The 72,089-nt window shown below is 41.0% G+C and overlaps 1 protein-coding gene across 1 annotated transcript; it reads left to right on the top strand.

Moving 5' to 3' along the window:
• Nucleotides 1-17,913: 17,913 nt before the first annotated feature.
• Nucleotides 17,914-62,427, top strand: pdzrn3b (PDZ domain containing RING finger 3b). The gene is made up of 7 exons (XM_080183665.1): nucleotides 17,914-18,170; nucleotides 31,493-31,577; nucleotides 35,359-35,457; nucleotides 39,440-39,502; nucleotides 41,965-42,066; nucleotides 55,807-55,923; nucleotides 59,906-62,427. Exons 1-7 carry the CDS (start codon nucleotides 18,064-18,066, stop codon nucleotides 61,487-61,489), a joined length of 2,157 nt encoding a protein of 718 aa, XP_080039791.1. The 5' UTR covers nucleotides 17,914-18,063; the 3' UTR covers nucleotides 61,490-62,427.
• Nucleotides 62,428-72,089: the final 9,662 nt, after the last annotated feature.

Here is a 72,089-nt window from a genome sequence, read left to right as displayed (position 1 = left end):
CCAAGCCTATTCATGTATTTGTCAGGACGCCCCTTAAAGGTCACTATCATATCTGCTTCTACTACCTTCCCCAGCAACAACTTCCAGGCACCCACCATTCCCTGTGTAAAAAACTTGTCTTGTACATCTCCTTTAAACCTTGCCCCTCTCACCTTAAACCTGTGCCGACTAGTACTTGACTCTTCCACCCTTGGAAAAAGCTTCTGACTATCCACTCGGTGCATGCCTGTCATAATCTCGTAGCCTTCCAACAGGTCACCCCTCAACCTCCATCATTCCAGTGAGAACAAGCCAAGTTTCTCCAACCTCTCCTCATAGCTAATGCCCTCCATACCAGGCAACATTCTGGTAAATCTCTTCTGTATCCTCTTCAAAGCCTCCACATCCTTCTGGTAGTGTGGCGACCAGAATTGAACACTATATTCCAAGTATGGCACTAAGGTTCTATAAAGCTGCAACATGACTTGTCAATTTTTAAACTCAGTGCCCCAGCCGATGAAGGCAAGTATGCCGTATGCCTTCTTGACTTCTTTCTCCACCTGCATTGCCACTTTCAGTGACCTGTGTACGTATAGATCCAGGTCCCTTTGCCTGCCAATACTCTTAAAGGTTCTGCCATTTATTGTATATTTCCTATTTGTGTTAGACTTTCCAAAATACTTTCCTCACATTTGTCCAGATTAAACTCCATCCGCCCAAGTCTCCAACTGATCGATACTCTGCTGTATCCGCTGATGGTCCTCACTGCTATCTGCATATCCATCAACCTTTATGTCGTCTGCAAACTTTTTAAATTCATTTTATGGAATGTGTGTGCCACTGTCTAGCCAGCATTTATTATCCATCACTAATTGCCTTTGAGCAGGTGATGGTGAGCTGCCTTCTTGAAATGTTGTTGCCTCTGTGGTACAGGTACACCCACAGTGATGTTAGGAAGGGAATTCCAGGATTCTGACCCGGCAACAGTGTAGGTGCGGTGATATCATTCCAACTCATGATGATGAAGGGAACTTTTGGTTGTTGGTGTTCCCATGTATCTCCTGCCTTTGTCCTTGTACATGGTAGTGATCATAGGTTTGGAAGGTGCTGTTTTAGGAACCTTGGTGAGTCCCTGCAATGCTTCGTGTAAGTGGCATACACTACTGTGACTGGGCATCCATGATGGAGAGAGTGAATGTTTATGCATAGGATGCCAATCAAACAGGCTGCTTTATTCTCAAGTGTCAGGTTATAATTACCATCGTGTCACTGGAGAGTTGATATTAGCTGGGAATGAGCTTTGGGTAGGTAGGAGACAAGTAGTCACACTGGGTGGCTTGGTAGCCATTGAAACCACCCCCCTTCCCCCCCGCCTCCAGTGACCGGTGACATGGCTGAGGTGTGCCTTTCAGGCACAGTGACAATGTGCCAGGGGCAGGACCTTAATGGGGGTGGGCCCTGAGTAGAGGCAATGACAGGAGGTCGTAGAGGGTTGGAGCATGAAGGGGGGCATGTCAGGGGTCATGACTGGGGAGGCCCCAATGCCATTGATCCGTGAGGGGGTGGGGATATATGTCACTGACAGGGTTTTTTGAGAGGGGGGTGGTAATCTCCCAGTGCATTGTGAGATAGGGTGTCCTTCCAAAATGGCATCCAAACGCTTTGCAGCCGGGCTCAGTGCGACTGTGCATGAGAAGATTGCACTCTGGATTCCCCCTGACGGACTGGTGCAGATCGCTCTGGTATTCCTGCTGTTATAATGCTTTCTTTTTACATAAAATTCTATCTGCTTATTTCAGTGGTCTTTCAGATGATGGGACAATGTAACTCAAATAGCCACTGCACTATAATGCAGCGGGCTAAGACACTCGAGCAGAGGCCATTTTGCAGGCTCCCTTTGGGTGCCATGTCTTCAGTGAGTCTCCAAGCACCGGACTTCTGATGTCATCAGCTCTGTACCAGAAATTGGCACAGAGCTGCATACTGTATGCAGATTCTAATTAAATACAACTTAAATCCCATTAGCAGGCCGGGGACTGAAATCTCCAGGCCCATTAGCATCTATTCCCCCCTCCCCAAACAAACATCCCACATGTGGTTCCCTCTAGCGGGGCTTAGTATAGCTCTCCACTTGCGGGGAGCTGGTAGCCTGAGCCCGCTGGAGTGAAGGGCAGCCCCAGAGGGTTAGGTGCCAGACTGGTGGCCCCTGGGCTTTGCCACCTTGACAGTACCAGCATGGGTCCCTGGCACTGCCCAAGGAGCAAAGTGCCAATGCCCAGGGCATAAGGGGCAATGCCAGGAGAGTGAGGCCTAATGGAGTGGGCCTCTGGGGTGAGATTTGTAGGGGTGGGGGTTCCGCTGCCACACTGCATGTGGGCTGAGTGACCGAGGGAAAGAGGGCATTGTTTGGGACTGGTTATCAGTGGGGGGGAGGGGCGGTCAGCTTGCTGGGAGAATCAGGGCTGCGGGGAGGGAGGGGGTGAAATCGGGAAATTAGGGCAGCGGCAATGGTGGAGGGGGTGGAGATGTCGAGGTGGGCTGGGGGCGGGTGGGGGAAGAGTGCCCCGGACATGTTCATAAGGGCCAGCGATCAGGCTGTTGATGCGGGGAGGGCGGGGGGTTTGGTGGCAGGCCAGCGATCGGGAAGCCAGCAATGCTGGGTCACTATGCATGCATCGATCTTCACTATGACAGATCGCCGCATGCTATGTAGTCTGCTCAGCGCTATGCTGCCAACCTCTCCAGCGAGAACAGGCCCTGCCCACTGATATTTGGACTGATTCTTGGATTGATTTACACTAGTGCACTTTGCAGTGCACAGAGTATGGGAGATTCATTTAGAAACTCCCGTTGAAAAAAACCAGCGTGATTTACTCCAGTCTTTATGCAAATTCGACACTTAAGAATTTTTTTGGGGAGAATCGCCCCCAACATCTTTCTTCTTTTGCTCACTTATTTAACTTTGAAATTACACCAGAATTGTTTTTCCTGCTAAATTCTCTTTATTTAGACTATTGGTTAATTATCAGACTGTGCATATGTGTTGATGAGACCTGTTGTGCTTCAATTCAATAGTAGTTATGAAAATATCCACCATTAATCAATGGGAGAATGGTTTCCGTTTTTGCCAATGGTAGGCTCTGCAAATATGAACATTATAAATTGGTAAGAAAAGGTAAATTGAACCCTTCCCTCTATGACTTAATGTCCAAACAAAGGAGGGAGTGAAATTTCTTGCCATTTTACTTTGGAATAATTTACACTCATTTGATGAAACTTTGTTAACTTTCTTTCACAGAAAGCTGCAGCAATTTTCTACTGAGGAAATAAAGACAAACAGATAGGCTGAGCTGAATGAAAGCTGATTCAACAATGGAACGGCTCAACCCTTTGGCAAAGCATCTGTTCAACATGGATTGTGATGAAATTATTGTATTAATCGATTTAGAGATTCTATTGGTAGAAGAAAGTTGCTGTAGAGAACAGACAAAGAAATGGTTTCGGGGCATTCCAAATAGCCACAGTTTAACATCAGTAATGGGTTACGGTTTTATAAACAATGATCAGGAAAAAAATGATCAGACAGTGGAGAGGATTGAGTTAATTAAGAAAAAACAGGCAGGATTTGTAAAAGACAGATCATGTTTAATTCATTAGGTTGATGAAGGAAATGGAGTGGATGGTGTCTGTATAGATTTAAGAAATCATTTGACAAAATACCACTTAAAAGGCTGGATAATAAAACTGAGGTTCATGGTGTAAGAGAATAAAGAGTTGACTTGTATACAGAAAACAGTGGATTGTGGCATATAATTATTTTTCAGATGGGACTTTGGGAGGTTGTGGTGTTCCCAAGGGTCAGTGCTAGAAGCACTGTTTTTATTTGTTGTATAATCTTCTCCATTATCCATCTGCTTCGGGAGACAATAGACAGTGACTGGGATGTACATGACTTCTGAATTAGACATCATCTGTTGTGACTGTAAGAGTTATTCACAAGTGACAGTTGCTTCCACAGCTGGCACAGGTGAATGGAGTTGGCCCTAGGTCAACTGATGTTTTCTACATTCCAGCAGGCTCACATTTCTGTCATCGGCTCCTTTTTTTTGTCCTGTGCTTTTTTCATATCCTTCCTAGTCAGCAGTGAAGACTTTCTGTGCCCAGGTCAACTTGAGGTCTTGCTTACTGGCATCCTTTTATCTAGATGTGGGCAACCAGTTGTACTTGTGCCGATAGCAAGGTCATCGTAGAGCATCATTTGTTTGGCGCATGTGACCCAGCCATCAGAATCGTTGCTGATCTGAGAGCAAGTATGCAGGGGATCTGTGCATGCTGCTGTACTTCTATATTCAGCACTCTGTCCAGCCAGGAAATGCCCAACATGTGTCACAGGCAATGGAGGAATTTCTGCTGCCTCCACATATATGTATTCGCACATGTGTATATGTGTGTGTGTGTGTGTGTGCATGTGTGCAAGCGCATGTGTCAAATGGAATTTTATGCAGTGAAGCAAGAATTACTGTACTTTGGCAGACAATATTTGAAGTCACAATATGGAATAAACACTGCTCTAAAGAGTGTGCAAGGACAGGGAGGCTTGTGCTTTTATACGCAGTTCCTTGAAGGTAGTAGGAAATATTGACAGAGTAATTTGTAAAGCATCTGGATCATGGATTTTGTAAATAGAGGAGGTAATCTTCCCCAAAAAAATTCTGTGCATCATAAAAGTCTGAATTGGGAGTGTTCCACACAAGCTTTTTGGATGGCTTGGGCACTGCAATCTTCCCATAGGTGGAGCCTATGTAAGCCAGTGAAGCCAGCTCCAGACTGCTTGGGGCCCCTTGCACAGATCTGACAGCAAATGCCCCGCCCCCCCCCCCCCCCCCCCCCCACATCAACAAGGGCAGTCAGCAACAAGGACCCACCCGATGAATCCGGTGATGGGCCGCCTACGCCCAAACCCTTCCCCCACACACCCTTGTATGCCCACGCTTTGCAGAGCTCCCCCCTTGCACAAACACTCCCTTTGCATAGCCCCCCTGCCTTTATACATACACACTCCCCCTCCTCACTCAGGTCCCACCCGTTTGGCACTGCTCTGGTGCACACTACCAAGCTGGCACTGTCCAGCCATGCCTCCAACCACCTGAGGCTTCAATGTCCTTTGATGCCCCAGGTGTGGCCATGGCACCTGGTCTCCAGTGGTGGGGACTGGCAGTGATTTTCCCCCTTACTCTAAAGTCACCTAAACCCTTTCTTCAATAGGATGAGCAAAACTGTTTAGGCACAAAATTAGTTCCTGCTCTAATGGGATGTATCTTGTCTGGCCTGTGCTGCTCCATCTTCTGATGTGTGTATGCCGGCGTTGGACTGGCGTAAACACAGTAAAAAGTCTGACAACACCAGGTTTTAGTCCAACCTATTTATTTGATAATATACTCACAAGCTTTCGGGGTTAGCCCCTTCGTCAGGTGAATGGAGCTCTGTCTGAGGCCAGAACTCTCCATTCACCTGACGAAGGGGCTAACCCCGAAAGCTTGTGAGTATATTATCAAATAAATAGGTTGGACTAAAACCTGGTGTTGTCAGACTTTTTACTGCTCCATCTTCCCCAGAGCTGGTGCCAATTTCCCAGGAATCTAAAAAATTTTGGTGTGGGGAAAGATTCTAGGAGGCCGGAAAGGGGTCTAGGTAAGTTATTTGTAAGTCTGATTTCTTGTATGTAAATAAACTTTGTGCCCTTTCTGGATGCGAAGTCGGTTTTTTATCCTCACCTGCAATCTTCCAGGCTTGCCATGCTAATCAACCAGCATGACCAGGGGTGAAGGGTAACAACTTACAAGGTTGTATTGGAATTGGTGATATTTTTACCTTGGAGAAAAGGAGATTGAAGGGAGATTTGATAGAGTGTACAAAATTAATTAGCAGACAAAGAAAAGCTGTTCATATTAGCTGAAAGTACAAGGTCTAGGGGCCACAGATTTAAAGTTTCAGACAGGAGTTCTGAGTGAATGTAAGGAAGAACCTTTCACACAGTAAGTGTTTTCATCTGGAACTCACTGCATACAAGGGAGGTGAAAACAGATTAATGATTTCAGAAGACATTGGCTGGGCACTTGGACAATCTAAACCTGAAGGTGAGTTGTGATAGAGCTGGGAATAGGACTGACTGGATTGCTCTACAGATAAATATCATGGATATAATGGGCTGAATTGTCTCTTTCTTTGCTGTGATAATTTCATGGTCAGTATCTTATGATCCTGGGGATGGTTTGGCAGGTGTTTCTGCAGCAGCAATCATGAATCCAGGATAATATATTGCCTCCCTGATGCCAGTATCAAGGATGTCAGTGAACATATGCAGAACACCCTGAGGGGAGAGGATGAACAGCAGCAGCCATCATCCACATCAGTGCCAATGACATAGGTAGGAAGATGGATGTGGTCCTGCGGTCAGAATTTAGGGATCTAAGTAGGAGATTAGCAAGCAAGACCTCCGAAGTTGTAATCTCTGGGTACCACGTGTAAATGGGGACAGAAGTACAAAGATAAAGCTGATGAATGTGTGAGTAAAAAGATGGTGCAGGAGGGAGGGTTTTAGATTCCTGGGAAATTGACACCAGCTCTGGGGAAGATGGAGCTGCATAGGCCAGACAAGTTACATCCCATTAGAGCAGGAACTAATTTTGTGGCTAAACAGTTTTGCTCATCCTATTGAAGAGAGGGTTTAGGTGAGTTTAGAGTAAGGGGGAAAATAACAACCTAAAATTAATGTTACTTATATAGATATGAATATGTGGAATGTGGTAAATAAGATTGGCAAGTTGCAGGCACAGAGCCACATGTAAATATGATATAGAACATAGAACAATACAGCACAGTACAGGCCCTTCGACCCTTGATTTTGTGCCGAGCTTTGCCCAAAACCAAGATCAAGCTATCCCACTCCTTATCATTCTGGTGTGCTCCATGTGGCAATCCAATAACCGCTTGAAAGTTCCTAAAGTGTCCGACTCCACTATCACAGCAGGCAGTTCATTCCACACCCCAACCACTCTCTGAGTAAAGAACCTATCTCGGACGTCCCTCCTATCTCTCTCACCATGAACCTTATAGTTATGCCCCTTAGTAAAACCTCTATTAAGTCGCCTCCCATTCTCCTCCACTCTAGAGAGAAAAGCCCTAGCTCCCTCAACCTTTCTTCATAAGACCTACCCTTCAAACCAGGCAGCATCCTAGTCAACCTCCTCTGCACTCTCTCCAATGCTTCCACATCCTTCTTACAGTGAGGTGACCAGAACTGCACACAATATTCCAAATGTGGACACACCAAGACCCTGTACAGTCGCAGCATAACCCCATGGCTCTTAAACTCAACTCCCCTGTTAATAAACGCTAACACACTGTAGGCCTTCTTCACAGCTCTATCCACTTGAGTGGCAACTTTTAGAGATCTGTGGGTATGAACCCCAAGATCTCTCTGTTCCTCCACATTCCTCAGAACCCTGCCACTGACCCTGTAATCCGCGTTCAAATTTGTCCTACCAAAATGAATCACCTCGCACTTATCAGGGTTAAACTCCATCTGCCACGTTTCGGTCCAGCTGTGCATCCTATCATGTCTGTTTGCAGCCTACAACGGCCCTCTACCTCATCTGCTACTCCACCAATCTTGGTGTCATCAAGAAATTTACTAAAAATTTTACAACAAATTTTCAGTCCCCTCCTCCAAGTCATTGATAAAAATCACAAATAGCAGAGGACCCAGCACTGATCCCTCTGGTACACCACTGGTAACTGGTCTCCAGTCTGAAAATTTTCCATCTACCATCACCCTCTATTTTCTGTGAGATAGCCAGTTACTTATTCAATTGGCCAAATTTCCCTCTATCCCACACCTCCGTAAAGAAGATCTGGCTCAAAGAATGGAACTTAAGGGTATTAACTATTCCTGGATACAAAGTGTTTAGGAAAGGAAGGAATGGAGCGAAGATGGCTGTATTGATTATGGAGAAAATTGGGACATCCTCTTTCTCCACAATTGCAAAAGCATCAAAAACAGAATTGATTTGGCTAGAATTTTGCGTGGAAGGCGTGGAAAGTCTGCAGAGAGATTTGGATAGGCTGAGTGAGTGGGCGAGGACCTGGCAGATGGAGTATAATGTTAGCAAGTGTGAGGTTATCCACTTTGGTAGAAATAATAGTAGGAGGCATTATTATTTAAAGGGCGAAAAGCTGCAGCATGCTACGGTGCAGAGGGACCTGGGGGTCCTTGTGCACGAATCGCAAAAACCCAATCTGCAGGTGCAGCAGGTGATCAAGAAAGCGAATGGAATGTTGGCCTTTGTAGTGAGGGGGATAGAATATAAAAGTAGGGAGGTCTTGCTGCAACTGGAGTACTGTGTGCAGTTTTGGTCGCCTCATTTGCGGAAGGATATATTGGCCTTGGAGGGAGTGCAGAGAAGGTTCACTGGGCTGATACCGGAGATGAAGGGGTTAGCCTATGAGGAGAGATTGAATAGTCTGGGTTTGTACTCGTTGGAGTTTAGAAGGCTGAGGGGGGATCTTACAGACACATATAAGATAATGAAGGGGATAGATAGGGTAGAGGTAGAGAGATTCTTCTCGCTTAGAAAGGATAGCAGGACTAGAGGGCACAGCCTCAAAATAAGGGGGGGGGTGCAGTTTAGATCAGAGTTGAGGAGGAACTTCTTCACTCAAAGGTGGTGAGTCTGTGGAATTCTCTGCCCATTGAAGTGGTGGAAGCTACCTCACTGAATATATTTAAGTCACGGGTAGATAGATTTCTGATAGACAAGGGAATTAAGGGTTATGGGGAGAAAGCGGGAAAGTGGAACTGATCCACTTCAGATCAGCCATGACCTTATTGAATGGCGGGGCAGGCTCGATGGGCTAGATGGCCTACTCTTCTCCTGTTTCTTATGTTCTTATGTAAAATTATGGAACACAAAATGTGCAGTTACATTGTTTGATGCAGTCGTTTGACCACCAACTAATGGAACAAATGTAGAGCAACAAATATGCAAATAAATTACAGAGGTGGAAGTATTACAGAGCATTTATAATGGGGGACTTTGATTATCAGCCTATAGACTAAGTTGTGGCATAAACGGCAAAGAGGGACAAGAGTTTCTAGAGTGCGTTCAGGAGAACATTCTACAGTAGTATGTTTCCAATCAAATAAGAAATGGGATGTTGTTAGATCCAGTTCTTGAGAATGAGATGGGCCAAGTATCAATACAGGAACAATTAAAGGATGGTGATAAAAGTAATAAAGCATACAGCATCCGAGGCTTTATCAATAAGGACATAGAATACAAAATCAAGGAAGTTGTGTTAAACTTGTCTGAAACACTAGTTCAACCTCAACTGGAGCACTGTGTTTAGTACTGGGACCACACTTCAGGAAGGGTATGAAAGTGTGAGAGAGGATGAAGAAAGGGTTCATGATGATGGTTCCATGGATGAGGAACTTCAGTTATGTAAAAAGATGGAGAAGTTAGAACAGTTTTCCTTAGCAAAGAGAAGGTTGAGAGGGAATCTGGTCGAGGAATCGGAACAGAGTAGACCGGAAGAAGCAGTCCCCGTTGATAGAAGGATTAAAAACTAGACAAAACAGATTGATGATAATTGACAAAAGAAAAGAATTGCAGACATGAGGCAAAACCTCTTCATACAGTGATTGGGTAGGATCTGGAATGTGCTACCTGAGAGGGTGATGTAGACAGGTTCAAGCGAGGCATTCAAAAATCTTTCTGCACATTCTGTAAAATAGGAATTGAAACCATCTGTAAGATTAAAACCTTGTTTAGAGATGACAACTTCTGAATTACAAATGTAATATTTTACTTTTAATATGTTTGCCCAGTAGCCTTATTTTCATGAGTGATTTGATTGGGTAATCATTATTGTTTCCCAATGATTTAAAGCATATTTGCTGCTTTTGAAACATAAATTAGATTGTTATCTGAAAAAGAAGCATGGGCGGGATCATGGGAAGAAAGTACTGGATCAATTGCTCCTTCAAACCAACATAGGTTTGACCTGCCAAATGGCTGTCTCCTGTCTCCATTCTAGGATTCCAACCGTATTGCAATGTTTCTGAAGTCAAATTAATTAAAATGTGCTAAGTTACCTAAGTGGCTCCTCGGAACCTCAATTCTTACTAAGTGCCCTAGAATATTAGCTTGTTACTATTGAATCCTATTCTCCTAGATGAATGATCAGGTGCCAAACAAACAATAGATGCTTTCTCTTTTTAAATAAAAATTGAGAATCAGAAGAATTGCCATTGTGCCAGTCTCTCTCAGTTGCTTTCAGTGAGTCTAAGAGTGGAAGAGGTTACCAGCATGCTTTCATCAGGCATAAGAACTGTGTACTTGTGGAAAGCAACATATTACTATTGGTGAGCATTGGGAATTCAAAGATAACACACCCTCAGAAATTGCAAATAGTAGTCATTCTCTGTCACAATCTCAAATTAATTTCTGGTGCCTCATCATATTCTTGATATAATTAATTACCAATGCTTTAGGCAACATAATTTATTTAAATTTGTTCATTTAAGGACTTGGAGCCTTTAATCAGACATTTCCAGAAAAGGTGATCATTAAATTACATGTACAAATTATCATCAGATTATGAAGTTAAAAGAAATAATTATTATATACGGGTTTCAGATAATAGGTAGTGTAGATTAAAATACATCAGAGTAACTGGAATTTTAATTAAAAACTAAATTAAGATGATTAAATCTTGCTGCACATTCTGTAAAATAGGAATTGGGACCATCTGTAAGACTAAAACCTTGTTTGGAGATGACAACTTCTGAATTACAGATGTAAAATTTTACTGTTAATATAATTTGCCTAGTAGGCTTATTTTCATAAACGATTTGATTGGATAATCTTTATTGTTTCTTAAACCCAATGATTTAAAGCACATTTGCTGCTTTTGAAACATAAATCTAAGTACAGTGAGTTGTTCTGGTGTAAGTATGCTTTGACATTTTAATATAGGAAGGTCGGGTTCCTTGGAAAAGTATTGCTATTTATATTTGAAAGGGCAGAGATTTTTCCCCTCCCCATAATTCCATTCGGAATTTCAGTTATTACACCTGTGAAGAAGAGCATAATTGGTCCCTTCAGTACTTACCACATTCTGAAATATACATTACAATTAGTGAAGACATCTGTTCACTGTGTTCACAAAAACACACTTGTGTTTTCAGTTCAGGTGATGAGTGCATAATTTGATTGTGATGTTCAACAACAAGCATCCTACCAAATTTGAATGAAGTGCTGTTGACATCTAAAAACAAAGCTGTTTTATATTACCTAGTAACTGCTAATCATGTGTTAATGCAAACAATGTTATTAGCATCAATAATCCACCACACACTCCACCTGTGTACTTTTTTGTGTTATCCAGCTTACAGTTTTAGTTTTGTTTCTCAGCAGAACATCTATTTGTGCCTTTACATACACACAAGTAAAGCTGCTTTCATGCAACTAAATCATTTGCCTCTGTAATGTGAACAGTGTCATTTCTCATTCCATTATCATCCAAAGGATGTACATCCTTAGTAGGGTTAAGGGAACTGTTCCACAGAAGAGAGTTGAATCTGAATACAATGATAATATGGTAACAGCATTGAAAGGAGACCATTTAACCCACCTTGTCTATTCCAGTTCTCTTTTACATCTTGGCCCCCTGCCCTGCCTTTTTCCTGTCGCCCTCCCAATTTTTCCTCTTCAGATAAATATGCAATTCCATTTTGATAGCCACAATTGAATCCACCTTCACCAGACTCGGACAGTGCATTCTGGATCTGAATCATTCGCTGTCTTGAAAAAGACTTTTTCCTTATTCCACGTTGGATTTCTTTGCCAATGACTTTAAATAGCTGTCCCAGTAGTCAGAAAAAGTCATGAGAATATTCAATAATAATACAATTTATATTATATTCACCAATAGGAAAGATTGAACATAAGAATTGAGAGAACAAGGAAGTATGAAACAATACCTTTTAATCTATTCAGACGACAGTTGTGTGTGATGTTCTCTATTGTGGATGCTATTTTACTCATTTAATCTTATAAGGGAAAGTTCTGCATAAATACGTGTAGATGTCAGAATGACAGTGCAGCAAAATTATACCCAGCTAATCTATGCATGCATCCATTGTCACCTTGAAGAGGATACAAAGAAGATCAACCAAAGTTGCTAAATAGGATCATTCATCTATACTATCAGAAATGCATATGTCATTGGGCTGTTGCATTGCAAAGGGAGCAGTTGAGAGATGATCTTATTCAAAAAAGATTTTTAAAGGAATAACTTAAGTTTCAGAGTACTGTTCAATATTAACACAAGTAAGGGAGCAAACGTTTAGCTTAGATGGCAGAAAGTAAATACTAAGGTGCAGGAAGTAAAGTTTTTCAAAGCCAGCAGGACTTGAAGAGGAATGAATTGACCATCTTTCTCAATTTTCCTTCAATTGTTGAAAACCCACAGAGTTTCAGCAGGTGAAAAACTATGTACAAGTCCTTTTGGATTGTTGTGAGTGCTTCAGATCCTTGGTTATTAAATAGCATTATATCTCTGTTACATGTATGCATGTAAAGTACATTTGCTTGCAAAGTGCGTGTGAGTTGAAGTTAATTTCTAATCAAGTGGATGGGCGTGGTTAACACCATGTCCCTGTGGCCACACCCATTACATGTAGTTATTTTTATTGGTAAGTACTGATCTATGGTGTCTTTGCTCTTCAGCTAAACATCAACATCATCCAGTATAATACTACTAAACATTTTATCCACTACAGATATTAAACTCACTTACTTCAAATTTGCAGGATCATTTTTCTTCTTAATATCAAATAACATCTATTGCCCTCCAGTGCTTTGATCTGGTTCTAGTGTTTATTGAGCTGATAAAAGTGTAACCTAGAGCCTTACCTAATGCATTCCTCTTTTCCACAGGAAACAGGATATCCTCTCTCAAGAAACCTTGTAAGCATTCAATAAAAGCAAATTACTGCGGGTGCTGGAGAATCTCAGCAGGTCTGGCAGCATCTATAAGGAGAGAAAAGAGCTGACATTGAGTCCAGATGACCTTGACAAAGGATCACCTGAACTCCTCTTCTTACAGATACTGCCAGGCCTGCTGAGATTCTCCAGCATTTTCTCTTTTGGACCCTGTAAGCGTTTTTTCATTGCACAAATTGGTGTGAATGCAAGAAATTTGTCTGAGTATGGCTATATAAGTGAACTGCAAATGTAAATTTGCTAAATGTTTCACCAGTGGTGCAAATTTTCAAAAGAATCTACACTCGTGATTTTTTTCAGCATAAATCAGTCATCGAAAATAAATGATGCAATGCTGCTCCTGTATGGTAATTAAAACAAAATGTTCCGGGAGATCCCAAGCTCTAGAATTCTGGTGCAACGTATTTAGAAGTCATTGCCGGTTACCTCGAGGAAATTGCTTCTCTGTTTATCGCTTATCAGGCCACTTTACCTCAGGGATATTGAAATCCCTTGTGATTATCCTATTATGATTTCTTGCAGCCTGTCTTAGTTGCCTGAACAGCTGGCTATCTACCTGCTCAGCTTGAGTGTGTAGCTGATAGCAGTTCCCAAATGTTATTCGTTCTCCTTATCACTATCAGTTTCTTTCCGGAATGCTTCTGCTGTCTTCTGCTTCTGTTCAGTCCACCTTCTTGACAACTTGTATCATCTCTTGCCAATATAATCCAGCTTCATGTGTCTATCTTTATCAAAAATTCTATCCTGTAACTTCTTCACGTGTGATACTTCACTCATGGCCTTCAATATATGATGTTAATTGCCAAAGGAAATTAAGGTGAAATGTACAGAAATAGAAAAATGAAAATACTGAGATATGCTAATCTTCATCATAAAAGATACATTTTCATAATTGTTCCTTCTATTACTCCAGTCCATGTTATGTAGTAAAATATAGTATCTCAAGGCACTTTACAAATATTATCTAACAAAATCTGAAACTGAGTCACAAAAGGGGGCACTAAGCCAAATGACCAAAAGCTTGGTCAAAGAGGTAATTTTCAGAAGTTCGTAGTATGCAACTAGAGTAGATCCAGAAATCTAAAAAGGCTGTTAAGTTAATTCTGAGTTCTATCCTCTGTTGATGTCTTAGCATAACATCTCAAAACTGATTAATGAATCAGCACTGGAAGTGGTATTGTCACAAATGAACTGACACAACTGCAGCTGGTGGTGGAGCCCATAACTAGGGGTCATAGTTTGAAGATAAGGGATGAACTTTTTAAAATTAGGTGAGAAATTTCTTCACCCAGAGGGTGGTGAATATGTGGAATTCACTACCACAGAATGTAGTTGAGGCCAAGACATTGTCTAATTTTTGAGAAGAAATTATATGTAGTTCTCAAAGCTAAAGAGATCATGGGATATGGAGGGAAGGGGGGAATCAGAATTTGATGAGCAGCCATGATGAAATAGGATGACAGAGCAGGCTCGAAGGGCCAACTGGCCTACTTCTGCTTCTAGTTTCTATGTCTATGTTTCTATATGTCAGTAAATACTTACAAAGTGTGTTTATATTTTTAAAAAAATGAAAGCAATTAAATCAACAGTTCAGATGCTAAATATGACAAAAAAAAATCTGTTGTAAACAGAATTGCTGGGCATTAAATGAAATAGTATTTCATATGTCATCGTGACCCATCATAATGCGCCACAGCTCAGACTAAAAATTTACTTTGTCATCCTCTTGCACTATGAATTTCTTGATACGGTTTTTAAAAGGTTACAATTAAATTTCTAAATAAATATTTTGGGAGATTTCTTGTTAAATGGGCATGTTTGAACCATTTTTACAAATACCTTTCAAAAAAGTAAAACTGAGTTTGAAAATTCGCATATTTCAAAAATCTCAAAAGAGCAATTGCACTCTAATTAATTAACTATGGATTAGATGAAAGGTTGTGTACAATGGTAATATTGTGCATATTCAAATCAAAAAAGCTATTGGGATCAAAAGCTCCACAAAGATCACTCTAGTTTATTAAGAATGATTTAATTTTCTCTGTCTTTTTATTGAATCATCTATCATGAGTGTAGCCAGAGGACTAATGTCTCATAAATTTGTCTCTGAAAAGTGTTACACGTTCAGAAGCACTTGTAGAATTAGTACTGAGATTCTCAATGGGAAGCCAGAGGTTTACCGGAGCCCCATTCAACTGGTGGTTAAGTTGGAAATTGACAAGATCTTTGGATTACAACTATAACAGAAAGACAAATTGAATGGTTATTAATGACGAATTCAGTGTAGATGTCTTAGGAACTACTTTGTTACTTGGAGGGTGACCGATATCTGGAATTGATCATCAAGAAATTTAGTTAAGAAATTTGAAAAGACTAAGAATCAAGACTCATCGAAGGAAATGGCTAAATACTGTAATAAAGTTATATTCTGGAAGGATCCGGTGAGAAGACGGGGGGTGGGGGGGTGGTGGGGCGCAGAGAGGATGTGTGGTGTGTTGTGATGAAAAGCTTTCTTTCAAGCTATCACATGGAAACATTGATTTCAAGTAGCCAGGATAGCATTTGGATGAATTTGTGAGATTGTAGAGAAAGTTTATGGTGTCATTCAGGTATTTATTAAAGACAAATTGTGTTTGATTCACTTGATCAAGTTCTTTGAAAAAATGGGAAGGGTTGACGAGGGTGGTGCAGTTAATATTATGTATATGAACTATCAGCAGCGGTTTCATGGTACTACATAGATTTGTCGGCAAAATTAATGCCAATGGGATTAAAGGAATAGTTGCACCATAGATACAAAATTGTTTGAGGGGCAGAATGCAGAGAATAGTGGTGAACAGTTATTTTTCAGCCTGGAGAAAAATATACATGGGTCAGTATTAACACCACTTCTCTTTTTGATGTTTATTGCTGGCCTGGACTTGGGTATGCAGGGCACAGTTTCAATGCTTGCAGATAATACAAAAATTGGAAATGTAATAAACAATAGGGTGGTAGGGTGGTCCAGTGGTTAGCACTGCTGCCTCACAGCACCAAGGACCCAGGTTCGATTCCCAGCTTGGGTCACTGTCTGTGTGGAGTTTGCACCTTCTCCCCATGTCTGCATGGGTTTCCTCCGGATGCTGTGGTTTCTTCCCACACTCCGAAAGATGTGCTGGATAGGTGCATTGGCCATGCTAAATTCTCCCTCAATGTATCCAAACAAGCACTAGAGTGTGGCGACTAGGGGATTTTCACAGTAACTTCATTGCAGTGTTGATGTAAGCCTACTTGTGCCAATAATAAATAAATGAAGATTTATAGTAAGAAACTTTAGGAGGGCATAAACTGATGGAAAGAGCAGACATGTGGCAAATTAAATGTAACGCAGGGGAGTAGAAATGATACATTTTGGTAGGAAGAGAAGAGACAGTATGACTTAAGTGATACTGTTGTAGAGGGGTACAGGAACAAAAAGACCTGGAGGCATATGTACACAAGTCTGAAGTTAAGATAAGTTGAGAAATCTGTTAAAAACACAAATTGAATTCATGATTTATTAATAGAAGAGTAGAATCCAATAGCAAGAAAGTTAAGTGAAACCGTTATAATCTACTGATTAGGTGTCAACGAAAGTATTCAATTTCCGATGTCACACCTTAGGAAGATTGCCAAGACCTTGAAGTGGTGCTGAAGAGATTTACTGGAATGTTACTAAGATGAGAAACATCAGCTAAGAAAATAGTTAGAGAAGCTGGGATTGTTCTTGTTAGAACACAGAAAGTTAAGAGGAGAACTGGAAGAGTTGTTCAAAATCATAAATGGTTTTGATAGAGTAAATAAGGAGAAATTGTGTCCAGTGGCAGAGGAGTCAATAACCTGAGGGGACAAATTTAAAGTAATTGGCAAATGAGCTAGAACTGATATGAGGAAACTTACTTTACTCTTGAGTTGTTGTGATCTACAAGGCACTGCTTGAGAGGATGGTGGAATCAGATTCCGTTGTAATGTTCAAAAGAGAATTAGATAAATTCTTAAAGGGAAAGAGATTACATCACTACAGGAAAAGAGAAGGGTTTGGGATTAATTGGATAGCTCTACTAAAAAGACAGCATAAGCACAATGAACTGAAAGGCTGTGCCATCCAGTACTGTATCATTCTATGATTACACCGAAGCTTCCGCAATATATCTTTGAGAAATGAAATAGAGCAAGGTTCTGCATGTTTACCCAGTTACATGGTTGATTGTTTCTTTTTTCAAACAAATTTAATTTTACTGTGTGAATTGGCCCTTCAGGTTCATCATTATAATTGTTAATTTGTAGGTCCCCTTATTATTTTACATTTCCTTTCCAAGTTTAAAGTGCAGTTTGCCATGAGTTATCACTTGTATTGAATGTTCTCCATAAAATTATTGATTATAGTGTTTGATTTCTTGATACAGATGGAAGGCACTTCACTATAATGTGTAAAATCAAAAATATTGTTTTTTGTAATTGGTATTGGTGGTGTAGTGGTGTAATTTCTTTCCCTTTAAGGATTTATCTAATTCTCTTTTGAATGTTACAACTGAATCTGATTCCACCATCCTTTCAGGCAGTGCCTTGTAGATCACAAAAATTTGTTTTTGGTAGAAACACGCAACATTATAGTATGTCCCAAATATAAGACAGATTTTTACTATGAATAAATTGTATATTTGCATAATGTATATAAGTAAGATTTTTATCACGAATTAATTATATCTTTGCACAACACATATGAACAGAATATAGAACGTGAGTGCCCCTATTTGTAACAGTATTTGTTTGGCTAACATGTATTGTGTGTTCCTGGCAGTGAAGGGATTTTATTTCATTCTCATGATTTTCAAATTTTATTTTATAGGTTAATGGTAAGGACTTATCCAGAGCCACTCATGAGCAGGCAGTAGAAGCATTTAGAACGGCCAAAGAACCCATTGTGGTACAAGTACTGCGAAGAACTCCACGCACAAAAATTCTTAACGTACCTCATGAATGCCAACTAGTAGATATGGGCACACAGACAGACATCACATTTGAACACATCATGGCACTGGCTAAAATCAGACCACCTACTCCACCTGTTGTGGTACTAGAAGAATATCTTTTGCCTGACGAGTAAGTGCACATTTTTTTTATAATCATCTATAAATGAGGAGCAAACGTTTTTTTAATTTTCACTGATCTGCAAAACTAAGTTAAATTGTGAAGAAAGGCCCTTTTAGTTTATGCATAATTATGTACAAAAGAGCACAAATTAAGATAGTCAGTTTGCTGGTCTGGAGGCATTGCTGTTTTAATTGCTATCTCTAACTCATTTAAATCAGGTAAAACTGCCATCAGCATGGGCTAGTTGAAAAACTATCAATTATTGTTGAGATCCCTGGAGGTATAGTATAATATTAGGTTTTATAGCAATTAGATAATAATTTATGTTGTAATCTTCTCAGTTTATTTTACAGCTATTGGTATATATTTCTCTGAAAGATGAATTTCAATCTTTCAGTGTTTTTTAATCACTGGATACTGGATAGCTTGTATTAAAACACGCAAGTTAATGATTTTAATGGAGAACTAACCTTTAAAAAAAGTCTCAATGTTTAGAAAAAATGAAATATTTAAAACATAAACATACTGAATTGTTAACAGCACATGATCAGGTTTTATTAATTCACATTTTTCCATTGTTCAGTCAAAAAATATATATTGGGTGGGATTTTGTGGCCTCACTCAGGTGAGACTGTAAAATCCCACCCAAGGCCAATGAAGATTTCCATTCTGGGAACCTCACCCACCTTGGAATCAGGGCAAGTGAGGTGGTAGGCTTTCAGCCATTGTGCGCCATACAGTACATGTAACACACCCGTCCTAAAGAATCATTATCATCCATCATGTGTATAGATAGAATGAATGCAAGCAGGCTTTTTCCACTGAGGCTAGGGGAGAAAAAAACCAGAGGGCTAAGGGTGAAAGGAGAAAAGTTTAAAGAGAATATTAGGGGGTCTTCTTCACGCAGAGAGGGGTGGGAGTGTGGAATGAGCTGCCAGATAAGGTGGTAAATGCGGGGTCACTTTTAACATTTAAGAAAAACTTGGATGGGTACATGGATGAGAGGGGTGTGGAGGGATATGGTCCAAGTGCAGGTCAGTGGGACTAGGCAAAAAATGGTTCAGCAGAGACAAGAAGGGCCAAAAGGTCTGTTCCTGAGCTGTAATTTTCTATGGTTTCTTTCTTGTGAATAATGTTATGATATCCCTAATTATAAAATAAAACCAGTAGATAGGAACATAAAAATTAGGAGCATGGTAACACAGTGGTTAGCACTTTTGCCTCACAGTACCAGGGACCCGGGCTCGATTCCCGGCTTAGGTCACTGCCTGTGTGGGGTTTGCATGTTCTTCCTGTGTCTGCGTGGGTTTCCTGTGGGTGCTCAGGTTTCCTCCCACAATCTGAAAGACGTGCTGGTGAGGTGGCATTGACCCAAACTGGACTGTGGTGACTAGGGGAATTTCTCACTAACTTCTTTGCAGTGTGAATGTAAGCCTAACTTGTGATTAGTAAATAAACTGTAAACTTTATGACATATCTGCTGTTGACCCCCTTGGTCATCTCTGTACCTGCTTGGCTGGAGAGGTTGTCCTCTTGATCTCATCTCCTGAGATCCCACAGCAGGAGCTCCTGGTAAAGAGTGAAAGCCAGACAGTGGTTGTTTCAGCTTCAAAAATCCAAATGCTGGGGAGGCCTTGTAAGCCATATCATTGTTCCCTGAATAAGAAACATTTATTTTGAGAGAATGGATGCAACTTTCTGCTAATCCTCCATGATTGAGGCAAGATGCAAATGGAATGGCTCTGGGAAATACATGTGCATCCTCAATGGTAATTTTCCTTTTTGGACTAAAATAGAATAGAATCCTTACAGTGCAGAAGGAGGCCATTCGGCCCATTGAGCCTATACTGACAATAACCCCACCTAAGCCCTATCCCCGTAACCCCATATATTTACACTGCTAATCCCCCTGGCGGTAACAGGCAATTTAACATGGCCAATCCACCTAATCTGCACATCTTTGGAATGTGGGAGGAAACCGGAGCACTCAGAGGAAACCCACAGAGACATGGACAGAACATGCAGACTCCATTCAGACAGTCACCCGAGGCCAGAATTGAACCCAGGTCCCTGGCGCTGTTAGGCAGCAGTGCTAACCACAGTGCCACCATACTGCCCACAATAGAGCAGGCAAGCAGGCAGAAAGGAGTAGCTCCATCCCATGCTCCGTTCTCACTAATTTCCAATTTTAACAATATTGGTTTGGCAGCAGTTGAGGTGCCTGTCAGACTGAGGCAGTTGCTACATGAATAATTGCTAAGCATTGTCCTATAAAGCTAGACTGACCCAGTGGCAGCTTATTCAGAGTCCTTGCAGGGAATCCCAGCAAGTGAAACCAATCAGCAACATGACAAGGAAGAAGGAGCTTTTCAGCTGAGTAAAAACTGTTTCTTTTGTCAGGCAGGATAAGTAGGCTTGCTCCTGCTGACTTCATGGCTGTGATATAGGACAGTGCCATCTCAGGCTTTTCTTCCATCCCTATCGTTAGCCCAGTCAATTTAAGCTCTGAATTGTTGTACTGGTCTGGATCTTGCCAGCTGCATTTGGATGCCCATTAAAAACCCAATTGCACCTTAGTTTTTTGCTGTTAATCTAAGGATTTAAAAAAAGTTGACTAAGTTTACCTCAAATGAAGTGATTTCTAAGATCTTCATCTACAAGAACTTCTTCAACACATGCTATGAAGGAACAAGTAATTATGCAGCAATATCTGGATTTCCATGTTTAATTTTGCAAGTGCAGATGCCAAAACTTAGTTACAGAGTACTAACTGCCAATGCAGACAGTCTGGGTCAGATTTTCACATACAAAATATGGACTACAAAGTTTAGGAGAGTCGAATAGGTTAATTTTTCTACTCTTGCTATCTAATAACTTGTTCAATTACTTTAGCAACCACCACTATGTGAAAACATTTACTGTGTTGCATTATATCCCCAGTTATTCTGAATAATGTGTTATTAAAGTGCGGAAAGAAAGCTGCCTAAGTCGGTTGTTTATTGGTAATGGGCAGTTCTTTTTCTCTGATGTAGTTTGATGGTGAGAATTTTAACCAATTTTGTAGGCAAGAAGTCAACTGTAAAGAAAATCCTGAGGTTGGATAAGTGATTTGCCATGTGTGAACAAATGTTCACTGGCAGTATGTGTGGTTTCTTTCACTTTCAACCTAAGACCTATTCAGAGGACTGTCAATATTTCACTAATTTCAGGGCAGCTTCAGAGAAATGTAATTATATATTTCTGTTTATTTCATAGCTTATCTTTTCAATATTTCAATAATAATGAAGCTTATGTAATTGGCCTAACTATTTCATAGGACTTTACACAGTGAAGTGCACTAGCATCTCATGTAGACATATACTGTATAATGATCCTTGAATGTATCTGTGCAAAGAATAGTTACTTGCTTATCCAGTATCCATTCTTATAAACATTGAAAATTTGATAGAAAAGCATTCATCATAATAACTATTTTAAAGGTTTATATTGCAGCATTATATCATTTGTATTAGATTCCCTCCTGAACATATATTGAAAAGCAATGAAAATTGATTTTTAGCTTTCAGTGATAATAGTACAAATGTTCAAAGATACATGTGTATGTGTTAGCCATTCGTGAACAGTTTTAACTGATGGAATTGTAAAATTTATAAGTATCATTGATCATTTCAGTACAAAAAATATATTGAGTTCTTAAATTGGAACATTTTTATGTGTCGTTAAACACATACAGCATTTTCAATTTCTTCTCATGTAACTGGAGATCCATAATATGAGAAAAGGCTGTATGAGGTTACTAAAAGTTTTATCTGCTGGGACCAACAGGGAGAGAGAATTTTTTTTTAATCTATCCAATTTTTACCTGCAAATTTGGAAATACTTCCAATTATTGAATGGCATTTATTTCACGTGTGTATTTTCTTTCAGCTTCTTGTCAAACTATCTAATACTATGTATCTTTGCATTTTCAACCTTTTGCTGTTGAGAATTTATTGTTTGTTTAATGTTGTGTTAACTTTCAATAAAAAGAAATGGCTGTTAAAATTTGATAACAGCTAACTTTCTCCATCAGTGCCAATGCAAATTACTTAGATTGATGTGACTATTATGCTAAATTTTCTCTCACCCATGAAACAGGGGGATCAAAGCAGAGCAAAAGGCATTGTGCGATCTAGCCATTCCCTTTTTCTAATTTGATTCTATTTACAAAAGAAAAAATGGGCTTTTGAAATCAAAGGAGAGGGGAAAAACCATTGCTCTGCATCCTAAACAATTCACAGACCTGATGATTCAATTAAACATTTACTGAGTTGTGGGAAGACGTAGTCATTTATGTTAAATGACTGTTCACTAAAATTCCTCACATGCACACTTAGTTTGAAGCAAGATTTGGTGATGATTAATACACTTTAATGTTCTCTGTTCACATTTTTGTTCAGTCATAAAGAAGTCAATTTGCTTTTTCCTCATTGAGTTAGTTAGTGTAATGCTGAGAGATGAAAGTTTTAAGTAGACTCACTTATTAACCAAGAATTCCTTTGTGTTCCAGTCATGTTAGTTGTGCATGTTTATTCAAATTCTTTACATTGGTAGGATCAGCAAATCTACCTAGCCAAGTCCTATAATATAGTTAACATAGAAACATAGAAAAACTACAGCACTATACAGGCCTTCCAGCCCACAAAGTTGTGCCGTGCATGTCCCTATCTTAGAGATTACTAGGCTTACCTATAACCCTGTATCTTACTAAGTTCCATGTACTTATCTAAAAGTCTCTTGAAAGACCCTATTGAATCCGCCTCCACCACCGTTGCCAGCACCCATTCCACGCACCCACCACTCTCTGAGTGAAAAACTTACCCCAGACATCTCCTCTGTACCTACTCCCCAGCACCAAAAACCTGTGTCCTCTTGTGGCAACCATTTAAGCCCCGGGAAAAAGCCTCTGACTATCCTCTCGATCAATACCTGTCAACATCTTATACACCTCTATCAGGTCACCCCTCATCCTTCGTCTCTCCAAGGAGAAAAGGCCGAGCCCCTCAACCTATCCTTATAAGGCATGCTCCCCAATCCAGGCAACAGCCTTGTAAATCTCTTCTGCACCCTTTCTATGGCTTCCACATCCTTCCTGTAATGAGGCAACCAGTCCTATGTGGCTGCAACATTATCTCTCGACTCCTAAACTCAGTTCCTCGACTGATGAAGGTCAGTACACCATATGCCTTCTTAACCTGCGCAGCTGCTTTGAGCATCCTATGAATTTGGATCCCAAGATCCTTCTGATCTTCCACACTGCCAAGAGTCCTACCATTAATAATATATTCTGCCATCCTATTTGACCTGCCAGAATGAATCACTTCACACTTATCTGGGTTGAACTCCATCTGCCACTTCTCTGCCCAGTCTTGCATCCTATCAATGTCTTGCTGCAACTTCTGACATCCCTCCACACTATCCACAACACCTCCACCCTTTGTGTTATCAGCAAATTTACCAACCCATCCCTCCACTTCTTCATCCAGATCATTTATAAAAATCACGAAGAGTAAGGGTCCCAGAACAGATCCCTGGGGCACTCCATTGTGACCGACCTCCATGCAGAATATGACCCATTTATAACACTGTTTGCCTTCTGTGGGCAAGCCAGTTCTGGATCCACAAAGCAATGTCCTCTTGGATCCCATGCCCCCTCACTTTCTCAATAAGCCTTGCATGGGGCACCTTAACAAATGCCTTGCTGAAGTCCATATATACTACATCTACTGCTCTTCCTTCATCAATGTGTTTCGTCACATCTTCAAAAAATTCAATCAGGCTCGTAAGGCATGATCTGTCTTTGACAAAGCCATGCTGACTATTCTTAATCATATTTAACCTCTCCAAATGTTCATAAATCCTGCCTCTCAGGATCTTCTCCATCAACTTACCAATCACTGAGGTTAGATTCACTGGTCTATAATTTGCAGGGCTATTCCTACTTCCTTTCTTGAATAAAGGAACAACATCTGCAATCGTCCGGAACCGCTTCCATTTCCATTGATGATGCAAAGATCATCGCCAGAAGCTCAGCAATCTCTTCCCTCGCCTCCCACAGAAGCCTAGGGTACATCTCATCCGGTCCCGGTCAAAAGCTCCAACACATCCTCTTTCTTAATATCTACGCGCTCAAGTTTTTCAGTCCGCTGCAAGTCAGCACTACAACCATCAAGATCCTTTTCCCTAGTGAATACTGATGTAAAGTATTCATTAAGTACCTGGCTATTACTTCCGGTTCTGTACAAACTTTTCCACCGTCACACCTGATAGGTCCTATTCTTTCACGTCTTATCCTCTTGCTCTTCATATACTCGTAGAATGCCTTGGGGTTTTCCTTAACCCTGCCTGCCAAGGCCTTCTCATGACCCCTTCTGGCTCTCCTAATTTCCTTCTTAAGATGCTTCCTATTAGCTGTATACTCTTTTAGATCTCTAACATTACCTAGCTCTCTGAACCTTTTGTCAGCTTTTCTTTTCTTGACTAGATTTATTATAGCCTTTGTACATCACGGTTCCTGTAACCTACCATAAATTCCCTGTCTGACTGGAATGTTGCTATGCAGAACTCCAGACAAATATTCCCTGAAAATTTGCCACATTTCTTCCATACATTTCCCTGAGAAAACCTCTTCCTAATTTAAACCTCCAGTTTCCTGCCTGATAGCCTCATAATTCCCCTTACTCCAATTAAACACTTTTCTAACTTGTCTAATCCTGTCTCTCTCCAATGCTATTGTAAAGGACATAGAATTATGATCACTGTCTCCAAAATGCTCTCCCATTGAGAGATCTGACATTTCCCAATACCAAGTCAAGTTTAGCCTCTCTTGTAGGCTTGTTAACATTCAGAAATTTACAAGACTGAGATAAATAAACCACATTCAAGTTGATCACAATTATGAAAATAATTTAGAAATCATTTCTAATGAGAGCTGTCAAAGGAAGAGTTATGATCATACAATTGTACCCACAAAAATTTAACTTTTGACAAACATGTTAGTACATATCCAGAATCTTTTGTTTAGTTGCATTAGTGTGTCAAATATTTTTGTTTAAACAATCACTGAAGATTCTACTGTGCTACTGATTCGGAAAACATACTGAGCCAGCCAGTTAGCAAGAACTAAACTAATACCACAGTTGATGACAGTATTCCCCTAACATGAGTTCGACACTTTCAAACAGGCAGTCTCATTATAGTTGTTTGATGAATCAGATCCTTAGTATTGTTGAAAAAAAACATTTTGTCGAAGTTTTCAATATTGCACTCATCAGGACAATCTCTTTTAAACAACTTTATATATAGAACATAGAACACTACAGCACAAACAGGCCCTTCGGCCCACGAGTTGCACCGATCACATCAACACCTACCAATCTATAGACCTATCTATAACCCCCAATCCCATAAAACCCCATATACTCATCCAGATGTCTTTTAAAAGACCCCAGCGAGTTCGCCTCCACCACCACTGACGGCAGCCGATTCCATTCACTCACCACCCTCTGAGTGAAAAACTTACCCCAACATCACTTCTGTACTTTCCTCCCCGCACCTTAAATGTTCTATGTTCTATGTTTATACTCTAGGAGAATAAAATGTTGATTGGTAGGCAAGTGATCTCTGATCGAGGTATTACCATGAAAAACACACCAGTTAATGGTGACTGACAAGAGTTAACTGCCAAGCATTGTTGGAAAATTTAAACCAGGTAGTTTATTGCCCTGCGAAACAAAGCAGCAAATGGCTGTCACTCATTTTGTTTAGCTGAAATAGACACAATGTATGCACGTCCATTCTGTCTGCGAAGGATAGGGTCCTGGCTATTTATATATGCAGCTTCCAGTACACACAAATGCACCACACAATCTTAATTGGTTGTCAGTGTAATTTTGAGCACACTAAGGGTTATTCAGCAAATGTTGTCCAATCACAGAATCACATCTAACATTGGACACTGAGCCCTATTTTACCATTTTGATTCTAAGTGCTGGGCAGACTTGAAACTGGGAGTGTTTCAGATCTGACTTTTAGACCCATTCTCAGGTGCCACCATATGCACGCTGCCTGAAAAAATATCAGCAATTCCGAATCACGCTTCAGAAGCCTGTGGGCTAGGCTTAACATGCCCGAAACTCTGCAGCTCTGATCGGTGCCTCCAACTGCGCATGTGCAGAAAAAAAATGATAGAATGCGGATCCCCTGCCACATCCCTCCCCGGCTGCATAATGCCTTCCTCTGGCTGCATAGACATTGCCCCACCATGCCAATATAACTGACCCTCCTTAGCCCCCACTACCTCCTCCATCCAGACTGATCGCGGGCCCCTCCCCTCCTTCCTCTCCACCGATCTCAGGCAGAGTGGCAACAAACCACCACCTTCCCCTCTTCTGATCTCAGGCAGAGTGGTAACGCCCCCCCCACCCACCCCCCATTGATGTCAGGCACAGTGGTAGCAGAACCTCCCCCCCCAATCTCAGACAGAGTGGCAGGAGACCCTCACTTCAACCACTACAACCCCTCCCCTCCACTGATCTCAAGCAGAGAGCCATCGGACACTAGGCACCTATGTCATCACTAACTGGAGAGTCCAAATCGGACTCCTATGGATCATGTCCGTTTTGTGCCGATTCTGGGTGGGCAAATGCAGTGGTAAAGGGGGAAGTGCCAGTAAAGTTGGGTGTGCAGCCCATTAAGTCAGTTTAAATGCATGCAGTCAACTTTACCAAATTTCCATGCCCAAAACAGGTGCAACGTGGTGGTGAAATCGGGCCCGCTGTTTTCAGTTTGAAAACACGGACTGGTTGAGTACAGTCTGTTACCTTGCCCATTGCAAACAGCGGAAGGGACATGCTGATTGAAGCAGCACCATTTGTGACTCCTCAGATATTGAAGTTATCATGTCCAAATGCAGCAGGACCTGAAAATATTCAGGCTTGGGCTAACAAGTGCCAGGTAACATTTGCTCCACACAATTGCCAGGCAATGACCATCTCCAACAAGACAGAATCTAACCACCATCCTTTGATATTCAATTGTATTACCATTGTTCCCCCACTCAACATCCTGGGGATTACCATTGACCAGAAACTGGAGTAGCCAATAGCAACAAGATTGGCCAAAGGCTAAGAATTCTGTGGTAAGCAACTCACCTCCTAAGACAATAAGAAATAGAAGTCGGCTGTTCGGCTGTTTGAGCCTGCTCTCTTGCCATTCAGTGGGGTTATGGTTATCATAGAATCCCTACAATGCAGAAGAAGGCCATTCAGCCTATCAATTCTGCACTGACCACAATCCCACCCAGGCCCTATTCCCGTAACCCCACAGATTTATCCTGCTAGTCCCCCTGACACTAGGGTCAATTTAGCACGGTGAACCAACCTAACCCACACATCTTTGGAGTGTGGAAGGAAACCGGAGTACCCAAAAGAAACCCACGTAGACAAGGGGAGAACATGCAAACTCCACAGAGACAAGGACCCAAACCGGGAATTGAACCCAGGTGCACGGCGCTGTGAGGCAGCAATGCTAACCACTGTGCTACCGTGCTGTTCTGGTTGATCCGATATTCCTCATATCCACTTCCCTGCCCTTTCCTCTTAACTCTTGATTCCCTTACTAATCAAAAACTATCAATCTCAGCTTTGAATATGCACAATGGCTGTGCCCACACAGCTCTCTGTGGCAAGGGATTTCAAAAACACTTAACCCTCTGAGAGAAGGCGTTTCTCCTCATCTCGGTTTTAGATTGGCACCCCTTTATTCTGAGACTCGGGTCTTAGATTTTCATGATGGGAAACATCCTCTCAGCATTTATCCTGTCAAGCCCCTTAAGAATCCTCTATGTTTTAATAAGATTACCTTTCATTATTCTGAAGTAGTCCCAACTTGTTTGACCTTTTTTCATAAGACAATCCCTCCATACCAGAGATCATCCAAGTAGACCTTCTCTGAACTGCCACCAATAAAATAATATATTTCCTTAAATAAGAGGACCAAAACTGTTCACTATATTCCAGATATGGTCGCACAAGTATTTTGCACAGTTGCCGCAAGACTTCCCTACGTTATTATTCTAACCCCTTGAAATAAGGCTAACATTCCGTTACCTGCTGCACATGTATGCTAGCTTTCTGTGTTTTGTACAGAAATACCCCCATGTCCCTTTGTGTTGCAGATTTCTGCAGTTTTTCTCCTTTTTAATGAAATTCTGTTCTTTTATTCTCCCTTTCAAAATGAACAATTTCATGCTCCATGTGCCAACTTTTTACCCACTTAACCTATCAATATCTGTTGTATCTCTCTTGCAACTTGCCTTTACACCTTTATTTTTGTCTGCAAGTTTGGCTACACTAAGTTGCTTCATTCCTCCAAGTAATTAAAATATATTGTAAACAGTTGTGTTCCCAGTACTGATCCTGATGGAACCCCACTGCCAACCTAAAAAATAGCCTCCTATCCCCACTCGCTGTTTTCTGCCCATTAGCCAATTTTCTATCCATGCCAATTTACTACCGCCAACACTTTGGGCTCTTCTCTTATGATTTACATTGAGAATCATTGTTGAACGCCTTCTGGAAGCCCAAATACATATTTACCGATTCCCCTCTATCCATTCTGGTTGATACTTCGTCAGAGAATCTAATAAATTAACCACACATGGTTTCCCTCTAAAAAAATTATTTTTGATAGTGAAGCACATGTTCAATGCAAATGTTTGTCCAAAAATGAAACTGAAAGATATTTCATATATGTAGAGTAAGTTGCTATCTTTTGCTATAAAGAACAGAAACATTGTTATAATCCAGGTCAGAAACTCCAAGGTTTTTTATGAAGTCAGCCTAGACCATATTTTGCGCTTTGAATTTGGCGCGGGTAAGCAAACGATGTTTCACTCCGGGTATGATTCAAATGACCCACTAAGGAGTTTCTATCGAACAAAGTTTATTTTTGAATATAGTTAAGATATAACAAGACAATTAGCAATAGCTTCTACCAAGTATAAACAAAAAAAATGATATTGTATATATCTTAACAGCTAAGAATGCTGTTCTGACACATTCTTAGAAACATACACCCAGTTTCAGTTGAGCACAGAAAATAAGTATGCTCACATAATGCTAGATTTTGCAGTTTTCCAACACCTGCTGTGGCTTACGCCTTTGGGTGTTGAGTTGTAAACATTGAGGCCTTCTCGACATGTGGCCAAAGTCCCAGAGCTGGACGCAGAGGCGCCCCCTGCCCCTAGTTACCAGCCAGCCAGCCAGCTAAATTTCTAGTACAAAACCCCAGGACATTGCATTAGGCCCAGATTAAAAATAAACATTCCTGCAATTATCCTGCTATAGCAACCATAAAAGATACCATTATAAATAGTATGACAACAATCACAAAAGACCAAGCCTTCTGAAAAGCACTGCAGAGAAACATGATTAAAATGCATTTGTTAAAGAACAAAGAACATTACAGAACAGGAAAAGGCCCTTCAGCCCTCCAAGCCTGCACCGAGCATGCTCCCCAACTAAACCAAAACCCCCTACCCTTCTGGGGACCATATCCTTCTATTCCTATCCTATTCATATATTTGTCAAGATGCCCTTTAAAAGTCACAAAGGCACAGTGGCATTGCTACATGGTTACTAATGTGCATTAATACTACAGTATCTCTAAAGGATATATCAAGTCCTTCAGTTTGACACTGTGAGGTAAGGTAGAGAAACTTGTGAAGGGATACTGTCAACAGCTCTTCGGTGCAGGCCCCAAAGCTGGAAAACGTGGACAGGATTTTCTGGCCTCACTTGCCACAAAACAGGAAAATCCAGTCCGAGGTCAACAGACCTTTCCATGGTCCATCCATCGCCCATTCCAATTCCCGTGGAGTGCGGTACAGTAAAATTTGCCCCTTTGCAAACAGGGCTGAATATTATGCAATCATCAGTGAAGATCTCTACTTCTGACCTGAAGACGGAAGGAAAGTTATTGATGAAGTGAAGCTGAGGAATTCCTACAGTGATGTCCTGGAACTGGGATTATTAATTAAGGACTTCTCATGTTTTTCTATAGCCTGTCTGCTGCATGGGGAAATTAATTTGAATTAATAAGGCAACTCATACACTGATTAATGCCAAAAGTTATAAGAAAATGGTCAGTGCCATCAACGTTTGAATGGTGCCATAAAAATCAATCTTAGGGATCTGAAACGTAGGCTAAAGAATAGGATTTCAATCGTAAGTCAGAAGGAAACACCAGGAATGTAACTGAATGCATTCATAATGATTATTCAGAGTTAATATTCCCAATTCTGGATGGAGTGCCCCACTAATTCAATTGAGCTGTCCCACTGAGACTGTAAAGTGTAGGGTAATGGGTTAATTCATTATTTTTGATTCATTCACGGGATGTCGGCATTGATGGTTGAAGCAGCCTTTCTTACCCGTCCCTATCTGCCCTCCATTTCAAAGCATTGCTATGGATCTGTAGTCACATGTAGGCCAGACCAGGTAAGGACAACAGATTTTCTTCTCTAAAGGACATTACTGAATCAGAGTGGTTTTTACAACAACTGACAAGGTCATTATTAGACTTTTCACTGATTTGCATGATTTTTTTTCCATTTTGTGCTTCATAAAGGCAAGGAAATACATTTTTCTTTTAAGTTATTCATGGAACATGGGCACTGCTGGCTGGCCAGCATTTACTGCCCATCCCTCGTTGCTCTTGAGAAGGTGATGGTGAGTTGCCTTCTTGAAATGCTGCAGTCCACGTCCGATGGGTGGATCCATAATGCCGGTAGAGAGAGTGTCCCAGGATTTTGACCCAGTGATTGTGAAGGAACGGCGATATGTTTCCAAGTCAGGATGGTGAAACTTACAGGTGGTAGTGTTCCCATGGATCTGCTTCCCTTGTCCTTCTAGATGGAAGTGGTCATCTGTTTGGAAGGTGTCATCTAAGGATCTGTGCCATGTAGTATGTTTTGTAGAAGACAGTGACATGTTTTATATACAAGCATGTGTTCTTATACAACATACACTATGTCAACAACAAAAACTATGATTGACTGTTGCGAACTGTTCTAGGCCATTTAAGCCTGGAAGTACAGGCTCCAAATGTGACTAATTCAATCCCTTTTTCTTAGACACTAGAAGCGGTTTCAAAAAAATGTGGTTCTTTTGTGCATTGATATCCACTGTAGTGTTGTTTGCATCTTCTGCAGTTTTTTGTTTTGATATCAAATTATAATTTAATTTAAAATGTGAATCATCTTATTAGCATTACTACTTTTTTCATTGTAGGCACCCATCAGGACAGGATTATTATGATCCAAATGACTACTTAGGATTGCAAACTGAAATAGACAGAGAAGAATTAGAATATGAGGTGAGCTCATTTGATGGAGGCCGGTTAGATGGAAAACCTGTTGAGTTTGTATATTTTAACACTTTGAAGATTTTCTTTTGCTGTGAAATATTTATGTGGCATTCTTGACCTTTCACACTTAGACCTGCACTTGGTTGATTAAGACCATTTTTCCTTATGAATATGTAATTAATGTTTTGCATTTAATAATTATTTTAATAGTTCAGTTGGCAGCAAAATCTATAATTTATTTCACAAAGGACAAAACAAGATATTTCAATCTACTTCGTCAAAATAGTCCTTAAAACAGGCCATAGTCTTTATTTTTTGGTCTGTGATGCTTAATCAATGGAATCTTTAATTATATCATAAGGAGATCATGTCAAGAGTAGATTACATTGATGTGATGCTGAAGTACACCACTTCTTTAGAGAGCTGATGATAACACATTCCACAGTTGATTAACGTTTATAATTCTCCACCATTTTCTATCAACCTTTTGATTGTAACATACTCTCAAGAAGATTAAATTTTGGCTCATGTTACATTTTATTTATATATATTATAATCTCACAAATTGCTAAATCTTCAGCTATCATTAACTGTAAAACAAGTTGGATTATTTCTGTTTTCCAGTCATTAGTTTTCAAAGTTACTGTTTATGTAAATCATCAACACATCAGAGCACCAGCTGAAATCAATGCATAAGTTGTAATAGTTGATAATTATATTACAAAAGTAATGTGATATATGAAAATGAAAAATATCAGACCTTAATGGTAAACTCTTTACTGTTCATTCCTTAATTATAATGTGAGCTAAACCATTAATAATGGTGACTTTGATATACTGTATGGTGGCAAAAGGTGAGCGGTGCAGTGACACAGGCAGCTGAGCATTAAGAAACTCTTAAGGACCTGATAGGATGTCTTGAGCCGCTAAAGAAGCTTGTTCAAATCTTGAAGACTAAGATCAATGGGAAGGTCAAAGTACTAGCAAAGCAGAGCTCCAGTACCTTTCTCAGTTACTTTTTGTTGTCCGTTGATAAATGCTTTTGAGCAGACCACAGAGACACTTGTTCCATTTACTGTAATGGAAATGTCGAACCATGCAAGAAAAATATCAAGTCAGCCTTTTGGGGTTTCTCTCCAGTGGACGTGCTTGGAATTTAATTGTGGTAGCAATGTAAAGATCAGCTGTTGTTTTCTATGAAATGTCTACATCAAGGCAACAGTTTAGTACAAACTAGCAGGAAAGGCAAAATGTACTTTCATTTAAAACTGCATTTCTAAGGAGCTGAGAGATAGGTTAACATATGATATGAATTTTGTTGTCAACATTTCGACAAATCTCTATGACAGTGTATGTTTGTAAGTTCAGTATCTTTTAATTAGCATAAATAATAGAACGTGTTCACTTAGTGTCAGAAGTTATGTTGATCTAAGCCTTTAAACATTGAAATGTTAACATCAAGTTATTTTCTGTAGCAAATCAATATTCACATTAGCTTAAACCTTGAACTGCTAAAACATTGAAATATGAGGTGCAGGTACATAAAATTATTACACAAAATAAGTTAGTATATGGAGAATAGTAAGTTCATAAAACAAACAGACTTGCATGTGATTTGAACAACTTCTAAGGGACTGGATACAAGTGCTGGAAGACATAGGACAACAAAGAATTGAAATATTAGCACCAAACTTTAGCTAGTTCCACTTAAAATGCATTCTCTGAGGAAAATGTCCCAAAATGAAACTTCATTTAAAAGCATAGTTGGCATTTGCTTGAAGCATACCGACTGTAATTAAAAAAAAAAGTCGGGGTTCCAAAATATGCCTTTTGTTTGTTGGCTTTCCAGTTACCGTGCACAATATTGGTTGGTTACTTTTTTAAAAAAGGATCTTAAAATGCAGCTTATAGTTGGTAGGAGATAACGGAAACCTGTGTTCATTTAAACGATCCTCAGTACATTGGAGGGAGCTGGATGGCACTATGACCCTGCCTAACATTGATTAATGACCAAGTCACAACTCAACAGCCCCAAGCAATGGATAATATTTATCATTTTATTATTTGAAATGGAATAACTTCTATCACATTTAATCAGCTTACAACTATCATTCCTTTCTGCAATTGGTATCATAACTAATCATCTGATTGTGTATCTCATACTTTTTTGCCACTTTTCAAATAATTATGTTAAAAAATGAACACTTATCAGATTGATTAGGTATATAAAAGGCAGCAAAAATGTCAATGACATCTTATTTAGCAAATTTAACATGTTGGCAAATCTAGAACAAAGATTGCTGGTTTGTCTGCCTCTGCCTGCCAACTGCCATGCAGAGCTGTCAATAAATAATGTATTTTTCGATTGTCTTAATGGCTGTCCAATGCTTCGTGATATACATACCTCTCAGTCATCTGCAATTGGAATATGCTGTAAGAGTGAGGTACACACCTTCCTGTCAAATATAATTACCAGATTTCTGATGTTATGTTACAGACTGCTAAAATGATTTTGCTGTGTCAAGCATTAACGATAACTCCTTGCATTACAATCCAATTCTGATATTGCATTGTTGTTGTGGATTGCAGTTTCAATTAAATATTCTAGCCAAATTTGTAATTTTGTTAAGTCCAACTTCTCAACCTTCCTCTGTATTTGTACAGGAAATTTTGCCTTATTTTCCCTCTCTGCTACAAAACAGACTCTGCAGGAAAAGATGGGTGATAAATGGCAGTCAGTCTATGTTGAATCAAAGATTTATGTGTAAGGTTGACCTAGCAGTGATGAAAAAGCATCCCATTTGTAATCACCAATAATGAGCAGGAAATAACTTTTGAATTCTCATTGAACTTAAAGCTTTTAGATTTTGGGATTTTATTTGTTAAATAATCACATAGGCTCACATTTCATTAAGTATTTTAAATTCAAAGTAGAATACTGATTTAAAGAAAAGCTCTTCTGGTGAATTAATTTCATCTTTAGCAGCTGTTCAAAATGAAGGAAGGCAAAAAGACAGCCCTTTTCATACCTCACCCGGTTTGTATTTTGCTGAAGACCAATTTTACATGAACTGAATGTTGATAAACTCAATTTTTTAAAATCCATATATAAATGCACATATACATATGTACGTATATGAAAAAAGGTAAAATTCAAATAAACTGCCTGAAGTCAAGTTCCATTTTACTGTTAATATGTATGAAGTTTGAGATGTGTTGTATGATGAGTTGGTTAAGGAAATGAAATGTATTTCATTTCAACTTATTTCACACTCTAATCGTAGTCACTTTTTAAAAATGTGAGGTTGCCACAACATTTATTGTAGATTTATCTTCTAAAAGAAAAGCCATTGAAGAAAAATTAATGCATTTACGTTCAACAAAATATTTGATTTCTAGTAATTATTTCATTATTTCAAATAATGGTTAGCAACTGTAATTGATTAAAAATATACAATTTCTTCCATGGACTTTTGACAGTTCTGCTATGGAATACCATTTGAAATATGGGCATATAGGTTATCTTTGTATTAATTCAATGGAAAATGGTTTTTCTATATGAATTTGTCACGCTAGAACAAGTGATTGAAACTCTATCGAGGTCTTTGGTGCATGGTGCGTAGTGTTCCTGCTGAGTGCTTGCAATGTCACCCGAGTGGGAGAAACTCAACCAAAGGCAAATGAAATTGAAGCATTGTAATCGAATCTGAACACCAGATCTGAATTTGAGTGAGAAGTCTCAATGATTTTTTTTTAAAAGCTTCTGAATTCTCTATTTGTCTTTGATTAGGAAGTAGATCTGTACAGATTGCGCAGCCAGGACAAGCTTGGTCTCACAGTATGCTACAGAACAGACGATGAAGATGACATGGGAATATATGTAAGCGAGGTAAGAAGCACGTGTTGCATTATGTTTAAAAGGGAAATGTACTTTTAGATACAGTAATGTTTAGAATAGAAATGACAAGGTCTGAATTACTCAGTTTAGTATGTAAATTGCCATTACTGCTGTGAGTATGGCTTTGTTCTTTTTCAACATGTCCATGACAATTTTAACCAAATAAAACAATTTAGTTATCTAATTAAATGTTGACTCCATTGCAACCGATAGCAAAAAAACATGCTCCAATGTTCGTTGCAAGTAAGTGTTTGTCAGATTTTCAGTCTTGAGAAGAGCTTTGAAGGGAGACTCTCAAAAAAGTAGTGATACTCAGCAGTGCGGGTTTTTAAGTTGTTGCATAACTAGAGAAATGTCAGTATTGCTGTCACTTAGCGTGTTATTGGTGCCTCTGAAACAAGTGTGCGTTTTCAATAAATGCCACACGCATAGATCTCAACCAATGTAACAAAATTTAGCAAAATGCACCATCTTGAAGTACTCAATTTGGAATAAATAAATTTGTATGTGAAATAAATTGTTTAAGCGTTAATTTTGTTGCCAGTCACTCTCCAGAAAGCAATAAACAAAATTCTTTAAATACAAACCACGTGACAGTACCAAGTTAATCATAACTGAGATATTCACTGGAAATCTCTGACCTTGATCGCAGCTGGAATTCTCTCATGCTGCTGCAATGAATTGACTTTTGGCGGAGCGCCAAATTCTCCATTCTCGCTGGCAGTGGGGTGGGTCAAACAGGATTGGGGAATCCCGCGCATAGACTATCTTCATAGTTATGATTCTTTTAAAACCTGATATTGCACAGATTTTGATGGGGGAGAAAGTGAGCAAAACATTAAGTTTAACTTGTTATGTGGGAAGCTAACATAAATAAATACTGAACTAGATAAAAAAATTCATAAGGCACAATGATAAGCCCATGAGGATGACCTTAAATAAGCAATCAACTAAAAATAAATTAAAAATGAGACGTATAGAAAACATGCAAGGGGAAGGGAGACACAAACAATGGAACATATTGAAGGGAAATTATGGGAGAGCAAAGTGAATCTGGGAAATAGCAGTACCCCCAAAGATAAAATATAACACGCAACTTAATATATAATTGTCATCAAGGATTCAGAAGTGCAGGTCCTATCTGCCAACAGTTTCTGAACCTCTTCAAAGGAGTGCATTGTGGAACTGAGATACTTGGCCGCAATTTCGTCTGTCTAATTTGGTAACAGCGTTTCACACCAGCACATAAGCTGCAAAGTAGGGGGCGATTCTCCCATCGCGACCCGCAACTTTTCTGGCAGGTGGGAAATGCGCGTCATCGGCCTTATTCCGGAATTTGCATATGCGTCGGGAATGCATGCACATCTCCCAGAGCTAGAGAACAGTCAGAGACCAGACCATGCTGGAAACCGGCGGGAGGACAGGTAAGTCATTTGAATTTTTTTAAAATGTATTTTAAATATGTTTTACTTTTCATTATTGGAACTTGCCGGCCCTGTTTGAATCTCCCACCCTGCCAGTTATTTTATTCCAGCGGGGTTTAGAAAAGCCCCCCACATTGGGGAACTAGCAGGAGACCCTGCCAGAACGAAGAGAGATGCAATCGGGATGCCCCAGGGGGTCGGGCAGTGGGGCGTGCCCCTTGGGCATGGGCACCTGGCAGTGCCAGCCTGTGTCCCCAGCACTGCCCAAGGGGCAAAGTGCCCATACCCAGGGGGCACCTTGGCACTGCCCATTGGGGCCTGGGGGCAATTGATGGGTTTAGGGGTCTTGCTGCCACTCTGCATGGCAACTGGTCTGTGATGGAGGGCGGGCAGCGATTGCAGCAGGCTGTAGGGAGGGTGGTCTGCTGGGGATGGCTGAGGGGGAGGTTCTGCCAGGGTGGAGGGATAGCAGGGTGGGGGAAGAGCTGGACATCAGAGCGCTCTATGGTTTTTTGGGGTGGTGGGGGATGGGAGACTGGCCTGGAAATTGTTGCGATCGGACTGTGGGGACTGGTGGGGGCTGGAGGGGCAGCCCTGCTGGGCTCCCGGGCTGGCCAGGGATCAAGCTAGTCAGCAAACAGGGAGACTGACAGATCGGGCCATTTTTGGAAGAATTGCTCCCATAGTTTTTCCCCTCCACCTCCGTACCTCAGCAACCTTGCATTATAGATGCATAGACCTAGATGAGGGTGTAGAAGGATGGATTAGTAAATTTGCTGACGACACCAAAGTAGGAGGAGTTGTAGACAGTGAGGATGGATGTTACAGTTTGCAGAGGTACATAGAAAAGCTGCAGAGCTGGGCCAAGAGGTGGCAGATGGAGTGTAATACAGAAAAGTGTGAGGTGATTCACTTTGGTAAGAATAACAGGAGTACTGAATATAGGGCTAATGGAAGGACTCTTAGTAGTGTTGACGAGCAGAGAGATCTCGGGGTGCATGTGCATAGCTCCCTGAAAGTTGGCACCCAGGTTGGTAAGGTTGTTAAGGAGACGTACGGTGTGTTAGCTTTTATTGGTAGAAGGATTGAATTTCAGAGCCGTGAGGTCATGTTACAACTGTACAAAACTCTGGTGCGGCCGCACTTGGAGTATTGCGTACAGTCCTGGTCACCGCATTATAAGAAAGATGTGGAGTCATTGGAAAGGGTGCAGAGGAGGTTTACCAGGATGTTGCCTGGTATGGTGGGAAGGTCTTATGAGGAAAGGCTGAGGGACTTGAGGTTATTTTCATTGGAGAGAAGGTTACGAGGTGACCTGATTGAGGCATACAAGATGATCAAAGGATTGGATAGGGTGGACAGCGAGAGCCTTTTACCTCGGATGGTGATGGCTAACACAAGGGGACATGGCTTTAAATTAAGGGGTGGTAATTATAGGCTGGATGTCAGAGGTAGGTTCTTTACTCAGAGGGTAATAAGGCCGTGGAATGCCCTGCCTGCAGCAGTTGTGGACTCGTCAACTTTAAGGGCATTCAAATGGTCAGTGGATAGGCATATGGATAACATTGGAATAGTTTAGGTTAGAGGGTCATTAGATTGGTTCCACTGGTCGGTGCAGCATTGAGGGCCGAAGGGCCTGTACTGCGCGGTAATGTTCTATGTTCTATATCAAGTCCTGGCACTTGGCGAGAACACACAACAATGAGTCCAATTTAAGGTAGCTGGGCAGGATACCTACATGCTTGGGTCTCTTCTAGCTCCAGCTCCACTTCTTGATGTCTTTAGCTGGATTGGAAACTCCAGAAACTCACTTGTTTAAGCTACCAGCTGCAGTTGCAGTCAGGCCCCATTAATGTAAACATACGGAAGATCCCTGCCTCTTGTTGTAGTGTAGATCAAAATTGGGAATGGTGAATTCCTGGTAACTTTCCAGCAGGTAAATGACCTGGACAGTTTTAACTGTCCATAGTTTAGGATTTTACCAAAGAAAGAAAGAGAGGGAGGTCAAATAGCCATTTGCAAAGTCCTCTTGGTACAATACTGGAGGCAATGCACTTGAAATTAATTAAGAAACGTTTAGAAATTGTGAGTGAGAGTTAAAAAGTTGTTTTTGGATACATAGATGAAAAATGCAGGAAATTAACTTTCTCATCTGTATCTTACTTCTGGTGTATAAAATAAACAAAAACAGAAGCAAAATAATACTACAGATGCATGAGATCGGAAATAAAAACAAAAAACAGCTGCCAAGAATGGTCCTATTGGATTCAAAACATTAACTGTGTCCCCTCCACACATGCTGCTGGACGTGCTGAGTTTTTACAGCACTATTTTTTATACAAAGTAAAACATTTTATTTTTAGGAAGCGTCAAAAGTTATAGGACATTGGTTTGCAATCTTAACTGGTGAACCTGTAAATTGTCAGTGACAGAGCAGCTAGGCAGAATTGTCAACAATTCAGTTGTGATGCAAAGCAACATTGGAAAGGGAAAGCAGAAGAATAATGAGGAATAATAATACCTTAAAATTTAAAAAAATGTATTTTCAGATTGATCCCAACAGTATTGCAGCAAAAGATGGCCGCATTAGGGAAGGAGACCGAATAATTCAGGTAAAGATATGCTTACTTTACTAAAGTGGATGAGCGTGTATTTACGTCTATATTTATCCATTTTACAAAATGTTACCATAATTTGTACAGTTTAGTAGTGACATATTTAGAGGAAACCCTAAGAAAAGTTCCTGTTCAAATTGTTGCATTGAAGATGGTCCTAATGTTGAACTGATGCATGCACTATTGTGTTAAAGCTGTAGAAATTATTAGGCAGTTTAGGCACAAGTATGATAACCAAATTATTGTGACCTCTGCTTTTTGACACAATTACAACAATCTTTAAAAGTTCATTCCTTGTACCAGTGCTTCTCTTTTCAAGAAGTTGAAGTTGTCAGGGGCAGACTGGTACATTTCAGTTACTAGTTGGAGTCATACTTGAGCTGGGTCAGATATCAAATCATATATGTTTTGTGCACTGTCATTTTTGTTGTTAATTTTTGTGTCTATCAAATGCTGCTAAGAATTTACTGCTGAATTTCTGAGGCTAGAACTCCTGAGAAAATGATTGTTTTAAATCTGAAAGGCAAGAACTTGGGTTCTGTTTATTGAATCATGTGAAATAAATTAATTGGTGGTACCACAAGGTCCCTAATTCTACCCGCCTCATTACATAGCACCAGATCCAAGATAGCTCGCTCCCTCGTCGGCTCCAACACACACTGTTCGAGGAAACTATCCCGGCAGCATTCCAAGAACTCTTCCTCGAGCCCCCCGCGTCCAACATGGGTCGACCAATCAATATGCAGATTGAAATCCCCCATAACTACAGCCGTCCCATTCCTGCACGCCGCACTTATTTGCGCGTTAACAGCCCGCCCCACCTCCAGATCATTATTCGGGGGCCTATAGACGACACCCACCAGCGTCTTCCTCCCTTTGCTGTTCCTAATCTCCACCCACAACGATTCCACCCTCTGCTCCTTGGCTCCAATATCATCCCTTGCTACCACCGTGATGCTATCCTTAATCAGCAGAGCTACGCCCCCCCCTTTTCCCTCCTGCCTATCCTTCCTAAACACTTGATAGCCCTGTACATTCAGCTCCCAGTCCCTGTCACCCTGCAGCCATGTCTCTTCTGACAAATTTACTGGAGTTCTATAAGGATGTGTCTAGGGCGGTGGATAGAGGAGAGCCGGTGGATGTGGTCTTTCTAGATTTTCAGAAGGCGTTTGACAAAGTACCTCACAAGAGGTTATTGCAGAAGGTCGAGGGACATGGAGTTGGGGGTAGGGTGTTAGCGTGGATAGAGGATTGGTTGTCAAATAGGAGGCAGAGAGTGGGGGTCAACGGGTGCTATTCGGATTGGCGGATGGTGACTAGTGGAGTGCCCCAGGGGTCGACGCTGGGGCCTCAGCTTTTTACCATTTATATAGATGATCTGGAGGAGGGAACCGAGTGTAGGGTCTCGAAATTTGCTGATGACACCAAGATTGGGGGAACGGCAAATTGTGCGGAGGGTGTGGAGAGTCTGCAGAAGGATCTAGATAGGCTGGGCGAATGGGCCAGGAAATGGCAAATGGAATTTAATGTTGGCAAGTGTGAGGTGGTCCACTTTGGTAGGAAGAATGGTAGGAAGGACTGTTACTTACGGGGCGAAAAACTGCAGCAGGCGACGGTGCAGAGGGACCTCGGGGTCCTTGTGCATGAGTCGCAAAAACCCAGCTTGCAGGTGCAGCAGGTGATCAGGAAGGCGAATGGGATGCTGGCCTTCATAGCGAGGGGGATTGAATATAAAAGTAGGGAGGTCTTGCTGCAGCTGTATAGGGCATTGGTGAGGCCGCAGCTGGAGTACTGTGTGCAGTTTTGGGCGCCGCACCTGCGCAAAGATATTTTGGCCTTGGAGGGAGTGCAGAGGAGGTTTACTAGGCTGATACCGGAGTTGAGGGGGTTGAGCTATGAGGAGAGGCTGAATAAACTAGGCTTGTACTCATTAGAGTTTAGAAGAATGAGGGGAGATCTCATTGAGACATATAAGATGATGAATGGGATGGATAGGATAGAGGTGGAAAGACTCTTCCCGCTCAAAAAAGACAGTAGGACTCGGGGGCACAGCCTCAAGATAAAAGGGGGGCGGTTTAGAACGGAGTTGAGGAGGAACTTCTTCACTCAAAGGGTGGTGAATCTCTGGAATTCTCTGCCCGTTGAAGTGGTGGAGGCTGCCTCGCTAAATATTTTTAAGACGCGGGTTGATGGGTTTTTGATAAGAGAGGGGATTAAGGGTTATGGGGAGAGGGCGGGAAAGTGGAACTGAGCAGCGACAGATCAGCCATGATCTTATTGAATGGCGGGGCAGGCTCGAAGGGCTGGATGGCCTACTCCTGCTCCTATTTCTTATTATGTTCTTATGTATTTGTCAAGGAAGCATACAGTTTGATGGCTAATCACATTCTTTCACTATTTTGATCAACAAGTTCCATTACATTTATGTCAATTGAGTAGTGATCATTTATCTTCTATAGATAAATGGTATTGAGATCCAAAACAGAGAGGAAGCTGTGGCCTTGCTGACCAGTGAGGAAAGCAAAAACATTTCTCTGCTTTTGGCACGACCTGAGATGCAGGTAAGGGAATTTTTGTCTTTGTCGATTGGACCATTCATTGTTAAATTACAAAGTCCTTACATGAACCCTAGCTTATCTTGTGTGCACGCACATACTCACTCACGCACATCAGCACAACCATATGATCACAATATGTTCAGCTTTTTTATGAATGAACATTTAATAACTCAAGAATTAAGGTGGAAACAAAATTTTATAGATGGGATTTTCTCCCAAAAATCCGAAGAACCAAATTCATATAAAAACTTGAGTAAATCCTGCTAGTTTTTTCAGCAGAATTTTCGAAATAAATCTCCCACACTCTTGTGCATCACAGAGTGCCCTAGCATGAATCATGCTAACAATCTGCAGGCAAGGCCTATTCCCACTGAAAAGGCTTGCAGTATAGCATTAAGCAGGCCACTGTGCATGCATCGATCTGTCAGCGCCGAGATTGGCACATGTACAGTAGCCCTGCACTACCAGCCTGCTAGGCCTGGATAGAGTGGATGTGGAGAGGATGTTTCTACTAGTAGGATAAGCTAGAACCAGAGGGCACAACCTCAGGCTAAAGGCATGATTCTTTAAAACAAAGATGAAGAGAAAATTCTTCAGCCAGAAAGTGGTGAATCTGTGGAATTCTTTGTCGCAGAAGGCTGTGGAGGCCAGGTCATTGAGTGTCTTTAAGACAGGGATAGATAACCCCTGATTCCTTTATTAATCAAGAAGCTATGGGGAAAAAGCAGGAGAATGGAGATGAGAAAAAAATCAGCTATGATTGAATAGCAGAGCAGACTCGATTGGCCAAGTGGCCTAATTCTGCTCCAATGTCTTATGAACATTTCCACTTCATCCCCATTGATGTAGACAAGGGCATGTCCTCTACTACGCTTTCTGAAGTCGATGACTGTCTCCTTCATTTTATTTACATTGAGGGATAGGTTATTGTCCAGTTCACCAGATTCTCTTTCCTATACTCCGTCTCACCATTGTTTGAGATCTGACCCACTATGCTGATAATCAAGTTGGAGGGGAATTTGGCCACACAGTAATAGGTGTTTAAGGAGTATGGTAAGGGGCTGAGGACGTTGCATTGTGGAGCACTAGTGTTGAGGATGATCATGGAGGAAGTGTTGTTGTCTCTCCTTACTGATTTGCGGTCTGTGAGATAGTAAGTCTATAGACAGGGGAATTAAGGGTTATGGGGAAAAAGCGGGAAAGTGGAACTGATCCACTTCAGATCAGCCATGATCTTATTGAATGGCGGGGCAGGCTCGAAGGGCTAGATGGCCTACTCCTATTTCTTATGTTCTTATGTTCTTAAGGCCAAGGAGTTTGGAGATGAGTTTTGTACAGTGGGAACAGGTTACTGAGTTGAATGATCAGACATGATCATAATGAATTGCAGAGCAAGCCTGAAGGGCCGAATGTCCTACTCCTGTTCCTATTTTCTATGATTCTACGATTGAAAGGTTTTAAATCAATAGGGAAATTAAGGATTGCAGAGAGAAGGCAGGAAAGTGGACTCGGTAGATGTTAGATTAGCCATGATCTTATTAAATGGCAGAGTAGGCTATTTCTTATGTTTTATGAATCTCAGATTAGGATTATTGCTTTTCACCAATTTGCCATGTATCACTTAGATACTTTTAAAATACAGCATCACGTTAAGCTGAAATTATACTAACTGCAGAATGAAGAGTAAACAATGTGGCACTATTTACTGGAGCATGCCCCATTACTTGTTTCCCAGTGCATTCAGGAGACAGACTGAAACATCACTTCTCGGTCACACTGCCACTAATGTGTCACTGTACTATCAAAACCACTTCATGAAGAAACAAAGTAACATAACCTCAGTCTAATTTCAATACTAATTGGTGGACTAAATGGAAAAGAAAATTCTAAATTAGAAGGTACTTTAGAAATATTTGTATGCTAATTATTACAGTTATTGTCATTGTAAAACTGATCTTGCTCCATTGCGAATCATTCTGAAATTTGACCCAACTCTAATAATTATATCAAACATCATCCTAGAAGAGACAGTGTCCTAAAAAGGTAAAGTTCAGCATGAAAGATTTCTAATGAATTGCTGCTGCTGAGAGAAGGCCATATTGATGACTTTTTAAACATACTATTTTATTTAATACCAGGAAATTCCTTCTTTATAAATTCCTCCTGGCATCATAAGAAATGGTACTTGATCCTCAGTTGCACAGGTTTGTTTAAGCTGTCTGTGTCTCTGTTTCTTTTGTGGACAATTATAGCTTTATGTCTGCGCCATCAGCCCTGTTGTGTGGCCATGAAAGGAAGTTAATTTTGCTTCCTTTAATGTTGAGTCCTCCCCTTTGATTGCACTTTAAGTATTGTGGATTCAGTTATAATGTGACTGGTTTGAGCTGCTCCCCACGCCAGGATGTTAGAGGAAAGGCTTGTTGTGCCATTTCTGGTCCCAAACAGTACCGTGTCTTGTAGATGTCCATGAATTTTGGGAGATAATTGTGTGTATTTTTAAGTAAAGTTAATGATGAAGCTAACATCACTTAATGCTATTGACGTAAATCTGTAAAGGTGCAGTCAAATGAATTAATCCATATATTCCTTCCTGAGACACATTGCTTCTTCAGAAACTAAAAGACAAGGGCCTGAGAAAGGTCATACTGAGAGACTTGCCATTGAAATAAATGAAATGACCTGGAATTGCTGTACTTGCCTGATAAATTTGAATTGAAGTTGCCAGAAAATATTACGATTTGTCCATTTTAGAGTGAATACACTTCTCATAGCGTGATAAGTCTTCATCATTGTCAAATGCCCTCTCATTTACTTTTACAAATATAGTCTCATTCTTTCAGCTTTTAATTGTTGCTGGAGATTTTTTTTAAATGTATTTTTTTCTTTAATATTTCCTTTCTGTCTGTCTGTGTCTCTGTATCACATTTTGTCCTTTGTTTATTGTGTGTTTTGTACCAGATTTGACATTAAGTTAAATACTCTAACATTTCTTAGTTTCAATTCTGCCCTGCTCATTAGTTATTCTTCAGTGTGATTCATCAAAGAGTTGCATAATTGCTTGCTCTGTTGATTAAGATCCTGTATGAGGTTGCAGCAACTTTTCAACAGTTGGCTGACAGAAACACCCTGGACAAAAACCCATAAAAGGTCAGTGGGCAAGTTGGTTCGCTGCTAACTACAGAATCTCACTCCCTCTTGTGCAGGATGTTAGAAAAAAACAATAAGACTGTTCGATTTGAAAGTTAAGAATGTTAATTTTCTCCCCAAAATAGTGATTTGAATTTATTTTGTTGGACATGAGAATCTACAGGTAATTATCATGTTGCATAGAGCTGAAACTATGCAAATAAAATTGTACTAACCCGTGATAGTGGTTGGACTGAACTGTCTGATTGTCAGACTGTGGCTTTCCGCTCTTAACCACAAATCTGATAACTTAAAGGATTTTCTCCCTACTTAGTTTTCCTTTAGCCTTGTTACCTTTGTCAATGGCTACATCTACATATTTTCTATTTTGAAACTCTTTGGCTCAATTGCTTATGTAACTGCTGCAGAATTTCCTTAGTCCTGCTTTTTACAGTATGTGTATTTTTTCCTATTTGTTATGGGCAGGGGGGGAACACTGGTGGGTGGGTGGTGTCTCAATAAATTATCATCTTCAAGTTGGTTTTCAATTTAGGCAAATTTCTTTTAACTTTGCCTCTGATACCCATTATAATGTATGTAAATTAATTTTTAATTTCCTGAACTTTGAATGTAGATATTCATTAAATATGTAATTAGCTAAAAGCTAATAACCAGTCATCTTGGGTGAGCCATGGTCATCCCTGATTCTCTAAAATCACAGTCATTATTCACAAAAAGGAACAAAAAATATCCCCATCTGCTCAATTTTACAATGAAGCACCACTTTTTAAATTCATTTACAGGATGCAGGCATTGCTACCGAGGCCAACATTTATTGCCAATATCTAGTTGCCCCTGAGAAGGTGGTGGTGAGCTGCCTTCTTGAAGAGTTGCAGAGTAGCTACATCCGCAGTGCTGTTAGGGATGCAATTCCAGGATTTTGAGCCAACAACAGTGAAGGAGCAATGATATATTTCCAAGTCAGGGTGGTCAGTGCTATGAAGGGAGCCACCAGGTGCTGTCGTTCTCGGATATCTGTTGCGCGTGTCCTTCCAGATGGTAATGTTGTGGGTTTGGAACGTGCTGTGTGGGTTTGGAATGTGCTGCTAAAGGAACCTTGATGCGTTCATCAAGAATACCATCTACACTGTTTGTCAGTGATGGAGAGGCGGAAGGGGTCGCAAACAAGTGGGCTGCTTTGTCTAAAGGGTGTTAAGCTTCTTGAATGTTGTTGGAGCTGTTCTCATCCAGGCAAGTGGAGAGTATTCCATTACACTCCTGACTTATGCCTTGTCGATGGTGGACAGGCCTGGGGAGGGAATGGGGAGGAGTCAGAGGGTGAATTAATCGCCATAGGATTCCTAGCCTTTAATCTGCTCTAGTAGCCATGACATTTATATGGCTAGTCCAGTTTGGCATCTAGTTAATGGTAACCCTCAGAATGCTGATAGTGGGGGATTCAGTGATGATAATGCCAATGAATGTCATGGGGCAATGGTTAGATCCTCTCTTGTTGGAAGTGGTCATTGTCTGGCACTTATGTGACGTGAATGTTACTTGCCATTTGTCTGCATAAGCCTGACTATTGATCAGGTCTTGCTGCATTTGGACATGAACTGCTTCAGTATCTGAGAAGTGACAAATGCTGCTAAACATTGTCTAATAATCAGTGAACCTTCCCCTCTCTGACCTTAAAATGGAAGGAAGGAAGGAAGGTTATTGCTGAAGCAGCTGAAGATTATTGGCCTGATGATACTACCCTGAGAGCTGAGATGTTTGACCTCCAAGCACCACAACCATCTTCCTTCATGCCAGGGATGACTCCAACCAGCAAAAGGTATTCCCTCGTATTCCCCCTGATTCCCACTGTCTCCAGTGCCATACCCAATGCCATACTCAGTCAAATGCTGCCTTGACATCAAGGACTCAACTCAGCTCAGCTCACCTCACCCCACCTCTGGCATTCAATTCTTTTGTCCATGTTTGAACCAAGGTTATAATGAGGTCAGAAGCTGAGTGGTCCTGGCGGAACATAAACTGAGCATCCGTGAGTAGGTTATTTCTGAGTAAGTATTGATGATCCCTTATATCAATTTACTGATGATCAAGAGTAGAGTAATGGGGTGGTGATTGATTGAGTTGAATTTATCCTGTTTCTTGTGTACAGGACATAACCTGAGCAAATTTCCACATTGCTAAGTAGGTTTAGTGCTGTATTGGAACAACTTGGCTAGGGGCACAGCAAGTTATGGAACACAAGGCTTCAGGACTGTTCTTGGAGAAATATTGTCAGGGCCCATAGCCTTTGCAGTACCCATTGCCTTCAGTCATTTCTTAATATCAAGTGAAGTGAATAGAATTGGCTGAAGACTGGCATCTGTGATGCTGCGGACTTCCAAGGAGGCCAAGAAGGACCATCCACTTGGCACTTCTGGCTGAATGTTGTTGTGAATGCTTCAGCCTTATCTTTTGCACTGATGTGCTGGGCTCATCCATCATTGAGGATAGAGATATTTGTGGAGTTTCCTTCTCCAGTGAATTGTTTAACTGTCTGCCACGATTCATGGCTGGATGTCACAGGACTGCAGATCTTAGATCTGTTGGCTATAGAATTTCTTAGCTCTAGTACTTGCTGTTTATTTTGATTGGATGCAAGTAGTCCTGTGTTGTAGCTTCACCAGAGTGGTACCTCATTTTTAGGTATGCCTGGTGTTGTTCCTGACATGCCCTCCTGCACTCTCCATTGAGCCATCGTTGATCTCTTGGCTTGATGGTAATGGTAGAGTGGGGGATATGCCAGGCCATGGGATTACAGATTATATTTGAGTACAATTCTGCTGCTGCTGGTGGCTCACAGTGCCTCATGGATGCCCAGTCTTAAGTTGCTAGATCTGTTTGAAGTTTATCCCATTTAACGTGGTGATGGTACCACACCACAAAATGCAGGGTATCCTCAATGTGAAGACAGGACTTCATCTCCACAAAGACTGTCTCTGCAGGCAGGTTGGTATGTGGAAGTATGTTTTTCCATCTTGTTGATTCCCTCACCAACTACTGCATTCCCAACCAAGCAGCTTTGTCCTTTAGGACCTGGCCAGCTTGGTCTGTGGTGCTACTGCAGAGCCACTTTTGGTGATGGATACTGAAGGACCCCACCTAGAGTGTATTCTGCACCCTTTCCACCCTCAGTGCTTCCTCCAAGGGCGGAATTTTACTGGCACGTCTGCCCAAGTTTCACACGATCCCACCCGAGGCCAACGGAGAATGCCGTTCTCCGAGCTGAGCCTGCCCCCAGAATCGGGGGCATGCCAGTAAAATTCAAGCCCAAGTGTTGTACGAAATGGAGGAGTGCTGAGAAGAGATGGTACATGCTAATCAGCAGGAGGTTTTTTTGCCCATGTTTGTGCCGCAAGAGTTCATAGAGTTCATGGAGTTCATAGTCAGTGTTGAGGACTCCCAGAGCAAATCCCTCCTGACTGTATACCGTTATGTCACAACCTGTGCTAGGTCCGTCCAGCTAGTGGGACAGGGCATTGTGAGGAATGGTGATGGTAGTCTCTGGCACATTATCTGTAAAGTATAATTCTGTGAGCATAACTATGTCTGAGATAGCTTTCCCAATTTTGACACAAACCTCCACATGTTAGTAAGGAGGACTTTGCAGGATCGACAGGACTTGGTTCGCTATTATCATTTTTGGTGCCTCAGCCAATGCCAGGTGCTGTGTCCAGTTTCATGCCTTTGTGTTTTCTTTGTCGTGGTTGGATACAACTGAGTGGATTGTTAAACTATTTCAGAGTCAACCATATTGCTAAGAGTCTGGATCACATGTAGACCAGACAGGTAAGAATGACTAGTTTCCTTCCCTAAAAGACATTAGTGAACCAGTTGGGTTTTTACGATGATCAACAATGGTTTCATGGTCATTATTAGACTTCTAATTCCAGATGTTCAATTGAGTTTAAATTCCACCGTCTGCCATGGTGAGATTTGAACCTAGGACCTCAGAGGATCACCCTGGGTCTCTGAATACCTAATCTAATAACACTACCACTGCACCACCACCTCCCCGAAATGCACCTACAAAAAAGATGTCCAATCAACAGAGACCGAAAGAAAAGTGGCATTTGTGAAAGCAGTGAAGTTTACATCCATTGCAGAGTAAGGCGAGTTTTGTTTTTCTTCATAAAGGCAGGATTCCAAGGTCAGTAATTGCTGTGTAACACAGGGCATAAGCCATAAAAATCAGATTGCAATAACTGATGATGTCATCTAGCAGTACTAAGATTTTTCAATCTTCAGAGATTATGATACCAATAGCAATCCTGTCACAGTTGTTACCAGTTGCTTTATTACACCATACAATAGGACTGGTGAGACAGAGAAGGAAAATGAAAGTATTAAATTCTGTGCTTTCTTGCTGCAACTTTCATCTATGATATAATGTTGAAATTTTAGCAGTTTTCTTTTGCAAGTTTTTTTTGTCATGTACTGTTGGAGGATGGGAAACAGGAAGAACAAATTTTAAATAGGTCATCAGTGAATCAGTAAATTACAAGAATCCAACAATAGTTGTTTTTTGATGTTCAAGATCTGTAAAGTGGTTTGTGCTGAAGTTGATGGGCTGTAAATTAGAACAATCCCTGTTTAGAATAAACTAAATTTTGTTGCTGTCTTAAAATTTGAGAATGCTGAAGAAACCTGATGGCTCAAAGTAACTCCAGATAGTTATCTGCAAGCTGACTTGTTGAACCAGAAGGTTTTTAAGAGTGTGATTGCTTCTACTGTGTTTCAATCAGTTGTGAAACATGATAGGCTATCCTAGTTGTTTATATAGTTGTGAGAATTTGAGTATGGAGATAGGGATGTTTTGCTGCAATTGTATAGGGTGTTGGTGAGGCCACATCAGAACTATTGGGTGTAGTTTTGGTGTCCTTATCTGAGGAAGGATGTCCTTACTATAGAGGGAGTACAGCAAAGGTTTACTATGCTAATTCCGGATGGCAGGTCTGTCAAATGAGGAGCGACCAAATCAGATAGGATTATATTTACTCAAGTTTAGAAAAGTGAAAGGGGATGTCATAGAAACTTTAAAAATTCTAACAAGGTTAGACAGGGTGGATTCAGAAAGAATGTTCCCAATGGTGGGGGAATCCAGAACTAGGGGTCATAGTTTGAGGATAAGGTGTAAACCTTTTAGAATTGAGGTGAGGAGAAATTTCTTCACCCGGAGGGTGGTGAATGTGTGGAATTCACTACCACAGCATCTAGGTGAGACCAAAATGTTGTCTGATTTCAAGAAGAAATTAGATATAGCTTTTGGAGCTAAACAGATTAAGGGAAATGAGGGGTAGAGAGGATCAGAATATTGAATTCGATGATCAACCATGATCAAAATGAAGGCCTACTCCTGCTTCTAGTTTCAATGTTTACCTGGCTAAAGCAGAGTGTGCATATATACCAGATTCACTGGAGATGGCACTGTGCAAGACAAGCAAACTCCTGGAGGTGGGCGCAGTGCAGCCAGTCACTTTTACCATGGCTGGAATGCCACAGTGTGTTGAGAAATGCACTTACATAGGCAGCCCAATGTCTGTCAGAAGCATCTGAGCTAGTTTTGTCATGATGTCTTGCACTGCAGCTGGTTGATGTGATGATACGGCACTACTAACTCGGGATCATGGAGATGCATGAACAAATTCACTTGTCACTTGCTAAAGATCAATATTCATCAGTAAGATGGGCCCTGCACCAGGACTATTTGAAGTGTTGTATGTGAGGTGCAGTAGACTGAGTTTGTGCAGGTACTACGCTGTGTGTTTTGAAGTTGGTTTTAGAAGGTGATACTTTCAGTCAGGACAGAAGAATTCCTGACCCAGGGATGGAGGCTGTGGTTATAGTGCTTCTTGGTCTGCAAAATGATCAAGAAATGCAGTAGAGGATATGGAGAAGGGAAGCTCAGAAAGGAAGACAGTTGAGGGGAGCTTTCCATGGAAGACCGTGACCCATCAGGTTTGCAGCAAGCTGTCTTCGTACTTATATCTGATCCAAGGCCAGTGTTAAAGACAACTTGAGCTCCAGAAGAAGGTGGTCATTAATCTGTGCCACCTGCCTTCAGGCTGTCCTAGGGCCTGGAGTTTCTCACAAGAGTGAGACTCACCCTGCCAATGGCTGTAAAGTTCACTGTCACTCTCAACATTTACACCAGTGGATCCTTACAAGCATCACGGTAATTTCACAGAATTCCATCCATCATAACATCTGAGAGATCACAGGGGCCTTCAGATGAGGGCACTTTGTCATCTTCCTTCCTGAGGAATGACACAGAATGAAAAGGCATGGGGCTTTGCTGGATAGCAGGATTCCCAGTGGTACAGGGTCACAGCAACAGCGCACGTGGCTCTGTAGCCTTCCATTTCACAAATGAGCAATTGGTGTGTGACCATGTGAGGGGGCGATTTGGGGATGGTGGATGGGGGTGGGGTGGGGATGGGGAATAGGGAGGAGTGGGTATGGGTCTGTGTGTGAAGGGAGGGTGGGGGTGTGTGTGGAGGGAAGGTTGCGGGGGGGTGTGTGGGAGGGGAGAGAGTGACTGTGTGTGTCTGGCTGACTGCGAGTCTCAGGATTCTCAGTCACTCTCATTACTGTACACCAACACACACTCTCATCCACTCTCACACTAGTTGAAGGTGAATAAGTAAACATCCTGAGTCATACTCTCACGGTCTTAAACTCTATTGGTTGTTTTTATTAGTTTTTTTTCAATTAACAATTTATGGTTCTGATATAGTTTTATTTTTGTTCAGCTACTTGTTTCTTTTCTTCATTCTCAAATATTTTGTGAAATACATACATCTTAATGAATTCTGTCCAGTGGTCACTTGAGTGAGGAAAAAAATGAAAATGTTGCTCCCCCATGAAAAGTAGTTGGACAAGACTGCACTAGAGGGTGCCTGATACAAGGGTTCATCAGCCTCATACTCCTTCTGTAAAAGGCTGATGACCACCTTCCACCGTCCCACTACAGATGCCTTCATTGAGATCCAAGAGTCACTTGGAACATCATTGAGCAGGTAGCCTTTCTGCCTTGACTGCTGGTGGGGGATCAGTCTAGAAGGAGTCTTCAGGTTTGTGATGATCTGCTGCATCCTCCACAAACTCGCCATTTGAGGACACTACCTCCAAGGATTCAGAGACCAATTCAAAAATAAGAGGAGGAACAAAAGATGGTATCCTGGATCCCTTTAAACAGGATGGCCAATGAGAGAATGGATCATCAGTCTCCAATTTCAGTGATGTGTGTTCCCCATACTCATGTGAACCCACCATTTCATCCAGCTGAGATGTCATATCATGGCCAGTTGGCCGCTGTAGCACTCAGACTTTCCATGATTTCTGTCTGTGTTACAGTGGAAGCTGAAACAGTAGCCACCTGACACTCTTAGTATGGATCAATTTGCTTGAGCGCCATTTTCAGGATGAGTAAGATCAGCTCCAAACTTTGCATGATGCCCTGTATCACATGAAGCAGCATGGTAGCACAGTGGTTAGCACTGCTGCTTCACAGCTCCAGGGACTTGGGTTCGATTCCCAGCTTGGGTCACTGTCTGTGTGGAGTTTGCATATTCTCCTTGTGTCTGCGTGGGTTTCCACCAGGTACTCTGGTTTTCTCCCGTAGTCCAAAGATGTGCAGGTTAGGTTAATTGGCCATGCTAAAATTGTCCCTTAGCGTCCTGAGATGCATAGGTTAGAGGGGTTGGTGGTAAATACGTAAGGGTATGGAGATAGAGCCTGGCTGGGATTGAGGTTGTTGCAAACTCGATGAGCCAAATGGCCTCTTTCTGCACTGTAGGGTTTCTATGGTGATTTCTATGAAGGTGATTTCCTCCATACTCCTTTCCAGTGCCACTTGGTTCTATGGCAGATCCTGTCAACACATCTAGCACCCAGCTATATGTGTTCATCAGCCTTTTCCCAGGATGTCTTATTGGGGCCACACAGTGGCACAGTGTTTAGTTCTGCTGCCTCACAGTGCCAGGGATCCGGGTTTGATTCTGGTCTTGGGTGACTGTGTGAAATTTGTGTGTTTTCCCTGTGTCTGCGTGAGTTTCCTGCATGTGCTTCAGTTTCCTCCCACACTCCAAAGATGTGCTTTTTAGGTTGATTGGCCATACTAATTTGCCCCTTAGTGTCAGGGGAATTAGCAGGGTAGATATGTGGAGATGCAGGGATAGGGCTTGTGTTGAATGGCCTCCTACTGCATTGTAGGGATTCTGTGAAGTCGTCGGTGGGGTACAAGATTCCCAGCAAAACACCCCCCAGCACCAGCGTGTTTTGTGGCAGCAGAGATGGCCTACCATTGACCAGCAGTGTCATTCTCCTGTCCCACTGCTGTCAATGAGTTCTATTGATGTTCACATGCTCTGCTGCCTGGGAACCTGCAGCACGGACTGCCAGAGGCAGGGCCACAAGATCCCACCAGTGGAAAATTTCCACCCCCATTTTAGGCCCAGGCAGCATGTGTCTCCCACCCTCCCACCCTGCTCCTCCTCCGCACCCCTAGTTCTCTGCCTCTCTCTCCAATTAAAGGCACCCTTATCCTGGAAAAGAGAAGGCCGAATGTCAGTGATTGGTGATAGTTCTTAATGTGCCTACCAAAGCTAATCAGCTGCAAGTTTGTGGAGGCAAAAAAGGTGGGTGTCAGGTTGACATATGTTCGTGTGTGTGTGAGTGACGAGCAAGATGGAGTATCTGAATATTCGGCGTATGTCCCAAAAATGATGAAGGTGTGGTGCATTGAACTGTGTGATGAGCTGATTGTTTGCAGGGTATAAACAGTGATGTAATGATGTATTCACTGACTTTGGTCACCTGTGAATTTTTAAACTTATTCTGGCACAGCTGCCAGGTCCTTGTCCATATTCCAAGTACTTACGTTCCTTTTCACCTGTTCCCACTGTCTCCTAACCCTTCCCCACCCCACTAGGGATACAGAGCCCCTCCCCTCGAGTCTACTTCCTGCAAAGCATCTGACAACCTTGGAGTCTGCAGAATCTTGGAATAACCTATCCTAGTGTTGAATCTTCCTTCACTTTGACTGTATTGATGCAAGTTATTTGAAGTCTTTAGTTACCCAGTACAGCTTTAAGAGGGACGTACTTCCTTTAAGAACTGGAGGCTATTTGGAACACGTCAGCCTTGCACACTCTTGAGCCCTGTTATCTGTGCAGCGAACCAATGGCTGGGTTGCGTACTATTATTATTTAAATAAGATGGCAAGTTATCTGCCTCCACTGGAAACAACTTGGATAACAAATCACAATCCACATGCTGGAAAAATAATGCAAACCAGTCATGTGTCTCTTGAGTAGCTTTGTTCAAACAGATCCGAGGAGCACAATGGAAGAGGCAGTGCTGCGGTAAAGATCATAAAAGTAGCAGAAAATTCCACATTAAACTTGTAGTACTCTTTCAAAATATATTAAATAATTGTTCATTAATACATCTAGAGAAAATTCAAGTTAGTTTGGTCTATTTAGCCCATTTGATAAAATACACTAATATATTCTATTACAAATGTAATTTTTACCTATTAGTAAGACATTTCCAATGTCAAGTTTTGTTTTATCTGATCAGGGATTTGTATTAATAGCCACCTGAAATTTATTTCATGTGTTGTCTAAATGTCTGAATCATTAGTTTAGGATGTGAGTGTCATACCTTTACCATCCATTGCATCCCATTCTGACTGTTGTCATGTTGAACCAGCTGAGCTTCTGACACCATATCCTCTCCATCACAAAGACTTCCATTTACCTAATATGGCTCACCTCGACCCCTGCCTTAGTCATCTGCTGCTGAAACCTTCAGCTGTTCTTTTGTCACTTCTAGATTCAACGATTCTTCAGCTTATTCAAACTCTGCTGTTCATCAGCGTCCCCTTTAATACATTTTTTTGTTGTATGCAACCAATTAATTTAAACAGTCTTCAAGTACTTTTCATGACCATAAACATGCACTCTCTTAAAGGGGACAGCTTGTATGCAGCCTTTGTGATACTTTCTGGCTGCTGCACATGCATGCAGGTTAGAGAGAGCACTGCTATCAATATTCTACCCTGCACCCAGTCCTGTTCACTTACCAGCTGTCATCTCAATGTTCTACATTGGTTCTTAATAGTGCCTGAAATTGAACATTTTAATCATCGTGTTAAAACCCCTTCATGCTGTCAACACCCTATCCCCATGCTTATTTCTAAAATGCTCCAACCCATACAAACCCTTCAGATTTCTGAGACAAACGATTCCTCTGTCATTACTGCACCATTCATGTGGTGTCTTCAGCTACCGAGGTCCTACATTATAGAATTTTTTTCGCAAAGCCTCCCCATTTCCTTATCCACATTGAAGATCCTTCTGAAAATTCACCTCTTTAGCCATTTTCTTTGCCATTCCTCCTACTAATTCCTCAGTTGACTTAGCATCCATTTATTTGATTACACTCCTGAAAAAGACCTTGGGAAAATGTGTCTGTTAAAAGCACTATGTAAATGCAAGCTGTTTCACATTGAAATGCAGATGAACATTATAAGTTTATGTTGCTTTTGCTGCAATGCAGTTAGACGAAGGCTGGATGGATGATGACCGAAATGATTTCCTGGAGGATTTGCATATGGACATGCTAGAAGAACAGCATCATCAAGCTATGCAGTTTACAGCCAACATTCTTCAGCAGGTAACAAGACTATAACTAGAGTAACTTTTTCTGAAACTACTACATGGTACAAAATGAGACAGATTCAGCACTGCTTACTGGCTATTCTCCACAAGCAGCTTGCCGGAAAGAAAGACTTCAGTATCATGCTGCCTATCTCACTGGCAACAGCCCTCCAGTAGTCCTGGAAGATGGTTTGGAATGGCTAGAGGAGTGATCCCAGTGCCTATGAAGTCATGGGAGGCAATCATGCTCTTCCTGGTGTCACAGAAAGGCTTTTCAAAATTAACCTTGGAATATTGAACAGAGCAGACCCAACTCCTGACCTACTCTTTGCTATCTAATTTCACCACGGAATTCTTAGACAGGCACTAAGCCTCTAATTAACATGTTCAAGGAATCTAACCTCTGCTTTAGACATCCAGGATACTGAAAAAATGGACCTGAAAAATTTAGTTTTGGGACCAATGTCTATGTGCACTCGTCATGTAGCCTTCCATTGTTAAATTGGTATTATCCCAAATTCATGTGTTTAAAATGTAGGTATCCTGAGGGACAATTTAGCATGACCAGTCCACCTCAGCTGCAGATCTTTGGAGTGTGGGAGGGAACTGGAGCACCCGGAGGAGACGCCATAGACACTGGGAGAATGCACAGACTCCACATAGACAGTCACTCAAAGTCAGAATCGAATCCGGCCTAGGTGCTGTGAGGCAGCAGCACTAACTAACCATTATGCAACTGTGCCACCCTTTATAAATAGCTCGTGAGTAGGCTTTGTTTTTGAAAAGTATGATAAAATGGGCAATAGATATACATTTAAAAATTTATGCCGTGCAAAATTTTGTTCTCTCTCATTTCCAATAAACACTCTAAACCGTTATCCTCATGTCCAAGCATAAGGATATATTTTCATGGTTATTTTAAGCTTTCAAGTTGGTTATTGAGTTGCACCTAAGACATTACAGATCTGCTGTTTCTCATTACCTGTAGCTTCTGGTCTTGTGTTAGCAAAAATCCTAGGCAAATGATCTTTTTATAATGTTTAGAATTGCTGTGGATGAGTAATGAAACAAAGGATACAATCCACGATTCCTTATTGTGGCTTCACTTGAGTGGCTTCACATGTTATCCAGGTATTACAGTTGAATCAGTATGAATCACGTTGTATGTGATTTATCCAAGTCAATCATTATGCTGTTGTTGCACCACACAAGTTATTTGGAACTACTTGCACTTCTATTCAATGCTTTTATCTCATTCATTTAGTATCATACACTCCCTTCATTCTCCCCGAGCACGAACGTGTCCCTCTGTTCCATCTGACAGTCTCCTTCATTTTATCTTCCAGAATTCAGTACCTTGTTTCTCCAATTATTTTTCATTTCCTTACTTGTCTCTTGAGCCTCTGCAGATTGCCTGCTTCACACCCTTCTGTTTGTCCTTTATTGCCTTTGTTCAATAGTGAAGATGAAACTGAGTGGTGAGAATGGCACAGTCACTTTATCCAGCAGCATGCCTATACTATTCATCTCCTCAAACCATTTCTATCTTAAACTTCACATTATCAATTGGAGCATAATTCTAAACAAAGCTAATTTGCTCTCTGATATTTCTTTGGGATGAAGGGTTATCGTGGGTATTTATTAATGTCACAAGTAGGCTTACATTCGTACTGCAGTGAAGTTACTGTGAAATTCCCCCAGTCGCCACACTCGACGCCTGTTCAGGTACACTGAGGGAGAATTTAGCATGGCCAGTGCACCTAACCAGCACATCTTTCAGACTGTGGGAGGAAGCCAGAGAACCTAGAAGAAACCCATGCAGACTCCGCTTAGTCAGTGACCCAAGCTGGGTCAAGCTTGCACTGACAACAATCCCAGCCAGGCCCTATCCCTGTAACACCACATATTTAGGCTGCTAATCCCCCCTGACACTACAGGACAATTTAGAATGGCCAATCAATCTAACCACACATCTTAGAACATATGCAATAGGAGCAGGAGGAGACCATATGCCCCTCAATCTTGTTCTGCCATTCAATACAATCAAGGCTGATCTTCTGCTTCAAGCATGCTTTCTCACCTGCTTTTCATTTCCCTGAGGCACCAAATATCCATTCATCTCAACCTTAAATATACTCAATGATAGGTCATCCAGAATTCTTTTGGGCAGACAACTGAAAGATTCATAACCCTCATAGTGAAGAAATTTATCCTCATCTCAGTTCTAAATGACTAGCCCCTGATCCTGAGACAATGCCTTGAACCCCCAGTCAGAGGAAACAATCCTTGAATCCCCAGTCAGAGGAAACAGTCCATGTGTGTCTACCCTGTCAAGTGCCTAAAGATTTTTTCTCTGTGTGAAACCACCTCTCATTCTTCTATTCCACACAGTTCAAGCTCATTTTAATCAGCCTCTCATTCTGGACCTCCCCAATGTACCTTGATGTTAACGTGCTTTTTTGAACAATGACCGAGATACCTGTCCCAAGCTTAGAGAGTCTTGTTTAAATATTATTAATTGACCTTAAATTTCACCAGCTGCCACAGTATGATTTGAGCCCATGTCCCCAAGCTATTAGCCCGGGCTTCTAATTTACTAGATCAGTAATATTATACCCACGCCACCATCTCCCCTCATGTGGAGCCCAACTACTTGCCCTGATGCTGGATTTCTGCAAGCCCTTGGCCTTGGCCTCCTGTTGCCACCCTGAGGTCAGGTACTGGCTGCGTCTGTCAGAGTCCAGATCAAAGCCCAATGACTGCGTTGGGATCTGTTAAGCTCTTAGTTGGAAGCTTGAATGGGGCAACAATGACAACCTCCCTGTAGGGTCAAACATGTCAGAAGCTAGATCATGGGTGAGAAAGGGCCCAGGCAGGGATGTTTTTAAATTTTGTTTCAGGTATTCTTGTGGTTCAGATGCTTCTTACTTCCACAAGACTACTCTGAGTTGGCTCCACCGACTTTCCCTGTCGACATTTTTGTTTTATTTGTTCATGGGATGTGGATCTCGCTGGCAAGACCAACATTTGTTGACTGTTCCCTATTGCCTTTGAATTGAGTGGCTGGCTAGGCTGTTTCAAAGAGCAATTAAGAGTCAGCCTCTTTGCTATGGGTCTAGAGTTGCATGTAAACCAGACCAGAAAGATGGGAGATTTTTTCCCTAAAGGTCATTAATGAACCAAATGTGTGTTAACAACAATCAGTGATAGCTTCATAGTCACCATTACTGAGACTATATTTATTAATTGACTTTAAATTCCACCAGCTGTCGTAATGAGATTTGAACCCATGTCCCCAGGACATTAGCTTGAACCTCTGAATTACTGGTTCAGTGACATTACAACCACACTTCCATCTCCCTTCATCTGGAGCCTGACTACTTGCCCTGAAGCTGGGTACCATTTTTGCAAGACTTTGGCATTAGTCTCCTATTGACACCATGAGCTTAGGTACTGACTGGATCTGATCTGAGTCGAAGAATATTAATGGAAATGAGGTCCAGCCGATGAGATTAGTTGATCTCCAAATTGCCTACTCTCTACCTACCCAACCACCTTTGTGCCTCTCATGCCACATGTTTTGCCCCACTCTTTTCCCCATCCACACCCACTTTTAAAACAGGGCCACAATGTTTAATGACTTTTTTTTTGACAAAACATTGAAAATGTGTGTTCAGCTTCTGACCAGGTGAATCCATCATTCAGCTTCTGAAATATCAAGCTGTTTGCATCATCCTTTGCCTTTGTTTCAGATTTTAGCTTTTTGTAATGTTTTGTAAGTCGGTATGTAGTACCAAAAGCTAGTGGCTTAATATAGAATGCCAGAGGTGTAAGCATGAAAATAATTTTTTAATTAAATTTTCCTGCACGAAAGCTTCCTAGATTTTGATTTTCCAACTTTCCAGTGATATAACAAACTTCAAATGATCTACTTTACGGGTTCTTTGTAAATTTTTTAGATATTTTTGTCTATTATTTTCCGTTCCTTTGTGTTCCAGAAGAAGCAAGAAGAAGAAGGAGGAACAACTGATACAGCTACTATATTGTCTAACCAGCATGAGAAGGATAGTGGGGTTGGACGCACAGATGAGAGTACTCGATATGATGAAAGCTCCGAGCAAGAGAACCTCGGAGATGAACAAACCGCCTCGAATACCTTGAGTAGCCACATGAAACTCATGTACAGCCATGACACTCTTGGAAGTTGTGACGTGCCGTTCAGTAATGAATCATTCATCTCTGGAGACTATACAGATGCAGATTTTGTTGGCATTCCAACTGATGAATGTGAGAGGTTCCGCGAGCTGCTGGAGCTAAAATGCCAGATGCAGAGTGCCAATCAGTACAGTCTTTACTATCAAAGCAGCACCATGGATATGAGTAAAAATGACCAGGAAATTGTCGACCGAGAGCTTGAAATGTTGAATGAAGAACTGCGCAACATTGAGCTTGAGTGTCTAAACATTGTGCGAGCCCATAAAATGCAACAGCTGAAAGAGCAATACAGGGAGTCATGGATGTTACACAACAGTGGTTTCCACAACTACAACACCAGCATTGACAGCCGCAGACACGCATTGTCTGACATCACCGAACTGCCTGAAAAATCAGATAAAGATAGCTCCAGTGCCTACAATACTGGTGAGAGCTGTCGAAGCACACCATTGACATTAGAATTGTCTCCCGACAATTCCTTGTGCAGAACAGCTGAAAATACCAACAGTCAAAGTATTGAGGGAACAGCCAGCAATTCTGTTCCAAACAACTCACCCCAAAAGCCACTACAGTCCCTTACATGGAGCCAAGGGTATACCCCTGCAAAGTCCAGTTCAGCTGCAAAGGAACCTGAACATAGCCACCAGCCTGACGGAAAGGAAGAACAAAAAATTATGGAGAGCAACAAAGGCCATGTTTTCGCCCAGGACTCAGGGTCACAGCACATCTCCTGTCCAACCACTTTCCACCATTCCCCATATAGACACGCTCATATCCCAGCACATGCACAGCATTATCAAAGCTACATGCAGTTGATTCAACAAAAATCTGCTGTGGAATATGCACAGAGCCAAATGAGTCTTGTAAGTATGTGCAAAGAGCCTTCTTCCCATGAATCCTCAAATCAGATAGAACCCAAAATGGAGTGGAAGGTGAAAATCCGAAGTGACGGAACCAGATACATAACCAAACGACCTGTCAGAGACAGACTTCTGAAGGAACGTGCATTGAAGATTAAAGAAGAGCGTTGCGGGATGACAACTGATGATGATGCAATAAGTGAGATGAAAATGGGCCGTTACTGGAGTAAGGAAGAACGTAAGCAGCATTTGGTACGTGCGAAAGAGCAGAGAAGGCGGCGCGAATTCATGATGCAGAGCCGATTGGAATGTCTGAAAGAACAACAGAGTACTGATGAGAAGAAGGAGGTGAACATAATTGAACTGAGCCACAAAAAAATGATGAAGAAAAGGAGCAAGAAAATATTTGACAACTGGATGACAATACAGGAACTATTAACCCATGGGACTAAATCACCTGATGGAACAAGGATATATAACTCCCTGTTATCAGTAACCACTGTATAAGTAAGCTTTACCACCATGTAAATTAAATACTACCAATTGAGGTAGAAAAGATCTTGCCTCGTTAAAAGTGGCATATTGTGTAAATATATAAAATATGTCAGTAGCCCATTTGTGAATGAAAGTATTACATAAACATCAGTGGGTGACAAGATACAAATTGATCTGATTGTGCCTTTTTAAGGGCAGAAATAATAAGTAACATACTTTAAGCAAACACCTATTTTTTTCACCTTGCTTAGAATCTACAAGTTTACCTTTGGAAATCACATATGCCAATAGACTTTTAGTCATTGTTAATATTTTATATGAATTGGAAACTCCTATGAGGTGTTTTAGATATAAAATGCTATTTGCCTAGATCATACAGAAATTTGCAGTCACGTACCTATTTATATGGAAAAAGATCTTGTATTTTATCATTTCTTGCTGTTCTATGTGTAACTTGCTTAAATTTTAATCCATTTTCAGCTGGAAGTTCTTATCAAAACTGCTGGGATACATAGAAGCAGTTCTCCGGGCAAATCAAGTTGTAGTCAATTAGAAGTGAAATACTGCAGATGCTGGAAATCTGAAATAAAAACAGCTGGAAATACTCATCAAATCTGGCAGCATTTGTGGAGAGAAATGGGGTTAATGTTGAGTCAATATGAATCTTCTTGATGATCTCTTGTTTTTCTCTTCTCTCATGCTGCCTGATCTACTGAGTACTTCCAGCACTTTGTTTCTACTGCAGTAAATTTAAACTGTTTTCATTGCATGTACATAAATATCATTTGTTTATATGAAACTGATTGTGTAATTGTGAAAACCCATTGTAGTTAATTGTGCGCATTGTAGTCTTGAATGTATTAAACTAATGCAGTTTAATTAATATTTAGTTAGTTGCACACTTTGGATGTCTTGTAAAAGATAAAAATAAATTATTGTTTTATATTTGAGTTCAGTTGCATCTTGCATTACTTAAAATAAATAAGATCGACAATGGCATTGATTTCAACACCAGTCTTTTACATCATTTCAATCTGAAATTTTGCACTATTAACTTTGGTATTTACATCACAGGAAATATCTCACAGCTAGTTGGACAGGGAAATTAATGTCGGAATTTGTCCTTTCCTAATCTCACAACAATAACAAACCTGGCAAATCAAATCCAGGTTTAAATGTCATTCTCATTGGTAAAGAGTGAGAAATATTTTGTCAACTTCACTACACCTTCTGAGGCCGAATTATAACACAAGCTCATTTGTAAGGTTCCTAGCCCTTGGTCCTAACATTTGCATGCATCCATTTGAAACTACGTTGCAGAACATTTATCTCATAGTGTTAAAATAAGTAAAGTTCCTGAAAAGTGCTACATTGAAAATAGAGTGCACTCGATCACCAATTTTGTTGAGCCTCATCCATCACTACAGCATATTTCTACAGTCTTGATAACCGCAATTGTTAGCCAGTCTAGTCTGACTGGCTCGTATAGCCCATCATGTGGCATCTTTTGTTTCCTTTAAACTGCAAGCAATGCAAAAAAGGTACTGTTCTTTTTATGCAGCATCCAGCAGAATCCTACAGTCTTATTTGTTCTGCTTATTATAAATTCAAGTTTTCTTAAATTAAGGCAAAAACTATTTTCCGTAAAATTACAAATTTGTTAATATAGTCCTTGCCTAAATGTACACCCAGCATCTAATAGGCCAGATTTTGCCTCAAATAATAATGGTGAGTGTCTATGCATGCAGTTAAATATGGAAATCAGGTAGTTGGTTCCGAGTTAGCCTGCTCTTCAAAAACTACACCTTTCCAATATCTTACCAAGAGATGTAGCATTGAAATACACAGAACAGCAAGAAGTTACTGTCCTTGTGTGATATACTTGGCACATTAAGTTCACCAAAGAAAAAGTTTGGGCTTGTTCATTCCACTCTGAGTAAACTTAACAGTGCAGTAAGCCTTCATTACTGCTAAACAACCCCTCTGGCACTGAAAATTATGTTTACAAGTTGGAGTCACACTAATTTGGCTTTTAATTATTGTTGCTTTTTTAAAAAAACTTCTTTCCCTCAATTTTATTTTTCCCTGCCTTGACTTGATTTTCTGTTCATGATCTGGCACTGAATTAAATATTCTGACACTTCCTAGTTCAGACTGTATCACTGTAATAATTCTTCAGTCTGATTGAAGGGGGTGGCACGGTAGCACAGTGGTGAGCATTGCTGCTTCACAGCTCCAGGGAGCTGGGTTCAAATCCCGGCTCGGGTCACTGTCTGTGTGGAGTTTGCACACACAGACAGGTTGATTGGCCATGCTAAAGAATTGTCCCCTTAGTGTCTTGGGATGTGTAGGTTAGAAGGATTAGTGGGTAAATGTATGGGGATAGGGACTGGGTGGGATTATGGCCGGTGCAGACTTGATGGACTGAAAGGCCTCTTTCTGCATTGTAGGATTCTATGATTGGTTAAATAGGTACAGTTCCTAGATCCCTGTAGAACGCACGGCACTGCTGAGGCTGTTCATTCAGTCCTAAGATCAAAATATGCCTCAATGGCTCCACTAAAGTAATGCAAGAAGAAACATCATAAAAACTAACCATCATCATGTGAAGGGCATTTAAGAATGGGCATTGCCAGTGATGCCCACATCCCCCAAGAATTAAAATGTAAAAAAGAAATTCCCATTGATTTCTCTCCCTTCAACCAATACTCCCACAGCCTAACTCCTGAGAAATGTTGAGTGACTGACAAGTTTCTGGATTTCAGTGTTACGCTGCATATTCTAAACTGCTGAACTTACTGTTTGTTTCAGTGGAGTATTGATCATGAATGCGAAAACTCTACGTCATTAGATTTCTGAGTTATTGAGTGAGTGATTCAGCTTCATCAATTTGGTGCAAAATGAATTCTAGAGCAATGGATTTCAGGTAGAAATGACCCATTTTCTCCCAGTGCACTGGCCACTACAGGCAGTCAGCTGAAACTGGGAGCCTTTATTTTTCATCTATTGATGGGCCATTAAATTGTTTGTGAATACCAGATTATGTGTTCCCTAAACCTGCCCAAAAATACTTCTTGTCAACAGTCTGCAGTCTACAACATTAGTGTTACTTAAAGAAAAGCACAGTTGCACTAAAGTATATCTCTTGGTAACCACAAAAGGCCCGTAAGCCCACTAGCCACTCAAAGACTCTGTTCCAAACTTGCCACGCATTCTCTATGCAGGGACTTTGTTGGTAATGAAATGAAGGCTGGGAATTTGTCAGGCTGATTGGGGGAGGAGGGGTGGGGTGCAGTCTCACCCATCGGTAGGAAAACTGATGGGGAAGCCCAGACAGAATCAAAGGTCCCTTCTGGACTTTAGGCCTTACCCAGAATTGAGGTCCTCTTTGCCAGACGTTCAGCCTTCTGAGAGCTACTGGCCATTTGGAGCTCTTCAAGCTGCCAGTGGGAACTTCCTACAATGCATCCACCAGAGGCCCAAGATTATTGTGGGACCCCGCCTCGACCGAAATCCAGTAGCTCAATTGGGCACAATACCTGACTGCAAAGGACCGGTCTGCGTGATTGTTGGCTAACGTGAGGATTTGTTGGCAGCCTTCGGAGTGCAATGGAGACCCATATATCACTGCCTATGGATATTAAAGTAACTGAAGCCCTCGATATCTATGACCCAGCATTCCAGGCTGTAACCAGTGACATTAACAGCATCAGCCAAAAGAGACTTCATCACTCCGTCAAATCACAGGGGCAGTCTTTGCGAAATGCAATCGATTTATCATCTTCCCAAGGAGGCAGATAAACATGAAAAAGTTCTGGGATTCACCACCATTTCAGCTATCCGAGCATTATTGACTGTACCTAGTTTTGCATTGCCTATATAAAAATTTCAATCTATTCCTGGACAAAAACCAGCTGCAGTCCTTGAATGTCCAACTGCTGTGTGATCTCAGGCAGTGTCCAGCTTCCAGTCTGTTGTAATGACAACTGTGTTGGTGTTTAATTCGCTATCCTGTCCATGTCATTCAGCCAATGTCAGGGTAGTTACTTGAGAACAGAGGAGTATTTTAGAAAATGTGTAGTCCACTTATTGTTTATTTATTAGTGTCACAAGTAGGCTTACATTAACACTGCAATGAAGTTATTGCGAAAATCCCCTAGTCGCCACACTCCGGTATCTGTTAGGATACATTAAGGGACAATTTAGCATAGCCAACACATCTAACCAGCATGTCTTTCGAACTGGGGGAGGAAACTGGAGCACGCGGAAGAAACCATGCAGACACGGAGAATGTCGTGAGGTTTTAAATAAGTTTTTTGTGTCAGTCTTCACAGAGGAGGACACAAATAGCTTGCCGAATATTGAAGATAGAAGGATGGTAGGAGATGAGCAGCAAATAGTTGTGATGAATTATCTCTTAAATCAATACATTAACGGTTCCCCCAACATCAAACTGCTACTTACTCGCATCAGATGAATACTTTCATAATGTACAGCAAAACCAATGCATAGATGCTGCTGCAAATCAACTAATTAATTCATTTCAAGATTGATCAAACTGAAAACTGAAAACTAAAAATTACCCGAGTTCAAATTTGTAGTGTTTGTTACTTTATCTAACCTGGTGCTCCACTGTAGTCCCTGTAGCCAGAGTGTGGGAGGTAGGAGCCTGCTGAACTTCCAATGACAGCTGGCTTGTGGTACTGTGGTAAATGACCTCAAGGAACTTTGGTTTTAACAGGTCCTGGCTAAAGACTGCAGCAAATTGCCAGTTTCCTAAAGAAGCAACATGGGCACAAATTGAGAGGACATCAAGGAAATAGGCATAGTATCTTCCTGAGTGAGGACAACTTGGGATCTTAAACATGTGCAATGTCACATCTTGTGCCTCCTGCTCTGTGCAATACACTATACAGATAAGCTGGGAAAAGCACCGTTCATACACTCCCTTTAGCAGCAGAATCTTAAAAATGGAAGGCAAATTTATAAGTTGAGAACAAATGTAGATGTGGCAATACCTGATGCATTGGGTGAGATTTTCTGGTCATTCCTGCCAGCAGAATTTTCCAGTCTCACCGATAGTGACCTCCTGCCGCAGTTTCCCCAGCAGCAGAGGATACAAACAATGGAAAACCCCATGGACAGCAGTGGAATTGGAAGATCCGGCCACTGGCCAATGGTGACCACTGCTGACTGGGGAGTGGAAAATTCTGCCCATTGACATCTGCCAGTCATTTCTATGTCTGGCATGTTAGAGGACACTCTTCACTGCCTCTGCTTCAGCATCTCTTCCATCAGACCTACAAACAATTTTTAGTGCCATGATAGTTCTGCCCTTAGGTAAACTTTTATATCAGTGGATCCTTGCAAACCTCTGCAGGGGAGATCTACCAGAAACACCATTCTATAGTCTGTAGATGCACCAAGCAGCTGACTGTTGTGCTATTTACACAGCAGAGCACCTTAATCACTTTTTCTGTAGATTGCAGTCACCCACTGAATTGGAACAGAACATTCAACGGGTGGCAGGTTTTCCACATTTCAATATATACTAGAATATTCTCACCATTCCCTCCCATCAACCTCCAGCTGTCTAAATTGAACAGAAATAGCTTGCAACATTCTGCAGCCAATATTCACCTGTACTTATGTGTCCATCATATTAGTAAAGTGGCTTTTTAGGTATGCGGGTATCTGCCTAATAAGTAGTTAGTGTTCAGGGGAAAGAAAGTCAGTCTGTTAAGCAGGAGGCAGGTTTTTGCCTGGCAGTTAAACTGAAATTACCTCTTTTAAAATGTATTTATTAGTGTCACAAATGGGCTTATCTTAACACTGCAATGAAGTTACTGTGAAAATCCTCTGGTCGCCACACTGAGGAAGAATTTAGCGTGGCTAATGCACCTGACCAGCAAGTCTTTTGGACTGTAGGAGGAAACCCATGTAGACACAGGGAGAACATACACACTCCACATAGACAGTGACCTGAGCCGGGAATCAAACCCAGGTCCCTGGCACTATAAGGCAGCAGTGCTAACCACTGTGCTGCCATGCCGCCCACGTTTGTCCCTGATTCTAGTCCTACCTATCCAGTCAGAGCCACAGAATTCTCTGCAATGGCTTCTCTTGTCTTACAATGTTACCTTGGATTCTCCCAAGATCTATCTTAAGCCCCGTGCTATTTCTCATGTGGATGAAATTAGTAGAATTTCTGTGGGAGCTCTGAAGCGCGATCGTATAGGCCATTCATGCCATGCTCTCACTGCAACAAAGTCAGAGAATTTGGCACCCAACCAAATCTCCATTCACTGCAATAGGATGGGAAATTCCTGCTGGCATAAAAAGTTGGCAATTTTTTTTCCTGATTATTTTTTCCTGTAACTATGACAGGAATGATGTGGAGACGCCGGCAGAGCTCCGAAAGCTAGTGGCGTTTGCTACCGACTAAACCTGTTGGACTTTAACCTGCTGTTCTGAGACTTCTTGCTATGACAGCAAGCCAGTAAGAGAAAAAAAAATCCAAGAAATATAATGTGAACAATTTTTGTGTTATTTTGTTGGGACTTCCATCAACCTTTAACAAAAACTACACTGGGAACTTGGGTCAAGGCTTATGGAAACTCTACACAGAGGCATTTTGTTGACAAACATTGATGTTTAACTCGATTTTGTTCTGTCCTTTAGTTTTCGTTATTGTGAGAGCACCATTTCTACAGATGACCTTTTTGTCTTAGTACATTACTTGTTGCTGCAATTGAAGCAGCAGCAAAGAAAATGCTCAGGGCACAGTCACAGCAACTTGGGTTTATAAATGCCTGTAACTTAATAAAATGTTGCAAAGCATTTCACTGGGATGTTATCAAACAAAATGTTATAGCAAGTCACACATGGAACATTAGGACAGATGACAAAAGCTTCATCAAAGAGGTAAGGACTAAACAGTGTCTTCAAGGAGGAAAAGGAGGTAGCGAGGTTTTGGGAGAGAACTCCAGAGCTTGGCTGGGTAACAAAGTATGGCTGTCAGTAATTAAAATTGGCCAGAATTGAAGGAGCACAGATATCTCAGTGAGCTGTAAGGTCAGAGGAAATTTCACAGATAGGAAGGGGCAAACCACAGAGGGTTTGATACAAGAGTGAGAATTAAAATTGAGGTATTGTTTGATGGAGAGCTTGTGTCTATCAAGGAACATATGGGCAATCTTCCCTCTAAATTGTACAGCAACCTGGAAGTTCCTTTGCAGATTGTGTACAAGTTGGCACCTTTGAGTTATCATGTGTCGGCACCCTTACAAACAAATTTAAAGAGCCCAAGCACTTAAACAAATTGCCTGTATACGTTGATGATAGGCTATTGGGATTTGATACAGTATTAGAAAAGATCCTGGAACACAAAGCCAAGATAACAGTAATGATTCCCAAAGTAGCAATTTGTTCAAAGAATAGAATAATACATTTGTCCCGGCCAGAGTACACAAAGAAAAAAATGTCTATATATCTCCATCTGCATGGCTGCTTAATAAAATTATACTTCATCCATTTTCAAAATGGACAATTGCTGCGTTCATAAAATGGCTCCAGCTGATCACATGCTGATTTCTGGAAAAGTCTAAGAGTTTGAAAGTGAACAAGGAATAATACATGCCCAGGCATGATGGCACAGTAGTTAGCATGACTGCCTCACAGCACCAAGGACCCGGGTTCAATTCCGGCCTCAGGTAACTGTGTGGCGTTTGCGTATTTTGTCTGCGTGGGTTTCCTCTGGGTGCTCCAGTTTCCTTCCACAGTCCAAAGATGTGCGGGTTAGATGAATTGGCCATGCTTAATTGTCCTTAGTGTCAGGGGGATGAGCAGGGTAAATACATGGGGTTATGGGGAGAGGGCCTAGGTGGGACTGTTGTTGATGCAGGTTGGATGGGCTGAGTGGCCTTCTTCTGCACTGTAGGGATTCTATGATTCTATGAATGTTACACTCCTTGAATCATGTAAACATTCCAGCCAAGTCAATATGTTAGATTAGCAAACAAGTTATCTGCCCCAGCCAGCTAGACTCTTAACTTAATGACCCATCATTACCTGCTCCAAAACACAACAGGTTTCAACATGAGGGGCCTTGTTAGCCAAATTGCTCAACCTGAAACAACCATGTCAAATGATTACGACTTGAATTGTCAGAACTCCTTTAATTATACAGTTTTTGAATCTTATCTTTAGTCATTGTTTGATCTCAGAAGAATAGCAAGACTCCAGGCAAACAGCTTAGCATTTTATCTTTGAGCAGGTAGCAGTATGAAGATTTCTGTTCATGTAAATTGTCTGGTCCTCATCCACACTGTGAAATACCGAAATATTGGAACTTCTGTATTTGTGGCTACAAGACTATTTCAACTCTACATGCCTTCTCCCACCGTGGAAGTCCTCACTTCTGAAAAGATGGAGCATCCTGCAGTTGTCGGCCCATTATCCTCCGAAGGAATACACCATTGGACTGTTGATTTTGAATTCTGGACTCATGTGAAACCATAACTGTTATTTTTATCATGATCCTACCCTGTATCTTTTTCTGTTCCTTATCCCACTTTCATTGTATGAGTGCAAAATGGATGGACATTGCAAAAATGTTTCCCCACATTTTGTGTAAAACAAACTAACCCGCTTATTTCATCTTACCTTGAGTTTGCTGTGGGATTGTCAATAGAACTCTGTAAGGAGATTGAATCTGAGATGTTGTACATTGATTATGCACATACAAGTAATGGGATATCATGTATTTTTTTGAACTACTCATTACTAAGTCAGCCAAAAGTATTGTACAATGTGTTCTGGAAACTAAAGGGTTAGGGAAAATACTTATAAAGGGGCAAATCAGAGCTCAAAAACACCTTTCTGTTTATGAATGGGTGGTGAGAGAGGAAATCAGGACTGTTTAAATTAAACCCCTTCCAGTTCATAAAACATTTTATACTACTTTTGTCTAACTAGTACTACAAAATATATATGACATTCCATTGTATCTACGTGCATAATCAATGTACAACATTTCAGATTCAGTCTCCATAGGACACTGAAGTTTTAATCATGAGTATTTGAAGAGAATCTACATAACTTGATTTATTTGCCCTCACACTTTAACAGATCACGGCAACTGTAAAATGTTAAGCATTCTCGATAAGCTATGCATTTTGAATTACTGACAGCTTTATTGGCAATAAAGAACATCAACTTTATTATCCATTTGAAATCTGTAAATTATGTTACTATTCAAAAAATATAGGGAATATGATTATTGTTCCATCACTAATAGCTAAATAACATTTTAATTTTCCACAGAGGCCACAGTCATAATAATAAATGGTCATACAAAAAGTTTTGCTGGTTTTATTACATGAAAATGTAATCTGTTCATTATTTTATAGAGCCATATATTTATTGAATAGGATGGAATTTTCGGGCCAGTTCATCTTTTCCAGTTTTCATAGCTGGGCCTCATTTACATACAACTGTTGAGCTGCAAGTAACTTGGCCATTATGTGTTAATGAAGAGGTGGCATTTTAATTCTTTCTTAAGTTTCTTTTAAAAATCTTTTTTTAAATATTTCACCACCTGTTCAACAGCAGCTGGAGTCTGTTGACTAGGCTGCTAATAGCAAATACCAATAGGTGGAATTTTTGGTTCATTGATATTTGAACATTGCATGTTGATGTTATGGGCCCCTAGTTCAGCACTATGTTTTCCATTGACTCTTTTTCCACTCATTCTAAGACTCGACCAAGGTGACAGCAGCCCAGGCATCACCATCAATGGAACAGTCTTTTGCCTTATTGCCACCCAAAACTAAGACTCAAAACTGGAACCATTCTGTTTTGATAGTGATAAACCAAGTGAACCATTGAAAGCTTAAGTATCTGAATAATATTTCATCTGGTTCTTCTTAAGATGGCGATTATTTTTGCTTACTTGAGATGACAGCACTATTGCCTCACAGTGCCAGGGTCCTAGGTTCAATTCCGACCTCAGATCACTGTCTGTGTGGAGTTTGTACATTCTCCCCATGTTTGCATGGGTTTCCTCTGGATGTTCTGGTTCCCTTCCACATGTCCAAAGATGTGCGGGTTAGGTTGATTGGCCATGCTAAATTGACCATAGTGTCAGTGGGAATAGCAGGTTAAATGTGTGGGGTTACAGGAATAGGGGCTGGGTGGGATAGTAGTTGGTACAGACTTGAAGGGCCAAATGGCCTCCTTCTGCACTGTACTGTAGGCATCCTATGATTCTACCATTTTTCAAGCAACTGCTTGGACTATAAACTGCTGCAATGAAGGGTGTAAGTAGAAGTTAATAAAGGGAGTTTGTGACAATTACTCAGGCAATCTGATGAATTGTTTACAGGAACATAAAAAGAATTGGATAAAAAATGACCACTACATTAAACCAATGGGGAAAAAATGGATGATGTTCCATTTATGTAGTGTCTTTTATCTCAACCAATTAATTACTTTTTAAGCGTTCTTAAAACATGCAACATGCACAGCAAACCCCACAAGCAATGTGAAAAAACATTCCAGTTCATTTAATCCTTTTTTGATACTGTTTAAGATCATAAGGCCATAAGACATA

The sequence above is a fragment of the Carcharhinus amblyrhynchos genome, chromosome 3 (assembly GCF_965287045.1).
Source record: "Carcharhinus amblyrhynchos chromosome 3, sCarAmb.v2.hapA, whole genome shotgun sequence".
Classification (NCBI taxonomy): Eukaryota; Metazoa; Chordata; class Chondrichthyes; order Carcharhiniformes; family Carcharhinidae; genus Carcharhinus; species Carcharhinus amblyrhynchos.
Note: the sequence above shows the minus strand (reverse complement) of the source record. Positions and strands in the feature narration are given on the sequence as shown.

Bases quoted from the DNA above. Each gene is read 5' to 3' on its own strand.
- pdzrn3b (XM_080183665.1), top strand. From the start codon at position 18,064: ATGGGCACACAGACAGACATCACATTTGAACACATCATGGCACTGGCT. The intron at 35,458-39,439 runs GTAAGAAGCACG...ATGTATTTTCAG, and splicing joins TGGGAATATATGTAAGCGAG to ATTGATCCCAACAGTATTGC. The intron at 55,924-59,905 runs GTAACAAGACTA...TTTGTGTTCCAG, and splicing joins CAGCCAACATTCTTCAGCAG to AAGAAGCAAGAAGAAGAAGG.